Source organism: Armigeres subalbatus, chromosome 3 (assembly GCF_024139115.2).
Source record: "Armigeres subalbatus isolate Guangzhou_Male chromosome 3, GZ_Asu_2, whole genome shotgun sequence".
Lineage (NCBI taxonomy): Eukaryota > Metazoa > Arthropoda > Insecta > Diptera > Culicidae > Armigeres > Armigeres subalbatus.
The window spans coordinates 122,197,724-122,250,976 of record NC_085141.1 but is presented as its reverse complement, the minus strand read 5'-3'; the positions used below and the strand labels follow the sequence as shown (position 1 = coordinate 122,250,976).

At 38.3% G+C, this 53,253-nt stretch overlaps 1 protein-coding gene and 1 long non-coding RNA gene across 2 annotated transcripts; one reads left to right on the top strand and one right to left on the bottom strand.

Moving 5' to 3' along the window:
• Positions 1–11,900: 11,900 nt before the first annotated feature.
• LOC134228000 (coiled-coil domain-containing protein 149) lies at positions 11,901–40,060 on the top strand. Its single transcript, XM_062709755.1, has 5 exons — positions 11,901–12,211; positions 12,281–12,976; positions 13,046–13,127; positions 39,147–39,291; positions 39,395–40,060. Exons 1-5 carry the CDS (start codon positions 12,083–12,085, stop codon positions 39,906–39,908), a joined length of 1,566 nt encoding a protein of 521 aa, XP_062565739.1. The 5' UTR covers positions 11,901–12,082; the 3' UTR covers positions 39,909–40,060.
• LOC134220184 (uncharacterized) lies at positions 22,143–22,749 on the bottom strand. Its single transcript, XR_009981798.1, has 3 exons — positions 22,691–22,749; positions 22,299–22,364; positions 22,143–22,215 (listed from the first exon to the last, which is right to left on the bottom strand). It is a non-coding gene; the product is annotated as an uncharacterized LOC134220184 (long non-coding RNA).
• Positions 40,061–53,253: the final 13,193 nt, after the last annotated feature.

Below are 53,253 nucleotides of genomic sequence, written 5' to 3'. Positions count from 1 at the left end.
TCCACAATATGTAAGGAACATCGAAGATATGTGGACATTTCTAGATTTTCGCATGGAATTTGCAAAAAAAATCCAGGACGGGTTGAAATATCATTAAAATTGCTGAAAGTTCTTTACTTATGATTGCTTTTAGCTCATACTGACTAAAGCAGCTGTTCTCATATGCCAAGGACACACAGACAATAGCTCAGTTCGTTGAACTGATTGTATATTAGACTATGGGTCTGTGAAATTCAATCTGAAGTACATATCTTTGTGCATTTTAGAAAGGTGCACAGCATTCTTCTAGTGAGCAAATGTAAGCTATATATGTGTAGACGAATAATAAGAAGGAATAAGTTTTGGCTGTTACGCACTTTTCAAATATCAATTCTCTATCTGTGTATGCGCCTGACAGATGTGGATACATAATTGAGTATCCCACTAAATAAAAAAATAAATTTAAGCATTAATTTTCTAATTTTGAATTAGCTCAATACTATAAAACCACGCTGACAAGACAATATGAAGTATGCTTCAGCATAATTACATTATTCTTAAGTGAACTAAGGTTTTGAACGAAATTTGAATCCGTATATGAAAAATCCTACAATTTCTATATTTTTTTATACTTTCTGATATGAAAGTGGCATAAATGCTGGGTGATTGCCTTATCACCAATGGTATATGCGGCGAGAATGCGGTGATTTATCACAGACTGCCTCTTCTGTTATTATAATAGACTTATACTGCCGTTATACGCATAATTGTCCCATGTATATAGGGAATCCCCGCAAACATGGGACAAATATGCGTATAACGGCAGTATAGACTTCAAAAAAGTGAAATCCGAATTTAGTACATAATGTGAAACCAATTAAATCAAAAATTCCGCGGAAAAAAAATTGAAATTTCGTTTCGTTTCGAAAAATTTCGAATCAAATGAATCTTGATTTCGTTTCGTTTCGAAGTTTCGAAAATAAATCCATATTTCGTTTCGTTTCGATCCATCCAACATCGACATTTTAAATTTCGTTTCGTTTCGTTTAGTTAGGAAAAAGTGTGTTATCGCATACCCTTAGTAGTGGGAGCTTAAGTTAAGTTAAGGAGTAATTCCTCGCTCAGCTCAAGTGCTTGCCCTGTTATCGCGTGTGAGCGATAGAAGATCCGCGATTGAAGACACTGGTACAGTGATCACCGTAGTGACACGATCACAACGGACATTTTGAGTGGTTTGCCAGCCACGTGGTGCACGCTTCCCAGAAGGTGGAACAAGACTGTACGTTACAAAGCAGTCCCCAAGTAATAAACGGTTTACTGCCTCGATATTTGAGTGATCGAATTGAAAGAGGAAGTGATATTCATAGTTATAATACTAGACACGCGGATAATGTGAGAACACCCTATTTTCTGTATGGCGCTTCACAAAACTCTTTGTTTTTTAAAGGTATAAATGTTTTCAATTCGATGCCTTCACACATCAAACGTGCAGTCACGCTAACACAGTTTAAGAGACAATGTATTTCACACGTCAAAGCTGCCTTTTGAACAGCTACCCGGCAATTTTTTACCCGTTAACACATGTATCTTGACGAAGTTTTTACCAACGGATGATTTTTATGGACCATTTTTTATTTTTATTATTTATTGAGGCATTAATAAGCTGTTCGCCTCGATGATGATGATGGATTTTAATTTATTGACGTAGTTTATTTTTGAACCTTTCTTTGTGTAGTCTACAGAAGTTTGAGCATCGCGCGCGGATTACAGATATGAATGATTTTGAATTTATTTAAAAACTTGCATATTTCGAACTGTTGAATCATGCTCTTGAATTAGTAGTAAGCCTTCTGGTAGATTATTTTGTACTCGCGGTTGTTCCGAAACTTTTGTTATCGACGGAGCGGTTACACAAGTTTTGATGTTTGGTTGTCGAACCTAATGATCCATGTTCAGATACATGTGAGTTTTAGATTGCGATATTGGTTTGTGAAAAGAACGCGATGTTTGGCGGAGCTTTTGAAATCTGTGCGAGAGGTTTCACAAGTTTAGCTTTTGATGAGCTCCATGTATCACTACTGTTGATTACAAAAATTCTAGGTGTAGTTCTTTAGTTCATTTTACCAATTTATTTTTGCTGTACAGTATGGAATTTTATTTTAAATTTTATATCTGTATATACAATCGGATCGTTTGTTTGCAAAACCGATTACATTGATCTTATTTAATTATCTTAAAGATAACTCGTCCTGCTCAAACCTTTGTAGGGGTATGTGGCGGGGCCATCATCATCATCATCATCAAAAGTCCGTGATTGCCTCTTCGCTCACGGTGAAGCCTCTCGGTATTGAAGCCGACATCGTAAAGCAGGTTCCCGAATCCGGCCAAGCCTGATCCCATCCCTTCCGGCCGAACGCACCGGTACCCAGGCCCTCCCGACGACGCAGGTCCAACGGAACAGTGAGTTAACAAAACAGTGGAGTGTTTCCTATCTAAATTAGCTTTCAATAAATACGCTTGAATAAACCATTAACAATAAATTACCTTGTGTTGTGAACATTACTTGCATGCATCAAACGTTTGATTTTCAGGTTGAAAACAGATCAAAAGAACAGGTAAGTCTTCCTTAGTGCGGTATTGTGCCGGCCCTGAGATCCCTGGCTAGGTGAACTGGCTCGGGACGTACGGATGTCCATGCCACAGATGCATGGGCGTCGTTGGTAGTAACAAAATCCGGAATAACTCCTGAATCAAGTAGCCAATCCTGGAAAATATAAAGTCCCTGAAAATTGAATAAATTCCGCTTTTCTGTGGTAAAGACAAAAGTTTCAGCCAAAAATATTTTAGTTTTTGTTTCCAAAAGAGGGGTGATAACGGAAGGGCTCATTATTCTACGATGCAGCAATGTTCCGGTCGGTAATGTTATGCTAAAAAAGATGAAGAATACGAATGTGAAGCACAATTTTATCAATCGTTCTAGATGTAGATAAGAGCTAAAACTAAGAGAAATATACGAGAAAGGCAAAAATAATCATCAGAATCAGTAAATTTATTCTTTTAAGACATGAGTTCTTGAAGTTGTATAGTTTTCTTTATTTCCTATAGATAGCACAAAAAATTAAACATTATTATTACATAATTACCTAAAATCGATGCAATACACATCCTAAACCATTTCCAAAACTCTAGACAGATCTGACGCCCTCATCCTCCATAGGTCATCTATATGCGTTTGCGATCGTTTCGACAAGTTTAGAAGAAAAGATAAAAGACTAGCGCTAGCCTTGTGTGATTTGAATGAACTATTGGCAGTGGCTGATTTTCTACCCGCCGCTTCCACATCCAGGCGCTATTGTATATGCGCAAATAGCCAGCATGAGTTAACCACCAGAAATTTTTATGGCGAAAGACATCTAACGCGGATTTTCTCTAAATTAGGAACTTTTCGTGAAAAACTATTTGGTATCGGTTACGAAGGATGCTGTCCGCTACTACGCCTACCAAATATGCCTAGATGCCTTTCACCATACTGATTTCAGAAAGTTAACTCCTAGTGTGCCGCTGTAAGCACGCTCAAAGCAGGCGATTCATTGAAAAAAATTCCTGGCATAAATAGACCGTTTATGGAGGCAACGATAACGACGACTAATAAAGCAAGAAAGTTTTCCGGCTTACATCAAGCTTTGAAAAGCTGTAAAACTTTCAGCTCTCTGATGCTGATAATTTTGACTTATCGTGCGGTTAACCAAAAAGGAGCTCAAACATTTAAAACTACGATAAATTGATCGACGGTGTCTTGTCTAGTGGAATTAGCCCAGCATAACTTCAGAATTAGTTTACGGAAGGAATGGTGTCTCAAAACAACAACATAATAAGGTAACAATCATGTGCCGTGTATCAACAATGTATTTTTACTAGCTATCTTTAGGGGATGATGAACAATAATGCCCCCTCCGTTTTGATATTAATTTCATCAACCGTCTAAGACGAATTAAGTACTCTCCATTTAATTCCACCAATTAATTTTCGATATCTTTGCAGATACGTATTTCGACCACAACTGTGTGGTCGTCTTCAGTGTCTCGTACTTGACTCGACTTTGACGGTGTCAGGCCATTAGGCCGAAGGCCATTTGGCCGAAGGTCATTAGCCCGAATGGCCATTAGGCCGAACGGCCATTAGGCCGATCGGCCATGAGGCCGAATTAAGAAAAAGAAGCAAACAGTTAAAAATGAGAAATTCTTTCTTCCTTCTCCCTTCTTGCACCTTCCTTCTTATATCTGTCTTCTTTCTTCTTCTTTCTTCCTTTTCCTTTCTTCCTTCTTCCTTCTTTCTTCTTCCCTGATTCTTTTTTTATTCTTCCTTTTTCCTTCTTCCCTCTTTATTCTTCTTTCTTCCTTCTTCCTTCTTCCTTCTTCCTTCTACCTTTTACCTTTTTCCTTCATCCTTCTTCATTTTTTCTTCTTTCTTCTTCCTTCTTCTTTCTTTCTTCTTTCTCCCGCCTTCTGTATTTCTTCTTCCTTCTTCTTGCTTCCTTTTTTCTTCTTCCCTCTTCCTTCTCTCTTCTTCCACCTTTCTTCTTCCTTCTTCCTCCTTCCTTTTTCCTCTTCCTTCTTTTCTTCTTCCCTCTTCCTTTTCTCTTCTTCCTTCCTCCTTCCTTTTTCCTTCTTCCTTCTTCTTCCTTATTTCTTCTTTTTTCTTCTTTCTTCTTCCTTCTTACTTCTTCCTTCTCACTGGCATTGTGCGGCCGGTAATAAAGCTTATCAGTTCAGTGTGTGTTTTCTCTTGTGAGCTCTTTGAGCAAGTATGTACAGTGCGTGGTGGTATGTGTTTTGGTCGTCGTGAAATAGTTCTGTGTTAATTTCACGATTGATTGTATTTCGAATAGCAAGCAAAACTGTCGCGTGATCCGAGATATTTTATTTTGATCTGTACGGTTCGCGTTTTCATTTGTATTTCATATAATCCCCTCCCTTAGATCGCATCACTTACCAAAGTGAATTCAGATAAAATATCCTATGCAACTAACACAATACCACATCCCGTGACAATCGTGGAGATGCAGAGGTGTTCTCGGTCTCTAGTAGCAACGAGAGTCGAACTAACAATCCTACCTTTCCTATATGACCGTAAGGACGTGGCCGGCGCCGTTATTGACTTTAAATACGTGAGCTTCTGAAACGTGTACATTGAGAATGGATTACATATCCCATGCTCCATTCACATGGTTCTCTGTGCAATTTCACAAGTTCCAGTCAATCACGGAGTAGCAACTACGAATTGTACGGTCATAATGCTCATGCTCATGCTCATTCCTTCTTCCTTCTCACTTCTTCCATCTTTCTTCTTCCCTCTTCACACTTAGAAAAAATTACCGACTTCGGTAAATCATTTACCGAATTCTCAACAGCTGAACGTTGGGTAATGAGTTCGGTGAACCACAATGTTACCGAACAATCTGTAATCTAAATCAGCATCATTACCTGTCAAATTTACCGAAAGATCGGTAACATTAACCGAAAAACTCAGTAGTTGCTGTAATCTAAAATTTGTGATTTTTCGTGTCATGAAAACGAAAACAATAAAAAAAAGTTTCTTTAATTATGACGACTTACTTGAAGCTAATATTTTTATTGATTAAAATACCAGCGCATTTGTACATGAATATTTTCAATTTGTGCACATTTTGCTCTTCTGAAAAACCTGTTTCTAGTATTCATTCCTGTACTTCACGCGCTTCACAATCTATCGATTGCACTGCATTTCATTAGTGATGTTCCTCCCATAAATCGGTTATTCTCACCCGGCGGGACGAACCCGGATGGACTGTAAGTTTTGAAAAAATAAATGAATTTGCTAATGTTACGCATTATTTTATATGATGAACAAAATCAAAACCTACCGTTCAGCTTCCATCGTTGTTTTAATAACTTTTCGTCCTGTCGGCAAGCATGGTTGAGACACACTCTGTTTTCTATCGCTGAGAAAAACAAAATGACTGTCCTCAGAGTCAACCCTAAATGACATTTATAGGATTTACCGAATATCAGTAATGAGAGACAACGTTTACCGAATCATCTGTACATACCTATGTAAATCACCGGTCTATTCGGCGAAATATTTTACCGAAGTCGGAATCTCTATTTAAGTGTGATTGATCGAATGAACACGTATTAAAATAGTGTCAGTAATGCCCCACAAATCTATTACATAACTAGTCGATGGATACCTGGTTATCATGTTACGATAATCTGTTGTTGTTTTACCGAATTTTATGAATATTTATATAACGGTTCTGGTTTTTCGTAGCAACGAACAATGCACGCTTAAAAGGGGCGAGATTGGGCCAAGCCTTTAGTTGATTTGCCTTACATAGTTGGTAAGAGCCGTAATGTAGGCATTTATTTTAAATGAACGGTTGAATCGTTTCATCGTCACCGCTGAACTATTTCATTTGGCCCAATGTCACCCCCTGTGCGAGGTGAGAATGGGCCAATTTTGAACAACATATAACTTTGAAGAATTTCCCTCATTTATTATGTTTTCCCCACATAGCGGTAAATTTATTATTCAAGCTTGTACCAAACTAATTAAAACTTGATTCCAATGTTAACTACTAGAGCTTTGTAACATTTACTTGGAGCATACCTCATTTTGGCCCAATGACACCCCCGGTGGCGGTAGTAAAACAAGTTGTGCTGTTTGGGATGTCGTAAAAACATTGTATTCTATATATCAAAAATGGCACGTGATATATTTAGAAAAAAAGTCCGATTCATCTTTGGTTACGCGTGTAATTCTTGAGGCCTTACTTCAGGGATATCTTGGATGGCCAATTTCCTAAGCTGTAAACTCTTCATTATCTATGTGTTCATTATTTATGTGTCACAAAGCGCATGCACAATATTTAAAACAGTCCGATTGATCTTTGGTCACTCGTGTAGGTATTGAAGCCTTACTCCAGTAGTTTCTTGGATGACCGAGAACCTATGCCTATGACACATTTTATTCTATACATCAAAAAGGGCTTGTATCATATTTCAAACAGTCCGATTGGTCTTTGGTTACTTTGATTGATCTTAAGACCTTACTCGATATGTTTCTTGAATCGAGAGCCGATACCTTTGATACATTATATTATTTACATTAGAAAAAGCATGCACCATATTTCGAACAGTCCGATTTATCTTTGGGTTCGCTTGTAGATCTTGAGGCTTTACTTCAAGGTTTTCTTGGACGACCAAGATCATAATCTATAAACTAATTCTGTTCTATGCATCACAAAGTGTTTATCTTCTTTCTCTTCTTATTGGCATTACATTCCCCACTGGGCCATTGCCGCCTCGCTGCTGTTCATTCAGTTAGTCAGTCAGTTATTAACCGCGAGGTTTCTAAGCCAAGTTAGCATTTTTACATCCGTATATCATGATGCTAGCAGGATGATTCTTTTAGTAAGTAAGTAAGTAAGTCGAGACAATTTCCAAACCGAATATTGCCTAGACCGGCACCGGGAATTTGAACCCAGTCACCATCAGCATGGTCTTATTTTATAGCCGCGCATCGGTGTCAGGCCATTAGGCCGAAGGCCTTTTGGCCGAAGGTCATTAGGCCGAATGGTCATTAGGCCGAACGGTCATTAGGCCGAATGGCCATTAGGCCGAATTAGCAAAGAGAAGCAAAACTTGAAAAATGAGAAGTTCTTTCTTCACCTTACCCCTTCTTTCTTCTCCCTTCTTGCATCTTCCTTCTTCTATCTGTCTTCTTCATTTTTCTTTTTTCCTTCTTTCTTATTCTTTCCTGTTTCTTCCCTATTCCTTCTACCTTCTTTCTTCTCCCTTCTTCTTTCTTCTTTCTTCCGTTATTCTTCCTTCTTTCTCCCGTCTTCCTTTTTTCTTCTTCCTTCTTCTTTCTTCCTTCTTCTTCTTTCTTCTTTCTTCTTCCTTGTTCCTTTTTCCTTCTTCCTTCTTATTTCTTTCTTTCTTTCTTTCTTCTTTCTTCTTCCTTCTTTCTTCTTCCTTTTTCCTTCCACCTTCTTCATTCTTCCTTCTTCTTTTTTATATCTTCCTTCTTCCCTCTTCCTTCTACCTTCTTTCTACTCCCTTCTTCCTTTTTCTTCCTTCTTTCTCCCGTCTTACTTCTTCTTTATTCCTTCTTCTTCTTCCCTCTTCTTCTTACTTCTTTCTTCCTTCTTCCTTCTTCCTACTTCCTCTCTTCTTCCTTCTTCCTATTTCCCTTTTCATTTTTCCTTCTTCCTTTTTCCTTTTTCCTTCTTTCTTCTTTCTTTTTCCTTCTTCCTTATTCATGCTTCCTTCTTCTTTTTTATATCTTCCTTCTTTCTTTTCCCTTCTTCCTTCTTACTTCTACATTCTTTCTACTCCCTTCTTCCTTTTTCTTTCTTCCTTCTTCCTTCTTCTTTCTTCCTTGTTCCTTCTTATTTTTTCCCTTCTTTCTTCTTCCCTCTTTCTCTCTACCTTCTTCTTTCTTCCTTCTTCCATCTTCCATCTGCCTTCTTCTTTCTTCCTTCTTTCTTATTTCTTCTTCCTTTTTCCTTCTTCATTCTTCCTCTTTCCTTTTTCCTTCTTCCTTCTTCCTTCTTTCTTCTTCCTTCTTCTTTCTTTATTCGACCATCTTCCTTCTTCCGTCTTCCGTCTTCCTTCTTCCTTCTTCCTTTTTCCTTCTTCCTCCTTCCTCCTTTTTCCTTTTTCCGTTCTACTTCTTCCTCACTTCGCAATACTCACTTTTCACTCCCCAGTTCTCATTCGGCCTAATGGCCATTCGGCCTAATGGCCATTCGGCCTAATGACCGTTCGGCCTAATGACCATTCGGCCTAATGGCCTTCGGCCTAATGACCTTCGGCCTAATGACCCACCATCCCGCGCATCTTACCGCTTCTCACATTTTACTACTCGATTATCATTTTCCACTTACCACATCTCATTTTTCACTTTTCAATTCTCATTCTTACTACTCGCTTCGCCCATTCTAACAATCAATTCCCATGTCCCAATTCCTATTTTACAATTCTCGGTTGATTTTAAAATTATTTTGTGTTTTTAGACGGAATTTTAGATTTCTACAGCTTACTTGTCGTTTCTCGTTTCTCACTTTCCATCGCGGAAGTTTGGCCGAGTGCCGTCCGGCCGAATGCTATTTGGCCGAAGGTTACTAGGCCGAAAGTGGTTTGGCCGAATACACCATTTAGGCCGAAAGTTATTAAGCTGAAAGAATCATTTGGCCGAATAGGTCTTTTGATCGAATTGGACATTTGGTCAAACAGATCGTTTGGTTAAATAGGCCATTTGAAAAGTATGAAATGAGGCGTCTCACTCCTCACTACTTATTTCCCACTTCTCACTGTGAAAAGTGACTGGTGCAAAGTGAGACGTCTCACTACTGACTTCTCACTTTTCACAGTAAGAAATGAGAAATTGGGAGTGGGAAGTGAGACGTCTCAATTATCAGTCCTCAATTCTCACTTCTCACTGTAAAAAGTGAAGTGAAGTGAGAAATAAGGAGTGAGAAATGAGACGTCTCTCTCCTTATTTCTCAGTTCTCACTGTAAAAAGTGTGTAGTGAGATGTTTATCCACTCACATTTCACAGTGAGAAGTGAGAAATGAGAAATGAGGAGTGAGAAGTATTCCTTATTTTACACTTCTCACTGTAAAAAGTGAGAAGCATGAAGTGAGTAATGAGACCTCTCTTCACTCACTTCGCGCTTCTCACATTTTGCAATGCGAAATGAGAAATTAGAAGTGAGAAGTGTGACGTCTCATTATTCACTTTGTACTACTTACTTTTCACAGTGAGAAGTGGATAATGAGAAGTGACAAGTAAGACGTCTCAGTTCTCACTTCTCAGTTTAATACAATCCCATTTTTCCACTACGTTGTAATCTTTAATGATTCTAAGTTAAATACGAGACACTGAAGACGGACTTACAGTTGAGGTCAAAATAAGTATCTGTAAATATTACAACGAGGTGGAAGTAAATAAAATGGTACTAAGCACTTCTTATGTCAGACGATGATCTTAACAAATCGGAGGATGATTAGTTGACACTAAATTAAAAACTCAAAAGTACTCGCGTTTTCAAGGGCTCAATACGGGGTCTCTAATAGCGATGCGAGCAAAGGCGTAGAATTGTCAATCCGGAGATGGCGACTTCGATTGTCGGTCCGGTCTAGGATGTCTTCTTGTTGAAAACTTTCTCGACACCCTGGGTATAGTATATTTGGATATACTATGCCCAGGGTGTGGAGAAAGTTTCCAACCCGAAGACATCCTAGACCGGACCGAGAATCGAACTCGCCATCTCCGATTTGGCAATCCTACCCCTTTGCTCGCATCGCTATTAGAGACCCCTGAACTATGCGTAAAATAATAAAAATGACAGTTGTCGTTTCATCAAACACAACTATTCTCCACTAAATTTCCGTTTCGCCTATGCTATCATCTCTATTTTTACCCGACACTTGTGGGACTGGTTAAGCCCAGCGCATAACTGTGGTTGGAGGCCGGTGTACTATATGGTCTAGCGCATGTTAACGGTGGAGGCTTGTTAGGTCTTCACCTAACTTAAGTGTAGATGGGCGGACAATGTTGGACAGGGTGGAGGCTGATAAATTACAATTACAATTAGGACTTTATGATTTTCATCGGTGTGAATGTCGCAGCTCCAGAAGTGTTTCCCATGTGCTACGGTAAAATTATGAACTACCAAATTTCTCGTTAAAATCTTAAATCATCAAACCTGAATTAGGAATCTAAAGGTATCAATGAATCGCCTACTTTGAGCGGGGTTACAGCGGCACACTAGGAGTTAACTTTCTGAAATCAGTATGGCGAAAGGCATCTAAGGCTCGATTTCTCAAAATTAAGCACCTAAATCGAAAAAATATTTGGTAGGCGTAGTAGCAGACACCTTCCTACATAACCGGTACCGAATAGTTTTTCATGAAAAGTTTCTATTTTCGAGAAAACCCGCGTTAGATGTCTTTCACCATACAAATTTCTGGCGGTTAACTCATGCCGGCTATTTTGCGCATATACTATAGCGCCTGGATGTGGCAGCGGCGAGTAGAAAAACAGCCACTGCCAATAATTCATTGCGTGGCAGCAAATTTTCCTAGGCTTATACATATATGAGGAATGTTGGTAACTTATATCTACGAATATTTTTTTCTGTATAATTCTGTTTGGTCATTAATCACTAATAATCGTTTTGATAGTAATTTATACCTTTGTTTGATAGTAAGTGTTTAAAAATAAATAAATAGGGCTCCACTTATTTTGCTTACTGAAGCTACGCAACGCAAACCAAACGTGCTTCTCCAAAGCACTCTTCATATTTGATTGAGATTTGATTTAAATGTAGTTTTATCATCCTTATTCTTGTCGATGATCAGCAGCATTTGAAGACATAACGAATGACGTTGTCGTTTACCATATCCTAGCCAGAAACAGTGTTGAAACACAAAGCTTGTCATACAGCATCCTCCTTTCTTGGCGCTACATCGTACACTGCTACATACAACATCGAGCGAAAAGCTGTTCCAAGTCTACCACCCTCCTTCATATATTTATGCGAAATCTAAAGCATAACAGCGAAGGCCCCTATGATTCTCTAGCGGAAGCTTTATACATGCGAACACAAATACATATAACGAATAGCATGAATGCCGAGTACGTTCAATGCTTATGCTCAACCGCCCACTCGAACTCTAAAACATAAATGGCGTCCTCTGCTTCATCGAGTGCTCAATCTAACTTTAGCAGGGGTGGAATACTATGTTCGATCGAAAAATAAAGCGACGCTTAGCTTGATGCCTTCTTTTAGCAAACTTCCCCACCACCCCACCATGAGCTATATCGCGGTACCAATTGTCACAACAGTGCGTGATATTAACAAGAAGAACATAAACATTGCTGAGGATAACTAGCTCAAGAGGGAAAATTGATTTTCCAACCACTGGAAAGAGACAGAATGAGTTCGCAATGCTTTCTCGACTGAATGTGATTCTCATCACGTAGATAGTATATTGGATTTTTGCTATTGCTCTGATATTCGTGTAAAAATGTAAATATGTAAAAATAGTAGGTAATGATATCACACGAAGTTAACTTTTTTGTAGATAGTGATAAACGGTCAAGGAATCGTGAGCAACATTCCAAAATGACCGTGAAACCGAGTTTTGACTTTGAAGAACATATGGAAAAATATGATTTAGAGGTATTTAATAATGAAGTGAAATTATAAAGTTCTTCAAAATACACCATTATTAATCTTTTTATTTTGTAGAGCTCAGCAATTCACAGAAAGCTTCAAAGCAAAGTGGAGGCTCTCAAAATCATGCGAAACGAGCTGGAGAAGTTCCGTTCTGAACGGGATCAGTTTAAACTGATGGCCGAAACCCTTCAAATGCGATACTCAGCCATGAAAAGCAGCCTTAACTCGCCGGAATTCCAGGCCGCGGGTTTCGGTCACAGTTCCGCCGTTAGCCTGCTGGTGAATCAAACTCGGGAGCGAAACATGTCCTTGAGCACAGAGGTGGAAGCACTCCGGCAACGGGTCTACGAGCTTCAGGGCGACATTGAGGCTTTGCGAACGAAGAACTGCGAACTGCAATCGAGTTTCAATAAACTGAAATCGTCCGAGGAGTCGAAGCTCAAAGAACGGAACGGTGTCGTCTGGCAAGAGGAAAAATCCAGACTGATTGCACAGATGGAAAATCTGAAGAAAAAGAACGCCCAATTGCAATACGATTTCCGATCGCTGCTGGACGAAAAAGAGGATGTAGTTATGGAGCGAGATGCGTACAAATGCAAAGCTCATAGGCTAAATCATGAGCTAAGCGTAATGCTCAAGGATGACAAATCACAGCAGAAGATTTTGGACATAGATGGGTTGATCCTGGAGAATAAGTATCAGCAGGAGAAGATTACGAACTTGGAAAATGAGTTGGAATTGTCTCGACAGTCGGCCACCAAGTATAAGGTAAGAGTTAGTTCATACATTTCTAAACGATAGTATACAGCATGAATACTAATAATATGATTCGTGAAGAATATGCTAGACACCAAACGGAAAAAAGGAATCATCAAGCTTGGCACTAACAACAATCAAAGGGTCATGTCACACTCACAAGGTACTAACTACTGATTCAAATGCGATATGCTTTTTATTTCCATCTTATTGAATCATAACATCTTTTCAGTTTATTCCCATAATTGCAAAACTGTGAATATTAGGTGTTCTTACTTTCAATTTGTAATTTTCAAAATTTATAAATTTTTTTTATGATTAACAACGCAATGACTAATGAACATATGAATATGTTTACGGTGATGGCACACATACGGACTATTTCTTTATTTCTGTAGTTGGACGAAATCTTCATAGCCGCGTGCTCAGGTGCATTAGAAACTGATATTTCGGCTGAACAGACTTTTAGCAACTGATTGAAAAATAAATTAACCCTCTACAACCCAAGTTTTGGTTTTCGCTCAAAATCATCATTTTGCTTTCTAAAATCGATCTAAATACGTTTTGGGTATTTAAAATTATTAATTCGCGATTTCTCCAATTTTTTATTTTGTATTTTTAGAATTTTGTTTTTCAAGTTATTCAAGTATGTTGATTTCGAGTAAACAATGGAATAATTTCTTGAATCTATTAATCTTTTTCGATTTTTCTACATATTAAGACTGAAAAATTGGGGCCCTCCTTAACCTAGCGGTATGATGCACGGCTATAAAGCAACACAATGCTGAGGGCGGCTGGGTTCGATTCCCGGTGCCGGTCTAGGCAATTTTCGGCTTGGACATAAAAGTATCAACGTCTAAGCCTTATGATATACAAATGCAAAAATGGTAACTTGGCTTAGAAACCTCGCGGTTAATAACTGTGGAAGTGCTTATGTACACTAAGCATAGAGGCCAATAAGAAGAAGTAGAAGACTAAAAAATCTTATTTAATTCTGACATATTGGAATTTTTAAATATTCAGTGTTCAGTGTGCATCATTGAATAAAGTTAGTTGCAGAAGAATACTAAGCTACAATTTTTCTACTCTTCAAAGGTATAAAAATTAGCTTTAAACCACATATAAACATGAATTGATGTTTATATTATTGATCGACATCAAAAACTTTTCGAAAAAACATTACAAAAAATAATCGAAGTACCCCTCTAAAGGCGATCTTGGGCGTTAGAGGGTTAAAAAACAGGATCGCCGTCTTCGACCAGAGTAGAGATGTCCAATTATCGAGCGATTAATCAATTAACAAGCTCAATAATCGAGTGATTTTGAATCGATTAGCCTTTTTTCAATAATCAAGATATTTCGGTTGCTAATCAATTGATTTTCGGCGAGAGATAAACCAAATGTTTGCCAGATTGTCCGGACGTGTCGGTCGATTCACTGGCCTTCGACCATATTCTGCGGACTAATCTTCCTGCCACTTCCTTACTCTAAAACGGCCATTACTATTACTAATAGTAAAAGTAATGGCCCTCTTAGAGTCAGGAAGCGGCATGAAGATTAGTCCACCAGTGAATCGACCGAAACGTCCGGACAATCTGGCGAACATTAGTTTTATTTCTCGCCGAAAATCAATCGATTGGTAACCGAAACATAAAATCACGGCGATCGATCCATTGTCATCATCAATAATCCAGATAATCGATTAGTTTGCTTCGACAACAATTATTGCAAAAAATTAACAATTTAATTCCTTCTTTCATTCATTCATTACATCGAAAAAGATAACATTGCATCAATACTCGATTCATGGTTTTATTATTCCCACCTCGGCTACACTGCTTCAGACTCGCCAACCCATTTTTCACCGGGTCCGCCTACCTCACAAGCGAACACCATTTTTGCAAAGTTGCTTTCCGGTATTGCAACATTACATGTCCTGCCTATCATATCCTTTCCATTTTTCTTAACAATCTTTCCTAATTTGTGTTTCTATTAACAATCGAGTTTTAAGAAAAGTGGATGAATTATTTTTTTAAGAATGGCGATAATTTACCTTTCCCGTCAAAAACTTTTATTCGCCTTATCGATTCTTTTATTTATTTAAGATTAACTTTCCTTAACATATTCTTGAAGCCTCTAACTATTTTTCAAATTTAAAATGAAATGTTGTTCTAGTTTGTCTTAACATTTGTCCGATTTTGAACCAACATCAGGTCTATTCTTTACGCCGGTTCACACGTGCAGCACTTTTCGTGTTTTATTTACGATTTTAAAAATTGTTAGAGGCTGAAATATGGGTTATTTAGGAAAGTTGACCTTAAATAAGTCAAATAATCGACTTAAACAATAAAATGACATACAATTGTGAACGGAAAGGGTCAATTGCGACCACGTTGGATAATAAAATTCTTAATTTTGAATATGTTACACTGATCAGCTTCTATAATGTGGAGAGTTTGTTCACATGTTGAAGCTTGCTAGCATTCGATACTGTAAAAACTTATGCGAGATTCGTCTGTAATAATGATGAATAATCATCGAGAACGAAAATGAATGGCATTTATTGTTGCAATAAATTAGTAAAATCTATTTAGTCAACCTACATGGTAAACTTAATAAAAAAAAATAAAAATTGATTCACAGTTCAATGAAATTGAGAGCTCAAACCCTAAACACATGTTTGATTTGGTTTGTTTCTTTTTTGGTTTGTTTTTTTTTTCGCTCTGCGCGCAAGTAATTTTTTGAAATCTAAGTAATTGACCTTTCCTGTCAAAAATTTGTTAAATCGAAAACAAAAACCGAAAAAGTGTTGCCTTTGGACCTTTGGGAAAAATGGAGAAAAAAACAATGTTCGTTTAATGAATTATTGGCGGTGGCTGATTTTCTACCCGCCGCTGTGACATCCAGGCGCTATAGTATATGCGCAAAATAGCCAGCAAGAGTTAACCGCCAGAAATTTGTATGGCGCCAGAAACTTTTCATGAAAAACTATTTGGTACCGATTATGTAGGAAGGTGTCCGCTACCATGCCTACCAAATATTTTTTTGATGAAAGTGCTTAATTTTGAGAAATCGAACCTTAGATGCCTTTCGCCATACTGATTTCAGAAAGTTAACTCCTAGTGTGCTGCTGTAAGCACGCTCAAAGCAGGCGATTAATTACTTTGGAACGCATGGTCCGATCGGTCTAATTTTCAATAGGGTTTAACTAGGCTACAAGCTGCGTCGAATGCAACTTGTTACGAGAAAATTAAATAATGCTAAGTACAAAAAAGTTTGTCTCACATTTGTTGTACACATACATACACACATACAGACATCACCTCAATTTGTCGAGCTGAGTCGATTGGTATAAAACACTATGGGTCGCCGAGCCTGCTATCAAGTTCAGTTTTGGAGTGATCCTATAGCCTTTACGTATACTTAGTTTACGCGAAAGGCAAAAAGCAATTTTCCGATTATTGTTTTAAATTTTAAAAATACTTAGAGGCGCCAAAAAATATGGGTTCCTTGGGACCTTTGACCTTGGTTCTTTGACCTTAAATAACCCAAAGAATCGGTTGAGCGAATACAAATTTTGGACGGGAAAGGTGATTTCAAGCGTTCATCATATGTAGTCCATGCAACTGGCAAATGATTCGTTTATAGCCATTTCAAGATGCGTGACTGCCCGATAAGTGTCGACATTTGACGTTTTTGAACTAGCTTCATTCTAGAAATTTGGAATCAAATCCAACTTAATATTATGTAAAACTAGCAGACCCGACGAACTTCGTTTCGCCTAAAATTGATTTATTCTCTGATTAGTTCTCGAGTTATACAGACATTTCTGTTTCATTTGCATGGGAGCCCCCCTTTCCATATCTTCCCTTCCAAAACCTCCACATGCCAGATTTGGTTCCATTTGCTCGATTAATTCTCAAGTTATGAAGAAATTAGTGTTTCATTTGTATGAGAGCCCCCCTTTCCAAAACGGGGAGGGGTCTCGAACCATCTTAGGAACCTTCCTTGGCCCTAAAAACCTCTTCATACAAATTTTCACGCCGATCGGTTCAGTAGTTTCCGAGTCTATAAGGTTCAGATAGACAGAAATTCATTTTTATGTATATAACTTGGAGACAACTGACATAGGGCCCTTATGCGAATATGGGCAGTATGTACACACATCGACAAGATCTCAGCATTTTTGTTTATTTTCTTGAGGTGGGCACCGCCGAGTTTCAGCAAACACGATTTTTGCCGACATCTCGGCAAAACTGACGTTTCCGTTACTGAGTAGTAGTAAATATTTTGCTTAGAACTAGTAATAATCGAAATTTTCTGCCGATGTTCCGTTCTGAAATTTACTCAGCTACAGCGATGCCCCATTTTGCCGAGCTTGAAAAAAAAAGTTAGTGTGTATGTCCACAATTGAAATGTCAAAAAATACTGAGCAGATTTCTAAAAGTGGTAAAAATACTGGGGACTCAGTAAAAAATACCGAATAATCTGTAAATAGATAGCGGACTCGTAAAATAATTAACTGATAAAATTTATTAAATCTTTCAGTAAGCATTATTCATTATTAAAAGTAAAACAACATATTATGGCTTCGGAACTTTTTATTTGCAATAATTACATTAATATAATACAAAAGCACCTTTATAACGGCCGGAGACGAGCCAGCCTCGGGCTGAAAGTCTCCTTAATAAAGACACACAAAAAAAAACCTTTATAACTGCTTCGCTCGACTTTGAGATCACTGTCGAATATGTCTTTAGGTTGTTCATTTTCATTTGATGACGTGGTCTTTGCTAAAGTAATATCTGAAAATTGAGATTATTTTTGAAAATTCACAGCAAATCAATAGAATGAATTATTGATCATGAATTTTGTACTTTTGAAAAACTTGAAAATGGTCCGTTCTTTGTCAGGAACGCCGAGAGAGTACACGCTCAATGGGAAAGAACGAAAACTGGAGTTCAAAATATATTGTTTTCTTTACTAAATAGTCAGTATTTGTGTTTGCTAAGCAGAGTTGATCGGTGAAGTTGAATACTGATGTTCAGCAATGAGTTTTATAATGCTGAGACATCGGTGCAATTTATTACAGAATTCAATATTTTTTTCTAAAGTTTACTGATATCTCAGTAAAAAAAAATAATATGACCGGAAAAAATCAGTAAAATGAATCACCGAGCTTAGATTCTGGATTTAATTGTGCATTTTCATTCCTGGAACAGGATCCTGGAACATTACCTATGAAGGGTTAAGTTACACTTCAGCCTGGAGAAAAAATGTATGTCCAATAATATGCGAGGGAATTATAAGTGTTTCTATGGTTGAGTGCTTGTGAATGCTCGATTTAAATTAAGTAGCCTGTACGATTTACAAAAAAATAATTCTATTTATCTAAAATGTCCAAGGCTTTTTAAAGCGTCCTTGAGTGCAGACTAAAGTATCAATCAGATAAACCTAAACTTTTACATTGCCCTAATCGTTGGAATACACTGAATCAGGTTTAATAATCATTTGTACGTCATGGAACATGGAACAGTTGAAAAGCAATCCAAGTTCCAGTTGGAATGTAGAGCCATTGAAGAAGAAGAAATTCTACGGAAATTTTTCATGGACTTGATAGGTCAAAGATCTTCTAAAACATACTGAACTCAGATTACAGTATGCAGCAATTCAACCAGGACTTTTGCAATATCCTAATCATCAGTAGGGTAAGACGGCCCACCTGGCCAAAACGCTCCCCTTTGATTTCTCAAACACTACAACTAACTAAGAATAAAAATCAGTTGGTACCTTTGAATATTTGTAAAATCATTATACTTTGTGAATGTGGATGTATTTTTGTGTTACATAATAAAAATAATAGCAAAATACTAAAAGTTACAGTTTTTATCTAACTTTTAATGCTTGTTTGTTCAATATTCTGGAGCGACTCTAGCATACTGTCCGCAAAACTTTAATTGGAACACTCAACTCGGCAACAAAATAACTTTGCTCAGTGGTTAATATGATATAAAATTGCTTCCATCTTCAAAAACGTAACGATTTTCGAAAATTTGTTTTACTGGTCAAAACGCAACAGTGCACAAAAGTCGGATTCGTAAAATTTCACGACATAAATCGATAATTCGAAAACTATCAGTGCGAGAGTTTTGACGTCTTGAGAAGAAATGATCTACAAGAAAAGATCTATTTTTCATGTAATTTGCCATTAAGGCGGCCCTTTTGCGATTTTTTTATTGAAAATCTATTTTTTAACCTTTTGAGTTAGGAGATCATATTATTCTACAAAGTTATAGAGAATTTAATTCTAAGCATTTTTGCTTAATAAACATTTATTTTATTTCATATAGGAAATATTTTATGACAAAATTACTATTCAGATAGGGTGGCCCCGAAAAAAATAGTTTTTAGCTCTCCCTCTCCAGAGGTGAGCCAGCCTAGGGCTGCAAGCCTCTTTAATAAAGAAATAAAGAAATAAAAAAAAGTTTTTAGCTTCCACTTTCACCAATTCAAAATATTTTCAAAAACTGTCGCATCTTTTGGTTACATAAGATGGTTGATAGCTTCATTTTTAAGCATATTATAAGCGTTTTTTCATGAAAAAGTGATTTTTTTCTGAGCAGCCAGTAGCAAAAAATAGCAAACATTTTAATCGTATTCTGAAAGTATACATGCAGGTCCATCAAATCCATGGTATTTCATTTGTCCAGCTTTGTCCAATTTTGTTTGAAAATCATATTTATTTTTGTATTAAAAATCAGCTATTCCTTGGAAAACACATGTACACAATTGCGTTGAAAAGTAAAAAGTTTCCATAGGTATTGCCTTAGGGTGGGGGTAGGGGGAAGGCATATTATACCATCCATGGGTGATTTCTAAATCTAAGGACATTAAGAAAGCAGTGATTGTATTTAAGCTGATTAAATGGATATGGTTCTAGGGCATATATCTGATCTTGAAATATTGTGATTTTCGATAAATTTGCATTTGTATCTTAGAATCCGTACTCCAGAAGAGGACAGACCTAAGAAAACATTCAAATGATTTTTTTTTGTTTATGTACTTGTTTTGAAAGAAACTGAAGGAAGAACACACATCTATGTATTACAAATACGTTTTTCGTCGTCATGGAAGAATCAACTTTACCATGGAGACGAGTGATGTCCTCAAAATTACCTCGGTTTGAGGCTAAACTTTTTATGATGTTATTTTTATATTCTCACGATTTACCTTTTCCATGAGAATATAAAACTAACAACATAAAAAGTTGTTTTTATATTCAATTCCTTTCTAAGATTAGCAATGAGAATTGTATTACGTATTGTACCGAGTAATGCTGCAATTGATCTGTAACCATAGGCAGAACAGTCGCATTTTATACAAAATGCTCAACATTGGAGATCTAGATTGCAAGCAAATGATTTTTTCGGGTTAAGTTGGTTTAAATGATATTATGTTAATGAAATATTTTCATATGTTTATCACATCAAAATTTTGAGACGGAAGTGCTGTAAAAAATCATTAAAATGGTTGTGGCAGTAAAGTGTGTTTAAATAGACTGATAAATTATTGCAAATGTATTTCTTGTCAGGTCTGATCATATTCTGATTAGGATCAATCTTTGTTAGAATATAAATTGAAAACTAAACACATTTTCGAAGAACCATAATGTGATGAACATTCGACTAATGTCCGCTGTGAAGAATCATTCAACAAAACGTGACTGATCGATGAGCTGCTGCTTTGTACAAGCAATGCATATTGTCTGAACGATTCTAATCACTATCACAAACAATTGCAAAACAACGATTTCAATTATGCGCGAAGTGTTAATTAGATCTCACTTATTTGCTTCGATGAAATTTGCAAACCAAATGTGCAGAAAAAATGACTTAATTCATCCTCAGGATGAATGCAATGTTACTAATTTCAAAATAAACAAGTGCGCTCTTCTTGTAGGTGGAAATAGGTTGAAGTATTCGATTATTAGACAGACATTTAACTTGAAAACTTTTTCATTTTTATAACTTGCCAAATCAGCTGAACATTTAAATATAAACTTAATATGTAATAAAATAGCAATAAAAAATGAAAAAGGACAGCTACTCAGTCTTCATTTAGTAAAACGAGTATGTTATTTGCCCAACGTCTCGACACGGGAAAAGTGTCTTCCTCAGGGGAAATACTGTCGTTTTTTGTCTATTGTTATAACTCCTTTGTACGGTTCCTTAGCTCCAAACGTGAGTTAAGAAACTCCCAGGGTCGTTTCATGCGATTTACTCAATCAACTATAAAAAAACTTTCCAGCAAAACAAACAGCATAATCATGAATGAATGACGAAAGAGGTTCATCCACCAGGGGTAAAACCAATTAGCATTACCAACTTCACCTTTTCGAACCTCGGAAATATTTCAGCAAGTTAGGGTTGGGAAATTCTACCTTTTTCCGGGAATTTACACCGAAACGAGGATTATATGCAACAGATTGAAGGAAACTTTAGCAAACTTGATACTCAATCAAATAGTGAAAACAGTGTTGTGAACTAGAATACAATTTTGTACACATATCGAATTTATTCACCTTTCAGTGCCTTATTTGATTGCTAGTTCCGTGATAACGACTCCTAACCTACTTTCTCTACGACCTCTTCTGACCTATTTAGCATGCTATTCATCAAAAATAAAACCAGCGCGACTTACGGTTGTTGATGGGGTGAGGGCTGACTCACGATGAAGGGGAACCACTGCATGGAACGGGATGGTAATTGTACTCGCTCGTCAGCAGTTTGCAGGTTGGCGAATCTGTTACGGTTCCTGTAATGTTCGGAAGACGTCCGGTCAGCGACTGGCCAATGGATCATTCAACAATGGCGATCGTGTGATGGGTTCGACGATGCCGGTGCTCAGACGATGTAGTCCACAAAGTCGGCGATCGAATAATGGGTCCAACGATGTCAGTACTTGGACAATGGGGTTCACAATGGCGGCGATCAGACACTGGTGTTCTCTCGTCTTCTATTTTTGCCAATTTTGAGGTTAGATTCCTCCGTGGTTGGTATCAACGTCCCGGATACGACACTTCGTGCGAATTGGATCCCTCTGCTGCGAATAACTCCAACGGAGATATCACAGGGCTGGTTTCTGGCTCAGGGATCTACGATACACCCGAATTGGGCTATCGGAAGTTGGAAAACCTGACGTTCGAAGAGCCTCCGGTTTAGCTTAAAGGACGGAAAAAAGGCCCACTAGGCCTATTTAGGCTGGCATTAATCAATTGGCATCATTATTTTTCCCCTATTGTCCCGCTATCAATTCAGTAGTAACCGTAAATTACCTTTTTTCCACAAATTTGTTCCACGATCCACGTGGAATCTATTCCGTTCACCTGCCACACAGCACCCTACATTTAAGGTGGTTAAACAACAAAGCCACAAATCGGCCATCTTGGAAACCACGTGCTTTTTCTAGTGATTTTTCAGGAGCACAAATTATGAGAACCACAACGCACATGGGGATGAAACATCCGTAGATCGTTTGCTTACTCATGCTAAACAATCGACTTTAATTTCAGTATTGTACGACAATTATTACGCTAGATTTGAATATTTGATAATAGGAGTAGAAACTCGTGTGGTGAATTTAAAATTCACCACATGGCTTGATTGTATAATCACCTTAACATATTAATTTTTAGGTTTTATTAACACAACTAACATCTCTTTTTACCTTCTATTAACTTTTACTAACACTTGACTTTTATTATTTATTATCCTCTAACTTTTAAGGACCAACTATTACCACTAAAAGATAAGAAAAAGACTTACTTAAGTTTCCAACATATTAGACTAGTAAAATCCCTAACACTCGAATTTTAACGCGCCGCGCACTTCCAACTTGCTTGAGATATTGAGTCAGAAAGAACGAATCAGCTATTTCAATATCGCTTGAAGGCATCGGATCCCTGATTTTCTAATCTGACAAGCCCTCTTTAGACCAATCTCATAACTATGGCGAATCACCTTAAGAAAATTCTCTGGTACTGTTGACCTTAAAGATTGCTTCGAAAATGAACTATCTGTTCTCAAAACTAGATGGCAGCACTTGCTCACCAGAAGCCAGGTGCGTATAAAGGAATTAGCCCATTATTGTGCATTTGGTGAAGCAAAAGATATTTTAGTTACTAGATAAAGATTGTCGCTTCGGTTCCCTTTGTTCTGCTGTCCGAAACATGTGTGGTACATACCTGTCAAATCGTATGGATTTTCCTTCTTTGACATTTAGCTCCCCTATCCTCGCCAGCAAAAGATGTTCCGGACATCGACGACAGCGACAATCTTTATCTGGTAACTAAAATATCTTTTGGTGAAGCCAATCCCGACTAGAAGAGCATAACAGAAACTAAACACAATATTAACATATTGTGATATTTATAACTTATTTTGATACAATTTTGTTCTTAGTGGCCATTATCTTTCAAATGTTGTAACAGGATTTTATCATAATATGATTTAAAAATGCTTAACACCGAATTGTCCAACAGTAGGCAATTAAAATAGATGTAGCAAAGTCTTCCAGCCATATAGATATCACAACGCTGATATAATTTGCAAAGGTTGCCTTATTTGTAATGTTGTTAGTTTCAAATATTCTTGTTCAGACAAAAACAAAAGTTTTGTATTGTTGATCACAATCTGGAGACCTATCACGTACTGTAAAATGTGCAACTGCACAGAAACAATATTTTTGTATCTGATTCTGTTATAAATTTCTAACAAAATATGTTATTTTTATGATAAAATTGTAACAAAATTTGATAGTTTTTTGTTTCCAGTAGTGTGATTTTGATAGAAATTTAGATATTTTAACAACATCCTGCACCACGTTTCTAATAAATTTTGTTATAAAAATTTAGTATAACATAATAACATAGGTTGATATAATTTTGATATGACCTTCTAGTCGGGATGCTATTTCATTGAAACCATCGGTTACATTGTTTGGTCTAACATAAACTGTCACGGTTGAAAATTTCATTTGTTGGAACATTTCTTCGGAACCACTGTCACTTAAATATCTATGTACTCGCCGGCACCTAGTTTATTGCCAAGGATCAAGGATCCCCCGATCACAAAATTGCTATAGTTTTATGGACATTGGTCATCGTTTTGAAAATGGACATGGTTCCGGAGATATTGATGGGAATACTGGAGTAACCTCCCGACCCGGAAATATGGCCACTCCCTCATCGAACCGGAAACACGACTTCCAACATGTCAACCCGGAATGCCCGGGACCCCTGGTTTCCTGGGGGAAGTGGCCACTTTGTGGTCAATTCTGAATCTCACTGATTTGTCTTATAAACTGCATCCACAATATATTCATCACACGCCAATGGAGAAGCATGGTTGCTTACCATTGTTTACATGACGAATAACTTTTATTATTTTTGCCTTATTACTTTTATTATTTTTGCCTTTTTCGTACATCAAAGTGTAACGTAAAAGATACCCAGTTGAATGCAACCAAGTAACCAAGTAGTAACCAAGAACAATTTTTCAGTGAGATGCCGCAATAAGATGCATTCAACTGGAAATCCTATACCATTGATTCCTTTTGAAAATTGCCAAGATCGGTCTTTAGGCTTAAAATATATGGCCAAAATACTGCTATGCATGAGAAAGGCATTATTACCACCAGGTAAGTTGATCAGGTTTATATAACTGTATCATCACAAAAGCTCACCCGACTTCTCAAATTTTTAGATTCATTGATCCTAATTTTTTAAATGTTTGTGAGATTAAAAAATATTTCGATATATAATATAAAATACTTCTTCTTCAATAGCTCTACATTTCAGTTGGAACCTGGTGTGTAGTTCAACTTAATCTCTTCTATTCAGAGGCGTCGCGTGATCAATTCTTCAACCTGTGCACCGTTTGATTGAAGTTGAATATTTCGAGAAAAACGCGTATAGAAGTTGTTACGCAGAAACGTAACGAAAAGATCTAGTTTGTAATTACAAATTTTCTAAAGAAGAAAACCATTAAGCTGTATCTATTGCAAACGTATGCAATATGTTAGATGTGTGATGCATATAAAAGGGACCTGAAACGACATATCCAATATAAACGATTCATCTGAAGATGCGTGTTTCCCATATATTTCGTCTATCTGCTTCTAAGCTACATCCCATTTATCGAATTAAGTGAAGAACTGATCACTGTATCAAAATTCACAAAAATAAAGTAATAAAAAATATCGAATTAAACTCAAACTAAACTGAAAGTAAAAGTGCGTTAAATTTTAAAAATACCACAATGTCCAAGTGACATTTTTGGTTTTATGACGGTCATGAAAACCATTATTTGTTCTTCATGACTTCTTTGAAACCAGTATAAAATCAACATGTTACTAGGGAGAGAATCGTTATGCTTCTCAATATGACAAATAAGACATCTATCTATCTATTCAATGGAACGGTATCTTTTAATTTTTATTCAAGTTATTTCGTAGAATGAGACGAGTCTTAATTGTTATATGTTATCCAGTAAACTGAAACATATTAAGAATGATTAGACGGCTAATACACATTTGTAATAAGAATGGTCCAACTGCAATTCACTGTTTTGGATGTTTCTGCATACATTTTTGCATATAAACTTCCAACGAGTTTAGCACCGCCCAAACGTTGACTGATTTGGCTGAAATTTCGTCCAGAGCATCAGGGTATCAAATAGAGCCGAATAAAAAGGCGGCTCATAAAAAAAATTGAAAAAAGTTTTTCCCATACTAATTTGAGCCACCTTACTGTACAATGAAGTTTATAATCTAAATGTTCCTCAATAATTAATTATTCTATTTTTAGTTAATTCCTTTGATGGAATGGCTGTTCTCATACCACGTGGACAGAAATCGAACAGTAACATTTTTTATGTGTACTTCCCTCCATCAGCGAACACATGTGTTCATGCATTTTTTAATAATTTGTCTGAACGAGGGACATTCTTCACACATCTCGTCCCTTGTACTGCCTAAATTGTCCACATAGTATACGAATAGCTCCTAAATATTTTGGATATTAGATTTGACGAAAAATTCTTCATAAGGGGCCGTACATTTATTACGTAAGCACTTATGGGTGGGAGGGGAGGTCTGTCATTTTCTTACGCTCCATATAAACAAACAATAATTTGTATGAGAAAAATCTTACAGGGAGGGGGTGTCAAAAAATCCAGAAAAAATGCTTACGTAATTAGTGTACGACCCCTAAGCAAAAATCCCAATCAATATGAAAGACGCTTTTGCTCCGATGCAACGATGCCAGATTGCTTCAACATCAATTCCGTAGATTCGCTCAAAAATGTTGGCTGGCTCTATTTCAGCCCTCCTCCACAACCCTAGTATACAGAACATTACACGAATGATCTCTAACTTTCTCAATGCATAGAAATTAGATAACAAGCCCACTAACCGATAAAATTTATAGTTACTAGTCTTGTTATATCCTAACTTTCATGAAAAACCAAAAAGAAATAGATTCAAGGCATAGTGCCCTATATACACACTTCCACACTCGCCGTAATGGCAACTGCTATACATATTTTCGACAGTAACTGTTCCCAACGCTGATACTACCGTTTTCACATTTTATTTATTGAACTTTGTTGAAAATTTCAACCTAGAATCAGTTTAATATTATGGACTTTCTATTTTTCAAAGCATTTCAAATTTTGGTTCACCATCAATTTTTGACGTAATTAGCTCATTCATAATTTGGCGTCAGCGTCAGTCAGTGATGAATTCTGATTCCAACAAGAAAAATCACTTTAAAAAAGATTTTTCAAAAATGGCGTCGCAGTATGAGCTATAAGGTCAGAACAAATCCAGTACAGAAGTAAAACAAAACCCTATTTTTACACTGAAATTAAGATTGCACCAAAAAGAAAACACTTAAAATATCGAAATTGCAATCCATCCATTATCAAACTTCTATTTGATCCAGGAGATCATCCAGAAATTCCTCGAAAAAAAATCTTGAAATAATCATCCTGGTGTTATTTCATAAATTTATCCAAAAATTCTTTGGAAAGTCTTCTAGACATTTTTCTGTAAATACTTTAAGCAATTATATGGGAAAAACTTCCAGGAATTAATTCGGTAAATCATCCAAAACATTCTTCAGGCATACCTTCATTTTTTTAATTCCTTCAGAAATCCTCTAGATATTCCATCAAAAACTATTCCAGGAACTCATTTTAAAATTCCAACAGAGCTTCCTTTGGAAAATCCTTCGCAAATGACTTCAGAAAATTCTTCGGAACCTCCTAAAGGAGTTGCTTTTGAGTTTCATTAACTTTCCACAAATTCCTTCAAAAATTTCTATAGGACAACCTTAGTAAGTTCTGTTCTCATAGGTGCCACGGGAGGTTATAACAGTAGGAATCGTTTTGGTAGAACGTAAAACACAGAAAGAACTAAGATAGAAATACAAAGTAGGAAAGGGACGAGCCTGAAATTGAACCCACGACCTCCTGCTTGTATGGCAGGAGCGGTAGTCAAAAGACCACCTAGCTCGTCAGTAAATAATTCTCCCGGAAATTTGATCAGAAATTCTTCTAAGGATTATTAAGGGAATATTTTTCTATTTTTTATGGAAATCGCCACACGAAATAATCCATTTATTCAGAAATTTATCCAGTAGTTCATTTGGAATTCCAGGACGAAGCTCTAGGAGTATTCAAACGTATTACAAAAGGAATTTCCTAAGTTTTGTAAAAGAATATTCGACAATCAAAAGATTCAAGAAGAATTTTCAGAGGATTTCCCGTAGAAACTTTCGAAGAAACTTCTGGAAAAACTTACAAGGACTTTTCCGAATGTATTCCTGGAAGAATGTGCAATGGAATTACTGGCGGATTTTTTGAAAATTATCGAGGAGCCCCCAAAAGTATTTTTGGAGGAATTTACAAATGAATAATTGAAAGATTGTTCGAAGGAAAGCTTGAGTGGATTTTCGAAAAGTATTCCTAAACGAATTTCTGAGAGAATTGCTAAAGGAATGTCTGAAGGAGTTTCTAAAAGAATTTCTTAAGGAACTTCAAGGATTTTTCGAAGGAATTTACATTTAAATATTAAATGGAATTTCTTTTAAAAAAATGCCTAGATTTCTCAAGGATTTTTTCCGGGAATTCCGCCAGGATTTAGAAAAATTGGCAAAATCATTTTTAAGCATATATTTGGCGAAAACAAACCAATTCGAGGGAAAATATATAGTTTGGTGGGACGCGTGCACTATTGTGTCCCAGTTGAACTCCGTCAGTATAATTTCTTTAAGCAATGATGTATATGTAATAAAATGTTTATTAAATGTTTTAGCTGTGTTATGAATTGTGCAGCCAAGAATCCAGAAGACTGGGCTTGCTTGAGCCTTGAAATTAATTACGTTTATGGCAGCGCATTTTCAGTATCTCTCTCTATGTTAAGAGTGTACGGTAATTCAATATAATGGTCCTTCAAGCCAGATTATTGGAAAACTGTATGTTTCGAAGGACCAAATATTGGGTAGCCGGCTTGCCTTCTTCGTTTTCAATCAGTGGGACCTTTCTTCACTGACTTTCAACTGGTTGAGGGGAAACTTAAATTCCAGAGATTGCACACACGGCTGTTCAAACTAAGCATCAGAATTGGAACACATGAGCAAGAGTATTATTTGAGAATTTAAATAGAATGTTCGAATTCACTGAATGAATTGGTTATTTGTAAAAAGCTTCATGGATCATACACAAGAATTATTTTCAATGTGATTCTTTACTGAACTTTAGGCAGTGGCAATCTCGGTCAACGATGGACCATAAAAAAATTCAAGATTTCTTTCATAATGGAAAGGAAAGGGAGCTTCAAATGGAAGCTTGACAGAAGTTCTTTCGATTCAAATCGTAATGAAAATTGCCCACGGCTTGCTTTTTAAAATCCACTTCTACATTTTTTTTTTATTTCTGCCGTATCTCAGTGGAACTATCAATTCTATACTTTTGCTTTTATTCTATTATGAAAATGTACTGAGTTTGGAAGATGATATATATTAGTTTTTCCATATCTTTGTTAAGTGTGGTTAACCTTATGCAGAAGTAGTCTAAACACCCCATAAATCAATCATCTTTCATTTAAAAAATAATTAATGTTATCTCCCCTTAACCTTTCGGAGACCAATAGAACATAACATTCAATAAATATTTAACGGTCTTCCTCTCTAAATAGAAACCCATATATCAGGAACTTACATATTTTTTATTCAATTTGAACTTAATTTTAAACCACGTCAATTGAAACCACACCAATTGAAACTTAAAGTGTGCTAGTAAAAAAATTCGCAGATTTCGGCAGAAATTTTCAAACTTCCGTATTTTTTATTTCCGTAGATCTGACATCGCTGCTCCGATGTGCTTATTCAAAGCTGGACCTTTGCCATGGAACAAAAGATATTTTAGTTACTAGATAAAGATTGTCGCTTCGGTTCCCTTTGTTCTGCTGTCCGAAACATGTGTGGTACATACCTGTCAAATCGTATGGATTTTCCTTATTTGACATTTAGCTCCCCTATCCTCGCCAGCAAAAGATGTTCCGGACAGCGACGACAGCGACAATCTTTATCTAGTAACTAAAATATTTTTTCATGGAACGCTTTGTTCCAGTCTCTTTTCTCTTTCTGTTTTGCTCCGATCGCGCATGCGCTGTTTGGAAAAGGTACCAACTCTGTAGGCACCAAACCACGTGGATGACAAGCTAGGGGTCGTACACTTATTACGTAAGCAATTTTTCTGGGTTTTCCGAAACCCCCTCCCCCTATGTAAGATTTTTTTCTTACAAATGATTTTTTATTTATATGGAGCGTAAGATATTGACCGACCCCTCCTCCCTCCATAAGTGCTTACGTAATATGTGTACGGCCCCCTACGCCATCTTTGTCACATCTTTCCTGAGTCACCAATACGAGTGCACTGCGAATGCAATATAAACAGTTCTGACGGTGAAAATGATATAAAACGAACAAAGGCATAGATAGTACCTTGTGCAAGTAGCATTCTGAATTATTGAGCAAATAAGTTGAACATTCTTAAGTTTGAAGCATGGAATCGAGTGTAAAATAGTTTTAATTTATAGATCGCTAATTTTTTTTTTCTATTTTCACATGATTGTATCATGTTGCATTATTGAGCATAGGCGTAACTAGAATCTCGGTCTAGGGGGGGCCATGGCACCAGCTGGTGGGATTGCAATAGAAATTGTTTGACTAAGTTTATCGCTCATTCGTCCTAGAACTAACATAAAAAAAATCGCGAATAATACAATTGATTTCCAATGATGCTGTGATTGCTTCAAAACGCAGTGTCTGTGTCAACTTGTCTTCTCCATGTTACTAAATGTGGATAAGTGTGTAATCTAAGATTCAAGAATCTTCTTCGAATTATCTATAAATAAAATTCGATAGCTAGTGGATTACGACTGTGAAATTTGTAACTTAATTTTCGGATTGGCTTTCAGTCACGGGTAATAGCGTTGACAATTTTACTTCATCGCCGACGTTTCGATCCGGGATGGGATCTTCTTCAGGGCCTGGGGTTTATTATGACAAAATTTAAATTAACAAACTCAATCTACAATCTTTCTCACAAACTTACTCGATGGCAGTCAATTTGTTAATTACCGCTACTTTCTTACGGAGATTTGTCCTGTTCGGTCTCATGAATAATGTTTCTGGCCTCACTGTAGGAATAATAACTATTGCAATAAAATGTTTAGTCTGGCTAAAAATGCCTCACTTGACAAAAAATGGATCTCTTTAAATTTGTTCACTTTTTTCACACACAATATGGGGTGTTTTACAGCCGGAGGATGGGCATTTACTGTGGGTTATGTGTATTGGTTGGAGGATGGGTGGCTGGATATGTTTGTGTTGATTAAGTGGTGTAATCATTGTCGATAGGTTGTCTACTACAGAAACGGTTTGACGACGAAATCCTCTCATCTCTCATGTGTTGGATTGTGGCAAGAAGATTGGCGTACTCACAGCTGAGATTATTGGTGTCTGTCCGACGGTTGACGGTATTGGGTGTAGCAGCGAAGTGGCACTTCTCCAACACTTGCAAAGCTTGCTGTTTATAGGTGATATTTACAATGGACGGGTTGTTGATATTGAAGCTGTGTTGGTGGGTGATACAGTGGTCTATTAGAGCGGTTTTCTCCTTGAGTTCTTGTATTTGGGGATCGGTGTATGCGTTTCCAGTTTGAAGCATCTTCTCTAGCATGTTAACATGGGATTGGTGTCCATACATACGAGTGCGGAGCTTATTTGTAGTCATTCCTATATATTTGTAGTGGCAGTCTTGACAGTCAATCCTGTATACGACGTTGCTCTTGTTCAGGTCTGATACAGGGTCTTTTGCCGTTTTATAGAGTTGTCCTACTGTGTTCTTGTTACTGTAAGAGATGCCCATAGCGGTGTTGTTATTTCGTAATATCTTCTTGATCGCGGGTGTCAGCTCATTGATGTAGGGGATGGACCTGTATGTATCGGGTTTTTGGATCGGGTTTTGATGGGGTGATTGGTGTAGCATTCTATTGATCAGAGCGCTGGGGTAATCATTCTTGCGAAGGTAATTATGGATGAGTTCATCTTGCTGTTCTTTGGACTTAACTGTGCTCAAAGAGCGAACTCGGTCAATGAAATTGTTAAGTACTGATAGTTTCTGTTCAAAAGAGTGGAAGGAAAAATAATTTAGGATCCTCCCCGATGATATTGGTTTGGCATACCAATCTGTTTTTACACTTCCGCCTTCTTGTCTGATGACTAACAAGTCTAAGAAGGGTAGCTTCCTCTCCTCTTCGACTTCGCAAGTAAACTTTATGGTGTCGTTTTGTGCGTTGAAAACTGACAGAACTTGATTAATTTGATCTTTGTGCAGAACAAGAAAAAGATCATCCACATAGGGCAAATGATCCGATAGTTGTTGGTGTACCTATAGTTGCGGTATTGTATTCTACGCAGAAAATACGAATTAATCGCAGCAACCCACATTGTTGTTCAATAACATTACGTGTCATAACACAAATCTTCAGAAAACATCTTCGGAATTACTCGAAACTGGTAAAGTATCATTAATTTTCATTAGTATTTGATTACCTTTGTACCAATAGTTGCGGTAGCGTTCCTATAGTTGCGAGTCCCATATGAAAACAATGGGATTCGCAACTATGGGAACAAAAATTAATAAATATCGCAACTATTGGCACAGTGTACCAGTAATTGGAGGTATACTTTTAGAGCACAGCGACGAATTTTACTGTAATGGAAACACTATGGATGTAAAATAGACGCCAAGAGCTACCGGATGCATCCTTGAGGTAAGCTTGATAATTCATATATTGTGTGAAATTAAGTGAATAGTGTTGAGACTGGCTTAGTTCCTCCACTATTGGGTCTTTGACCCTATTTCTTTATGAATTGGGGAGGAATACCTGCTTGCATAATTGCCTTGGTAATCAAGTTCTCCATGACAATATCTGCTAGAATAGGAGAAAGTGGGCTGCCCATTGCCGTACCCGATATTTGGTGGTAGAATTTCCCACGGAAGCAGAAAAATTATTTTTCCTTCCACTCTATTGAACAGCAACTATCAGTACTTAATAATTTCATTGACCGAGTTCGCTCTTTGAGCACAGTTAAGACCAAAGAACAGCAAGATGAACTCATCCATAATTACCTTCGCAAGAATGATTACCCCAGCACTCTGATCAATAGAATGCTACACCAATCACCCCATCAAAACCCGATCCAAAAACCCGATACATACAGGTCCATCCCCTACATCAATGAGCTGACACCCGCGATCAAGAAGATATTACGAAATAACAACACCGCTATGGGCATCTCTTACAGTAACAAGAACACAGTAGGACAACTCTATAAAACGGCAAAAGACCCTGTATCAGACCTGAACAAGAGCAACGTCGTATACAGGATTGACTGTCAAGACTGCCACTACAAATATATAGGAATGACTACAAATAAGCTCCGCACTCGTATGTATGGACACCAATCCCATGTTAACATGCTAGAGAAGATGCTTCAAACTGGAAACGCATACACCGATCCCCAAATACAAGAACTCAAGGAGAAAACCGCTCTAATAGATCACTGTATCACCCACCAACACCGCTTCAATATCAACAACCCGTCCATCATGGACATCACCTATAAACAGCAAGCTTTGCAAGTGTTGGAGATGTGCCACATCGCTACTACACCCAACACCGTCAATCGTCGGACAGACACCGATAATCTCAGCTGTGCGTACGCCAATCTTCTCGCTACAATCCAACACATGAGAGAAGAGAGGATTTCGTCGTCAACCCGTTTTTGTAGTACACAACCTGCCGACAATGATTACCCCACTCAATCAACACAATCATATCCAGCCACCCATCCACCACCCAATACACATAACCCACAGTAATCGCCCATCCTCCGGCTGCAAAACACCCACTATAGTGTGTGACAAAAGATAGTGAACAAATTCGAAAAGTGATCTATATTTTTGTCAAGTAAGGCATTTTTAGTCAGACTCAACATTTTATTGCAATAGTTATTATTCCTACAGTGAGGCCAGAAACATTATTCATGAGACCGAACAGGACAAATCTCCGTAAGAAAGTAGCGGTAATTAACAAATTGACTGCCATCGAGTAAGTTTGTGAGAAAGATTGTAGATTGAGTTTGTTAATTTAAATTTTGTCATAATAAACCCCAGGCCCTGAAGAAGATCCCATCCCGGATCGAAACGTCGGCGATGAAGTAAAATTGTCAACGCTATTACCCGTGACTGAAAGCCAATCCGAAAATTAAGTTAAAATTCGATATGAGTATATTTCTGAAAGTTTTCAAGCATTTCCATGATTACTTAATGCATAAAGATCTCGTTTTTTTTAAACTTGAAATTTTTGAAACTCTTTAGATGTGGAATAAATTCCACGAAATTTTGTCATAATCAATATAAGTATTCATGCAATTCCAAAATGTATGCTATGTGCTGAAATAATTAAGTTCCGATGAACACAAATTTGGAATCCTAAAGTGTTTTTTATGAGTCATAAATTCCTTGAGTCATAAAATTATGAGTCATAAATCAAATTCCAGAATAACATAGGGTTTTTGTAGTTACTGACGTTAGGAAGAGGCTTTATTATGGTTTTCTGAATAGGTGAGAGATTTCTCTGCAAAAATCAAAGAGACTTGAGAAGCAACCAAATCGATATGAATTGTGCTGCAAAAGAAATGTTTTCTGATACGAACTGGTTTCTAAATCAATTTTTTTATCCTAAAAACAAATTCTAACTAAAGCAGGCACAAAATAGTTTTCCGATGATCCTTATGAAATCGCCAAAAATTAAATGGAACAAGATCTTTTGAGGATTACAAAATATTTCTTTAATGCAATCTCTGTTGTGAGTTCGAAGGTTGACTAAGTTTTGTACGAATACTTGCAATAGAATGGGTTGTTGATTGTTCTGTCATTGTAACAAAAGATTCTTAAGTTTTATAATTTTATATCTTTCTGTGCCAGAATTATATAGCGAGAGCAAAAAGCTCCATAGGAATTTGATCAACTGTTTTGCGGCATACCTTGCGATTAACTCGAAGATTTTCGAAAGAATGGTCGTTCGAAATTTCATTGACCGGATTTGTGTACATGTGCTCATTTTGATGTAGTTGCTTCAGTCTTTTTGAAGCGGATGGTAGTTTAATAGAACAGAAATATTTATATCTTAATACAATTATGTTTTTATGTTTCTGCGACCAGGATACTAGTCAAACAAATGCAGAACAAATTTATTGTTTTAAGCTAGCAACTGAATTAGAAGCGGCATTGATTTTAGCTTAAAAATCGAGAAAATGTTCCCGGGGTCCAACTTAAATTATTTCGATGCTTTGCATGGAACAAATGGTCATAGATGTGATAACGCAACAAAAAATATGTTTATAGAATTCATAATCAAAATTAAGAAAAATGTAGGAAATATGTAAATGAAATAAAAACTGAATTACTTTTCAAAATTTTCTGGGGGGGGGCCAAAAGTAGGTCTGGGGGGCCAGCCCCCCCGGCCCCCTTATTTACGCCAATGTTATTGAGTGGTTTGGGCGTTTTACATCATATTCTCCTGTAAAAACATAAACATTCAAAATTCGCGCTATTGCGGAATTAAACAGTATTGGTGTAATTTGACACTGGGGGATAAATTCATCCCCCACAAAAGAACGAACAGGCAAACCTGTCAAAATCCATAGTAAAAAAATTGGATGTCGGTCCTCTGCACCAAACCGATGTGCTTTTCTACACCAAACCAAACCAAACCCCCGTGCACCAAACCGTGCACTGCCAACGAAGAACGATTTGACTACATAGGGACACGGTAGGTATTTCCGTCCATCGTCATAGGGGCTAAAACCATCGAAAGCAACATACATTTGCTTGAGCTCCACTATAGCAGAACGTATCTCCTGAGCTTAAGATTTGATACGAATGAGTTTGTCACAAAAGTGTCTCTTTTATTGGTTTTCGAGACTATGACGAAAAGACGAAAATACCTGCCTTAACCCTATACCACAGACAAACAGACATAAAACTCATGACATTCTCATCGTTCACTGATTTACTGGTTAATTAAAATAATTATTAGTTAGCCAATCGGTCACAAGTGGCGCGCGTATCGGATTTGCTCGAGTTTGACGTTTGCTCACTACCGCCATCTGGTTCGTGATTTGCCTAACTGAGTGAAAACAACAGATGTCGTTAGTGTTTGTACGACGATGAATTTGATGAGTGAATATTCAATGTGTTATGTCTGTTTGTCTGTGTCTATACATCGCCGATTGCGGTTAGAGGAAATGACCTACACATACAAAATAATGCGAGTATGATGCATGGCAAACCGTTCTCGCCTGAAAGTGCACGTGTTGGACAACATGTGGCGGTACATCGTTTCGGTATCGTAGAGTAAAATGTAACGCGCCCCCATCGCAGCATTTCAGTTGCCTGCCTCATATTGTCTATCCGGAATAAATTTATACCGCTTTTTATACCGAAGTTGGATTTTTCTCCAGATACAGGCAACTTTCCCAACTACGGAAGTAGTGCGCTGGATTCGCCTAAAGATGCGCTAAACAACGCATCAATTAGTTTGACAAATAAAACTTCGGAAGAAAGTTCGGTTCGGAAGTCTCTACTTCCGAATTCTAACTTGGTGCTACGCCGGCAATATCACATGCCACCTATAAATAGCTGTGCAGATTTTACGATTATGTTTTCATTAATCGTCAAATTAGTATACAAAACATATTATAAATGCACATAACCACCGGGCAGAAGCCATTGACAGACTAGCAAGAGATAAAAGAACAGACAACAATATCAAAAGTTTGCACCGAAATTTCACTTAAATATCAAGATATGCTATGGATAAGAACAAACCAATGGCACATGATAGTGGTCACTTTTTATAAATAGCATAACATGATCTCCTCATGATTTTGTAGTGCGAGCGAAATACGTATATTGTCGTTTAAGCTTTTGTCTCTTATACTGCCTATTGCATATTTGTAACATTCGACAAAAGTAGGCATGGGAGAAATGGAACGATGAAGTTTGTGATACGCATAAGTAATGAGTATGCAAATCTCAATGAATTTCTAAAAATTCCTCAAAATTGCTCAAGCACTTTATCCAGTTGAAATCTTTGGTAGAAACATTTCCATTACTTGGTATTAGAATGCAAACTAATTGCGAACATTTTCGTACATAGCGCATGGCGTACCGACAATAAAGTTTTTCAGTGTTACGGTTTGCTTAATTCGGTTCACTTTGCTTAATATTACAAAACAACTTGGGATTTTTTCGAGTTTTTTGGAACAAACTTTCTTATTTCACCTTGTCAACTGGAAGAATTATTAATTTGGAGATGATTCATGGGTTTATCTCAAAATCGACTGAAATGCAAATGTTACGAATATGCGATCATGGGCAGTATATCAATCATATGTAAACTATAAAAAATCTAAGCGGCATATTAGAAGAATTTTTGAAAGTTTTTAAGGAATACTTCGAAGAATTTTCCTGCTCAACACAGAATAATTTCCAGGTGAAATCTATGAAGTAAAGTAATGAAATTCACTACATCTTTCTGGAGAAATTCAAGGGATTCTTTCGGTAAAGCCTTGCAAATACAATACGGAAAAATTCTCTAAAAAAGAAACAAGTGAACTTGCACAAAGCTGCTATACAAAGAAATAAGCAAAATTACTTTTAGTATACCCGGCCTTCCTTCGTAGACTAACGCTGACTTTTCTGAAACACCTCCCCCACTTAAGAAGACTCTTGGAGCCAAGGGTTGCTTTGTAACCGCGCGTCTTACCGCACGGCTAAGGAGGGCCCCAACGGGAGGGCCCCAGTGACGTCACTATTTGGGTTGCATAAGATCAGCGGGAGATTGAAAGAGACAACTAGTGGCAGGCAGCGCTGATCTGCGCCACCTTAGTAAAGTCTAGCTCATTGATTTGGAGCCACACAAACTCTGATGATGATGATACCATGTTCCCTTTATTTGTATTGTAGATCCAGTTGAAACCCGAACTGAGCTCTCGCGACAATCGCATTTTCTCTCATTTTTGGATGTCGCAACTGCATCGCGAGTAGTGTGCATCTATGCCATAGCCGTGCGCCATCCTGCGCACCACCCGCGATGCAGTTGCGACACTTGGAAATGGGAGAAAATGCGATTGTCGCGGGAGCTCAGTTCGGTTTTCAACTGGATCTACAATAATCAACGAAAAATCAGACTTGCGATATGATTCTACTTATGCATCGCGAATGTTGTTAAGTTGTGTTAAAAGTTTCTTTCTGAAATAAAATCTATGGCGATCATGTTCCTTAATGGTCTTCTGGTTTTGAGAAAAGTATGCCTTTGTATATTTCAATATGGTATTGTGAATGTGTAGCGTGTACTGCGATTTGATTTTTAAAAACGACATTAAAACATGTCTCTTGGATTGTTTGCTCAAATAATAATAGAGAAGGAGGGGCAATATGCCCTAGCTAAGCAAAGACTGCTTTAATTTCTTAGCTGTAAGGATTTTCATGGGTATTTCTACCTTATTCAACAGTTAAACAATATAGCTAGCTGATGCCAATGAAAAATTGTAGAAAATCTCATAATATCATATTTCAAAAAAGTGTGATATTTCGTTGCCCGAAAACTCATGAGGCAAAACGCCTTCTAGCTGGCACTCGTTGGCGAATCAGCATTCTGGTATGGATAGTGCGTGGAGACGCGTAGTACATTGTAGGTTAGTCCCCCTAGGGCGTTTTGCCTCGCCGAAATGTTAGATGTTTCAACAAAATGTGGAAAATTTCGGTTTTTCCAACCTTCCTATCTTTTATTTTGACACTTTTTTTTGCCTAACCTACATAATTTTTGGTCTAGTTTTATTACGGCCATGCCAAATACGGTAAATATAAGGGAATACCTAAAAGGCGTTTTGCCCCGAGGGGCGTTTTGGGGCCTCTTCCCCTATGTTAAACTACACCAAAACAACAGTTCTTACATACTAAAAAGGCTGGTGATTTCCAATACAGAAATAAATACTCAGCTTCTTACGATTCGTTTAACGGGTCGTAGTCATATTACGTAAGCATTTTTTTGGGTTTTTATTTATATAGTGCGTAATAAAACGACGAAGCCACACCCAACACTTCAGGGGCTTACGTAATATGTGTATGGTCCCTAAGAAGCATGCTATATTGTAAGGGTTTTACACAACGATTATAAAAATATCAACAAGCTTTGTAGATTTTATCCTTTATCTAGTTAGTTCATATATTCATACTTTCACTACTCAAAATGTTATTTGTTTCATATTCAGGAATTGTATTAAATACCGTAAATACCGATTTAGGTAACACACACGTAACAAATACTATTGATAACCAAACCATAACATGTTTTAAATAGGAATTCAAAAAATCACGCCTCATTCTCGTCCACTTATCACATCTTTGAACTGTATTACGCAATGTCCTTCGGTTGAAATTTGATTCAATTGAAATAACATTTCCTTTTCAACTCTTAACAGTGAAAGATCTTCTGGAACGCGGAACCGTGGAAGAGCTACCCCTCAAAGCCGCCACCATATCGGAGCTGAAGTCGCTTTGCCTAGCTCTGCTGGACAACGTGAACGACAAAAGTTTAGCTTTGTCGCACCAGAAGAAAACCAACAAGTGAGTATACGTTTTCAATTCGCACCTAGCGATGACCATCGTTCTTCCAAATAACACCTACATACTTATTTTTCCCTTGTTTTTCTATTTTATTTTGTTTCAGACTACTGGCTGCCAAAATAACCGAACTGGAGCAGCGGATACTCGCTTTAACTGGGTCAAATGAAGTGGCTGCGACATCCAGCTTTTCGCCATCCCAGATTCTTTTGAACGGGTACACTTCGGCGACCGTCGATTTGGATCTGAGCGAAGAGCTCAAGCAACTTAAGATTGGAAACCATTCCGAGCTCAGTGACAATAGCGCCGAAGGCGCTGGAGGTAGTGGACAAGCCGAAGGAGCCAGCACAAACACCTCTCAAGGCCTAGCGGCCGAATTGCTCTCGTCCGAATCGAACAAAAGTCTTCCTAGCTGCTCGGAAATTGGTGCACACGATTACGAACGGGAGTCTTCATCCGATTTGACGTCCAATGCGGAAGAAGGTACCGGAATCTTGTTGGAACCCTATATCAAGGCCAGTCGCAGTGGATCTACGGACAGTAAGCTTCCCGAGCTGCCACCGGAGATCGCCGAACTTGTGCGGCAATTATCAGATAGTATGGACGATAGTGCTAATTGAGAGCGGATGGATTTAATTAACACTTCTGATCATCTTGAGGCTTCATTCAAGCACCGACTTACTTCATCTTTTTCAAAGTAATTGTGACGAGTATATTCACCATTCACCGGACACGTGTAAAATACACAAAAATAAATATTAGAAAGAACTGATTAATCCACCTCTCGATGGTGGTGCCTTTCTTATACATTAGAAGATAAAGAAAAAAGTACATGGGAGAGATGAATAATAGTTTTTCAATCACACATCGTGCCGTCATGATCGTTGGTCCTGCTATTGGCTAGTGTTATATCGATTCCCGAGCAGCACACATGTAGCACAAAAGTTTCTGTGACCCATATGCAACCATATTTAGTCACTTTTGAGTTATTGCAACCAAATAGGCCTGGATTGTGCTGCTGGGGTTGTTTGATTGTACTTTTGGCGGTATAACTGGTCGCAGCACACTGAAACATGAGTTAGAGCTTGAGTAATGTGTACTAGAATCGGAAGTGAAAAATATTGACAAAATCCTTTGCGATTATGTTATCAGATTACATACTGGTTTTGGTAGTGTATACGACGCCGTAACCATAATGATCCTCTCTAATGCTACGAATGAGTTGTATCTAGAGATGTCCGATTATCGATCGATTAATCGATTAGTTGCTCAAAAAATCGAGCGATTTTGAATCGATTAAACGGTGTTTAATAATCTACATAATCGATTATTTGCCCTCGATTATTGAAACCCAATCGCTGGGATTTCAGAAAGAAGATGGGAAAGTAAACAAACTGGGTAACGACACGGGATGAGTGCACCGTCAACGTACCAATATATGAGAGCATTGCAAGACAAAATTTTCAAAACGACTTATCTGCTTTTGTAAACAAAGATTCAAACGACGATTTGACGAATCTGATAGCTCTCCCACGCAAACCAACACCACCAATAGGTAGGTGAAGGTTTCCGCTACCTGTTGATGGTGTTGGTTTGCGTGGGAGAGCTATCAGATTCGTCAAATCGTCGTTTGAATCTTTGTTTACAAAAGCAGATAAGTCGTTTTGAAAATTTTGTCTTGATTGTTTACTTTTTTTTACCCGCGTTCAGTTACGGCTTGACTTCTCATGAGGGTCAATTCAGTTTCAGTTCAGTGCAGAGTGCATGAGCAGTCACTTTCTGTAATTTTAGTTTTCAGATCTAGTGTTTCCGTTGGTCGTTGTTTCTATTTGGATCTGCATACTGCATGCACTGCTGCTACTGCAGAACACGGAGAAATGGGAAGACCCAGAAATGGGTGTTTTTTCACCCATCTTGGAGATAACTGGACTAACCCATAAGGTGAGTAAAGAGCCCTTACCCATAAGTGGGTAGGAGGTTTGTACGTCAAAAGTGATGTTTACTTTGTACCCACCTTCTCAAAAGCAAAATCGATCCAGATGGGTGAAAAATACCCATTCGGCCAAATGATTTAGCGGTTCTGAGGTTCTGAGGTGTACCAAATATTGAATCGATATATTAAAAGAAACTGCTACGGGCATTCCTCCAGGAACTCTTCCTTAAACTCCTCCGGGATAACTTCCAGGACTTTTTCCGGGAATACCTCTATAAATTCAATAGCGAAATCCTCTAGAATTACATTTTGGAATTCTTTCCGCAATTATTTCAGAATATCCTTCAAGAATTCCTCTAGAAATTTCTTTAGGAATTTCTCCAAGAATTCGTCCAAGTATTTCCCCGGAAATTCTTCTCTTCCTTCAAGAATTTCTCCGGGATTTTTTCCGCGAAATTGTCTTAGAATTCTTTCCGGACTTCACTCGGAATTTACTCCAGAATTTCATTCGGAAATTAATGTTAGAGTTCCTCCTGGATATCTTCCAAGAGTTCCTCCAAGAACTTCTTCAAAACAAACAAAGGACAGCAATTCATCTGGGGATACTTTCTAGATTTCATCTGGTAATTTCTGCATTAAGGTATTTTTTCGGGAATTCCTTCTGATATTTCTCCAGAAATTCCTTCTCCAATAATTATTTCAGTACTACATTGTGAGAATTCCTTTGGAAGTGCTTGTGGGAGTTCCTCCGGGAGCTCCCCCAGGAGTTTTTCCAAAAGTTCCTCTAGTAATCTCTCCAGGAACTTCACAGGGGATTCTTTGAGGATATTTGGCAGGAATTTCAAGGGAAATGGGATTTCGGAAGTTCCTCTAGAAATTCAACTCCGGGTATTCCATCGGCTGTTCCTCTGAAAATTTCTCCGGGAGTTCCACTAGTAGTTCCTCCGGAAATTCATTCAGACTTACGTTCAGGAGTTCATTAAGGCTTTTTTTTTGGGAATTTATCTACAAATTCCTTCAGAAGTTCCTCGGAAAATTTCTCTGGGAGCTTCTCCGGGAGGTCCTTTAAGAATTCTTCCAGGAGTTTGTCCTGGAATCCAGAAGTTCTTACGAGAGTTCCTCCAGGATTTCCTCCGGAAATTCTTCCTGTAGTTCTTCAATAAGTTCATCTAGAAGTTCCTCTGGCAGTTCTTCCGAAAATTCCTCTGATACTTTCTCCGGGAATTCCTACAGAAATTCCTCTGGGAGTTCCTCCGGAAATTACTCTGGGAGTTCCTTCTCAAATGAGCTGCCGGTGAAACTCCCGGAGAAATGCTCATAAAAACTGCTGGTGGATCTCCCGGAAGACGTAGGAACTGCCGGAGGAGCTCCGGTAAGAACTCCCGTAGGAATTTCAGGAGAAACTCCTAAAAGAATTCCTAGAGGACCTCCCGGAGGAACTCCCAGAAAAACTATCGGAAAAAACTTCGGGAGGAATTTTCAGCTAATTTTCTGAAGAAAGCCTAAATGATTTCTCGAAAAAAGCCTGAATGATCTCCTGGAAGAGCTACTGGTGGAACACCCGGAGGAATTTCTAAAGAAACTCCCGGGAGAATTTTTAAATGAACCTTCGGAGGAGCTGCCAGTGAATCTACCAGAAGACTTCTCGGGAAAATCTTGGAGAATTCATCTTATAGACAAATCTCATCTAGCTGAAACCTTTGTAGGGGTATGTAGCAGGACCATCATCATCATCAGAGGACCTCCCGGAGAATTCCTTGAAGAGCTCCCAGAGAAATTCTCGGAGGAGCTTCTGGGGAAATTCTGGAGAAATTCCCGGAAGAATTTTCAGAGAGCCCCCGTAGGAACTGCCGATAGAACTACCGGAATAATTCTCGGAGGAAATCCTGGAGGAATTCTTGGAGGATCTGCCGGTTGAACTCCTGGAAGAATTCCCGGAGGAATTTTCGAAGAAACTCCTGCAGGATGTCCAGTGGAAATCTTGAAGTTTCCACCGGAATTCTTTGGAGGAACTCCTCCAAAAATTCCATTGTTGATTTTATTTTCGGTGTAATTTCTGTATAAATTTTCGGTGGAATTCCTAGAGAAATTCTTTGAAATTTTCACAAGAAATTATTCGAAACTTTCACGGAAAAATATGGAATTTACACAAGAAATTCGAAGATTTTTCACGAAATTCTCAGGAATGTTTAATGGCAATTCTGCGGAATTTCCACGGAATATTCTTAAGAATTCCATGGTGCAATTTTTCAGAAATTGTTATGAGAAACAGCAAGAAAGAATTATCTGAAGAATTACCTACAGAACGTATAAAGAAGTTCGTAGAGGATTTCTTGTAGTAAATAATGGTGGAATTTTCGGTCATTTCCCGGCGAAATTTATGGTGGAATTCCTGAAGACATTGCCGAAGAAATTGCTGGAGGCATTCCTGAAGAATCCGGGCGTGAATGCGTCACGTTTATTGGCATTACGTTTTAGTACAAAACGCTGCCGCGCAACGCGCTGTTGAGATTCAGCCTTTACTGTTGGTTGTGGATTTGGTTTCAAAGTGTTTGGAGCTTAGAAGGAAAAAGTAACAAGCACTAATATTCATGTGTTTTTTTATAAAACTACTATAAAACTACGATTCAGAAGACCTAAAAAATTTGCCCCCCCCCCTAATCGAAATCCTGGCAAAGTAATTCATTACACCCAGCTCAGTATTTTGAAGATTTTCTCTCCTGTTTTTCATAATAAGCAATACAAATTGTTTATCGAGGATTTAAACAAAGATAACGTCTGTTCCCTGTTATTGTGTGTCTTTTTTCTCCGATTGCCTGTAATTAAATTGAAATAGGAGGGTAATTCGCCAAATGGTGAACGGTTAATTTTTTCGCCTATTGTTGAACGCACGTGCATTTCTTCTGGGAGTTCAACAATAGGCGACATAATTAGCCGTTCAACATTTGACGGTTTCCCCTATTCGTTTTAAATGAATACTTGAAGGTGAAAAAGTGAAAAAACTACAGGAGGTGAATGCAGAGACCAGCATTCGGAACGTAGAGGAGCATGGAGAGCAGGACAGGTCGGACGATGTATGGGCCATTCACGACACAATGGTAACCGAAGTGAGCCGAGTACATGTGCCCGACAGTGCTGGAGGAATACCAGTTGAATTAAGGCAATATTTAAGCACAGCATTGGAACCTAGAACCTGCGATCCTTTAATCGTTTGGAAGACCATGGAGCACCAATACCCAAACTTATACAAAGTAGCAATGAAATATTTGGTTATTTCGGCTACCTCGGTTCCGTCCGAACGATTATTCTCGCGTGCTGGTCAAATTATTACAAAGACTCGTAATCGTTTGTCGGGTCCGAATTTAGATAAAGTTCTGTTTCTCGATTCAGTTGATGAGAGTTTGTGGTAAATCCATTCATACGTCACTTTGATTCAAACCCTTTTTTTATACAATCAGTTCAATTGTATTGTCAATTAATGAATTTCGATTAAATATGAATTTCTAAAGGCCTTATCTAAATATTTTATTTTATATGACACAAGAAACCATAAATTCATGTTTTTAAAACTGTTTTAGCTTATTTTAAAGAAAATACATTAATCGATTAGATCGATTAATCGATTAATTGTGGTAGATTAATCGAACCAATCGATTTACCTTAAAAAAATGATCGATTACTGAGTAATCGATTAATTGAAAAAATCAGACATCCCTATTTGCTATCAAACATAAATTAGAAGGGTAGTGTACCATACACTACCGCTCGACGTAAACTACGTAAAACCTCTTAGTGCAATGAAAATCGTAATAGCATGTAAAATTAGGTTGTATACATGACACAATCTCAAATTTTAACCAAAAAATATGTGAAGTGTAAAATATTTACGTTAAAAACAGATCGTAATCTGTTCTCTGCATAAATTTCGTACTCTTCAACAGAAAAATGGAAAACATGTATGTATTTCAACCACAACTGTGTGGTCGTCTTCAGTGTCTTTTACTTGACTCGACACTCGAAGTTGAGTCAAGTACAAGACACTGAATACGACCACACAGTTGTGGTTGAAATACGTATCTGAAAAGATATCGAAATAATTGGTGGAATAAAATGGTGGTTACTTAACTCGTCTTAGACGGTTACTTGGCACGGCAAATGATGGGTAAAGTGTGCCATTGGTACTTCGCGTACCTAAAGGAATAAAATAGACCCCATCTCGCGGTCCTTAGCCTCTTACCAAGCAACTCCTATCCCTACCTCCCCGCGGAGCTGGCCGGGATACGAGCAACCTTAGGGAAGATCGGGTAACCAACCCCGGTGGGAACTATGGTCGTATGCTGACAGGGAAGGGGGGGTTTGCTCCTCTCCGGAGGTGCACATCTTATTGAGCGTCTGTTCTCCATGTCAGGATCGGTTCACAACATCGTCTGTTCTCCATGTTAGGGGCGGCTGATCATCGTCCGAGTGCCAGCGAGGGACTCTAAGTGAAACTGTGCACCATGGTCCACCGGAAATAAGGAGGAATGATCCTCCGGAAATTTAGGGGGTTTGGTGTCAGGCCCTGCAAGCCAGCCAAAAAAAACTCATGCAACGAACAATCAACAAGAAAGTGTACTGGTGGTTTCTATCTAATATCCGACATATTTTGGCGACGGAGGATAAATCTAAGCGATCTCGGTTTTCTGTGGCGGAAAAAAAATTATTTGGAAGTCAGTGAGCGTGTTTTCGAAATTCAAAAGCTATTTTTTCGGGAACGATCAACTAAGAGTGTGCAGAATCAAAGGCTAAATCTAAGCGTAAGTAGCATGACGTGAACATATACTGGGTGACGTGCCTGGAAGAAATACACTTGGCTTGTTATTTTGCTAAAATGTTGTAAAAGCGTGATTATTCAAAAGTCTCCAGTTGAAAAGGGAAATGGCGGATATGGCGTAGCCCCCAGTCCAAAAAAAACGTAACGAATTGTGAAGGTATTAGTTAACTCAGTGCTATACAAGTGTGGTACGGCAGGTCTAACGAACACATACATGGAAGCATTAGTAACCAGAATATGGCTTTGGTGTAGTGGTGATGGAAAAATCTGTGGATGTACATAACGATTCGTGCATGATAGTCAAGGTTGTGTATCGGTTGCAAAAGAGGAAAGAATAAGCAAGCTGCTATGTGCTGATGGAGTTTTGGGATCAAGTGAGGAAAAAATAAATAAAGAGGGATACAGTGTTGCGGGGTGGTTACGTGCGCAGTTGGCTTATCTTGGTGGACCTGGTTTACAAGGATTATTGAGACATCTTCCGGGAGTCGAAAAGGTGCCACATGTTGCAATTGACCCCCCGTATTACGACGTGGCTGTCCAATGCCTTGATGACTATTTTAAGCCTTTCCGACGCAAAACTTCTGAACGCCACTTGTTCCACCAAATCAGCCAAAACTCAGGAGAACGTTTCACTGAATTTGTGATGCGTCTCCGGAAGCAGATTTCAAGATGCTGTTATGATGCTTCGTTGATCGAAGAGCTTATCGCTGACCGGATAACGCAAGGATGTAGCTCGGAGGAATTGAGAACTAAATTACTTCAGAAAGATAGGAATTTGGAGGAAATCATCGCATTGGGAACGAGTTTGGCGGAGTCTACTCAGAAATCCACAGACCTGAGCCGATATCCTACACTGAGGAAGGACCAGCAAGAGATAAACATAGTTCGTCATACCTATCGAGGGTATTCGGAGGATCAGCGAAATTTCAGGCCGGAAAGGCGAGACAAGAGAGCTTTCCAACCAAGGTTCCCGCGGAACCACTCGAATGATCGGTTCATCTGTTACAGTTGCGGCAAACGTATTTAAGGTAGGCGGAGTGGAAATACCTGTAGGATCGAATCATCTGCATTAACTAGTAGCCGCCAGTCTACTGTATGTATATATATAGATATCCCAGTCAACTGGCAACCCAGCCAATCGGAAGAGAACCATCACCACAATCAGCGAGACAGAACGTGTGTGACTATCAAACGTGTCGGACGTGATCCGCGGTCGTTAGTAGCGAGTCGGTGAAATATTGTATGTGACGATCGGAGTAAATATAATTAGTTAATATAGTGAAAGTGTTTGTGGTTCTTTTACTAAATTGAGAGAATATCCCCCAGGATCTAACAACCTGGCGACGAGAATAAATTAAGGTAAGCGTGATAAAAATTTTCCTCTTGGAAAATTGGAATTGGCTGTAAAGAACACGAGGTTAAAAATGGCCGATAGTGATATGACGTGCATTTCAATAAATCTAATGGAAAGTAGTGCAGATACTGAGGATTATTTGTAGTGGAAACTATCGACTTGCATGTTGAATACTGTTACATGGTGAATCATAGGTGAAATTATAATGGTTTGTCGAATTGAAAAACGATACATTCCGCAGTAGATTGGGACACAAAATGGAGTCTGAAAATTCATGATCAATACATGTGTGAGTGGAGATAAGTGTCGAACGGACCACAGCGTACATGAGCTTCTGTGGTAATTGTATCAACGAACAGAGCAGGAGGGCGAGCTTTCTGAAAAAAAAGACTGTTGATTGAGAGCGTTGAGCAAGGTAGAAGAAAGGGAGAAATGTGAAACGAGAAAAATTGTAGTGGTTTGAAATAATGATGACTCTGGCTGTCATAGTAAACGTTGGCGGTATGCATTGTGGATTAAATGTCTTTGTGTGGGTTGAATACTGGATTTCTTTTACTAGCTGTAAAAAAAAGAAGTATTGCAATGTTTCTATGAAGTTGTGAAACTGTATCCATTAGACCTGTAGCGTCTAGAGGAGGTGCAAGCGGAATACGAAAGAAATGGCACCGGGTGAAAAAAAAAATGTTTGCGTATATCCTTTGATACCAGTAGCGACCAAAGGAGGTGAGGAGAAACATAGATGAGATGAATTGATTACGGTGAATTAGTGTATCTTTTGACCAGGAGCGATCAAAGGAGGTGAAGATGGATATAAAACAAATGTTTTGATTTCGTTGAATGCGTATAGCTTTTGACCGGTAGCGATTAAAGGAGCTGAGGATAAACAGAAAACAGATTAATTGATTTCGATAAATGAGTGTATCTTTTGACCAGTAGCGATCAAAGGAGGTGAGGATAAAATAACGATGAGAACTTTTCTTATGGTGAATTCGTGCATCTTTTGACCAGTAGCGATCAAAAGAGGTGAGCATGAATTGTTTCTAAAATGATTCTCGTTTGTTGAAAGTGATAATGGGTAACTTTGTAATGTGTTTTCTTGGCTTGGACAAATTACATATATTCGTAACAATTGTTGAAAGTAATATTGAGTCAACTTATTCATCAAAGGTAAGTGAATAAATAGTACATGCTGTTTTTTGAAGGATTGATTTCGCCGAAGTTTTATTCAATTAAATTTTGAATGTTTTATATACTATGATTTATATACCGTTGCAAAACTACGACATATTAGTTCAAATTGGAATAAATGCACGCACACAAAGTACATAGTTTTGTGTTTCCGTTAGCCATTATTGAAATGCACTGTTATAGCAAATGGGTAATGTGGGAAAAAAAATAAATAAAAATAAATTAATAACTTTACAGATGGAGGAAGCTAGACCAATTCCGACCTTCAGATGTGAATCTATGGAAAAACATAAGCTATCTCGAGAGTGGGAATCATGGAAGGGCTCGCTGGAGTGCTATTTTGATGCCTACTCCATCACAGATCAACGTATAATGAAAGCTAAACTACTTCATTTGGGTGGAGTAGAGCTCCAAAGAGTGTTTCGCAGTCTTCCAGATCACGACAAATTTCCTGTTGTAGCTCTGGAACCGAAATTCTATGATATGGCTATTGACATTTTGGATGGTTACTTTCAACCGGGAAAACAAGATGTAATTGAAAGACGAAAACTTCGTCAATTGAAACAGGAAACCGGCGAAAAGTTTTCTCACTATTTGATACGCCTTCGGCAACAAGCGGCTAATTGCGGATTTGATAAATATCATGCAGAAGTAGCAGATATTTTACGAGAAATTTATCTTGTTGATATAATTGTTGAGAATTGTCGCTCGGAAGAACTGCGTAGAAGTATCTTGAAAAAAGATCGGAATCTCACTGAGATTGAGGAAATCGCCGCGTGCATTGAAGGAACGGAACAACAATTGAGGGACTTGAAGGAATCAAGTATGCATGAAACAAGAGTGTACGAAGTTCAAGGAACACGGATGTCTTTCCGAGGAAAACACCGAACAACCGAAATCAATTCAGCACAAAATTTTCCAGGCAAACAGGAAAGTTGGATGAACATAGCTTGCTTTGCGTGTGGTAAATCCGGTCATGTGTCAAAGTCGCCTAATTGTCCTGCCAGAGGGCGTACCTGTCGCCGGTGCAAGGGATTGGGTCACTATGAAGCCACGTGTCGAAAACGGAAAGCCGAAAGGTTTACATCAAAGCCCAAAAAGGTGTTCAACGTGGAAAACAAAGACGGCAACACCAATTCGGTGGTCGAAAAGCCTGAGAGTACTCCTGTTGAAGAGGAGAAAGTTTATTATGCTTTCTATGGAGGGAATGAAACCAATCTATTGCCTGGAATTGTCGGTGGTGTTTCTATCGATCTATTGGTTGATTCCGGTGCAGACGTAAATCTGATTACGCTGGATACCTGGGAAACAATGAAACAAAAGAAAGCCTACATCATCAAGTCTGTAAAGGGATGTTCTAAAGTATTGAAAGGATACGGGAGCAACAAACCATTGTCGGTGATAGGATCATTTGTCGCGGAAATAACCATAGGATCAAAAACAGTGACCGATGAGTTTTATGTGGTTAAGGGCGGACAGAAGGACTTGCTGGGAGATTCAACTGCAAAACGGCTTGGAGTTCTGAAAATTGGTCTGGATGTAAACGTTGTTGATTCTCCGGTTAAACCATTTACCAAAATTACTGAAGTACAGGCCCATATTCGTATCAATCCGCAGTACAAGCCAATCTTTCAGCCTTTGCGTCGTGTTCCCATTCCCATGGAGGAGGCGGTTAGCAAGAAGCTAGATCAGCTCCTGGCACGCGATATCATATAAGTGAAAAAAGGTCCAGCAACTTGGGTATCGCCATTGGTTATCGTTGGAAAGGCGTCCGGCGAACCCCGTGTCTGCTTGGATTTAAGAAGAGTAAACGAGGCCGTGATGCGTGAACGTTTTCCCATGCCCGCGGTAGAAGAATACTTGGCACGGATTGGTAAAGCTAAAGTTTGAAGCAAGTTGGATATACGGGAAGCATTTCACCAGGTGGAACTAGCTGAGGAGTCGAGGGACGTTACCACGTTCATTACCAGCCGGGGTCTCTTTCGCTTCAAGCGACTGCCGTTTGATTGGTCACGGCACCTGAAATTTTCCAACGCGTGATGGAAGAAATGTTGTCAGGATGTGATGGTTGCTACTGGTACTTAGACGACGTGATAATCGAAGGGGAGACGCAGGAATGTCATGATATTAATCTGAAGAAGGTACTGAATAGACTGAAAGAGCGACAGGTAGAATTGAACTGGGAGAAATGTAAATTTAGTGTCACAGAATTGGATTTTTTGGGCCATCACATTTCACAAAACGGCATAAGTCCTTCTCAAGCTAAAATTGATTCGGTGTTATCATTTCGGAAGCCAACTACAGAAGCTGAAGTTAGAAGCTTTCTGGGCTTAGCAAACTACATGAACAAGTATATCCCAAATCTGGCTACCATGGCAGAACCGCTAAGGAAGCTAATACAGAAGAATGTATCATTTGAATGGGGGCAAACACAAAATGAATCATTTGAAACGATCAAAATGCACTAGCCGCAGCTACGAAGCTAGGTTTCTTCAATCCTAAAGACCACACAGCTGTGATGGCAGATGCAAGTCCGTCGGGATTGGGCGCTGTCTTGACCCAAACAAATTCGTTAGGAGAATCACGAATTATTTGCAATGCATCGAAATCACTGACAGACACGGAACGAAGATATTGCCAGACAGAAAAGGAGGCCTTAGCTCTGGTATGGAGTGTAGAGCGTTTCCGGATGTATTTGTATGGCAGAGAGTTTGATCTAATCACGGATTGCAAAGCCTTGGAATTTTTGTTTACTCCACGATCAAAACCTTGCGCGCGTATTGAGAGGTGGGTACTAAGACTCCAAGCTTTTGATTATCATATTGTGCACATACCAGGTTATCAAAACGTAGCAGATGCACTGTCTCGGTTAGGATCTTTAAAGCCCATCCCTTTCGATGCGGATGAGGAATTATGTATCCGGGAAGTAGCTGAAACTGCAGCGGCGTCTTTTGCACTCAAATGGGAAAGAATCGAAGAAGAAAGTAGAAAGGATCAAGAAATCATGGAGTTGATTCAAATGATACAAAATGATGATCAAGATAGTTTGCCCTTATCATACAAAGTAATTTCCAATGAGCTTTGTATTGTCGGTGATGTACTACTTCGAGTGGACAGGGTAATAATTCCGAAAATTCTGCGAGAACATGTTTTAAGATTGGCACACGAGGGGCACCCTGGTATGCGAATGATGAAGAGTCACTTAAGAACCAATGTATGGTGGCCTCAGATGGATCAACAGGTAGAAATGTTCGTTAGACAATGTAAAGGCTGTGCTTTGGTTGCTGCTCCAAACCCACCAGAACCAGTAATTAGAAAAGAGCTTCCTGTGCAGCCTTGGCTTGACGTTGCCGCTGATTTTCTTGGACCCTTGCCAGAAGGACAATATTTACTGGTCGTAATAGACTACTACAGTCGATTTATGGAAGTCAGCGAAATGCACTCAATTACTGCTAATGACACTATAAGTGAACTTGCAATCATTTTTAGTAGATATGGCCTGCCAATGACCTTGAGAGTTGACAACGGACCGCAACTAAATGAGAATTGCGAAGAATTTCGAGAATTTTGCGAAGCACACGGGATTAGGTTGGTCAATACTATACCGTTTTGGCCCGCGATGAATGGTGAGGTGGAACGCCAAAACAGATCTCTTCTCAAAAGATTGAGGATTGCGCAACAGTTGGGGAAAGATTGGAGAGTAGAGATGCGTCAATATCTTTTGACTTATCATTCTACGGCTCACACTACAACTGGGAAGTCCCCAGCTGAGCTCATGCTTGGCAGGAAAATAAGAACTAAGCTGCCTCAAGTTCCTCCATGTCGTATGGAAGATGAAGAAATTAGAGACCGTGACACCATTATGAAGGAGAAGGGAAGGATTTACGCAGATGCAAAAAGGAAAGCTAAAGAGAGTGATATTAGGGAAGGCGATCGAGTGATCGCTAAGCGAATGAGGAAAGATAACAAACTTGATACCCCCTTCTCGCCAGAAGAATTTCAGGTTATTAAGAAAACGGGAGCTGATACGGTTATTCGATCTTTTGAAACTGGAAAGCAATACAGAAGAAATGTGGTACACCTAAAAAGACTAGAATCAGCAGAAGTTGCGAATTCGAGTGTTGATATGAATAAGGAAACACAGAAGGAATCAGATACAATGGGTGAGTCATCAAGAAGAGAAACGGCTACTGAAGATTTACAAGTAAGAAAAACGTCTAGAGAACGAGGTGAACCGAAACGATTCAAGGACTTTATTCCATACTAATAATCTAAAAAGAGGGGAGGATTGTAGGATCGAATCATCTGCATTAACTAGTAGCCGCCAGTCTACTGTATGTATATATATAGATATCCCAGTCAACTGGCAACCCAGCCAATCGGAAGAGAACCATCACCACAATCAGCGAGACAGAACGTGTGTGACTATCAAACGTGTCGGACGTGATCCGCGGTCGTTAGTAGCGAGTCGGTGAAATATTGTATGTGACGATCGGAGTAAATATAATTAGTTAATATAGTGAAAGTGTTTGTGGTTCTTTTACTAAATTGAGAGAATATCCCCCAGGATCTAACAATACCGATGACCATTGACTCGGGTGCGGACGCCAATATCATCAATCAAGATACTTGGAATCAGATGAAGGAGGCAGGTGTGCACGTTGTAAACATGTCGTC

Coding starts and splice junctions, on each gene's coding strand:
- LOC134228000 (XM_062709755.1), top strand. CDS start 12,083: ATGATATCACACGAAGTTAACTTTTTTGTAGATAGTGATAAACGGTCA. Junction 12,977..13,045: donor AGTCGGCCACCAAGTATAAG/GTAAGAGTTAGT, acceptor TGATTCGTGAAG/AATATGCTAGACACCAAACG. Junction 13,128..39,146: donor GGTCATGTCACACTCACAAG/GTACTAACTACT, acceptor AACTCTTAACAG/TGAAAGATCTTCTGGAACGC.